The sequence below is a fragment of the Channa argus genome, chromosome 17, assembly GCF_033026475.1.
Source record: "Channa argus isolate prfri chromosome 17, Channa argus male v1.0, whole genome shotgun sequence".
Classification (NCBI taxonomy): Eukaryota; Metazoa; Chordata; class Actinopteri; order Anabantiformes; family Channidae; genus Channa; species Channa argus.
In genome coordinates this window covers 9009127-9081215 of record NC_090213.1, presented here as the reverse complement: position 1 = coordinate 9081215, position 72089 = coordinate 9009127, and the positions used below count along the sequence as shown (strand labels likewise).

Here is a 72089-nt window from a genome sequence, read left to right as displayed (position 1 = left end):
TTCAAATACAGCTGCTCACTCCACTCAGTTTGCCACTAAGAAAACACTGGTCAGCAAATAAAAAGACTTGAAACTGAATTACAGCTGCAGGCCTAAAACAAAAATTTATTTGGGATATTTTTAGACCGTTAAAGCAAACTGGTTGGTCTCTAATTCAATACAGGGACTAAAACAGTTTGTTTGCAATTAACCAACTTCCTCACCATGGATTTCCCCCCCCCATACACAACTGACTCTCTTCTCCTCCCTTTGGCCTAGCTCACTTGGCAGAACTTTTCACATATATATTATAATGAATGGTTGCTAGAAATAGTGCAGTGCGTGGGGGGGGGGGGGGGGGGGCATACTGTAGACATAACAAAAACCAGTGAGGAAAGTCGTCAGCCATACATACAAGGCCTTAGGGAATAAACTGAAGAGGGAGGGAGACACTGAGGCACAAATTCACATTCTACAATGTTCAGCCCAAGTTTCTGGTGGCCTCGTTATTTAGAATATATTTAGTAGAGATACATTATAAGAATTCAAAATGGTTAGAAATCCTGTGGATATGAAAATGTCTTTACCATGAGTCAAGTTGTAAACAACAGATGAGTGACTTACTGTTGGGATTCACAAACTGCAATGTCCTAACTTGTGTTGTAATATTTATGTATGTAAAACAATCTAATAATAATACAATTAATCATAAAAAGAAGCCAGGTGATGGTGCATAAAAATGGAGTTAGTGTAGTATGTCACACATTATATAACGACACTGGCAGTGATTTCGTCAGCTGGGAATCAATGAAATAGAAACTATGATCTCCCCCTGAAATCCCCCTTGTCACTCCTGCATCTTCAGTCATCAGACTTTAATCTTTGTTATTCATACCTGATGACATCTCAGGTTCAAACTGTAATAGACTAACCCTAGAACACAAACACCAGGGGAATTCATAGGCAATATCATAATTTCAAACAAAAGTCCCTGTGCAGATAATTGAAAATATAAAAAGAAAAATGAAAATAAGTGTAGCTTAGTACATCCTTAACACTCAATACTTTGTTGTCCTCACTTTATCACTTGCCCAGATTCCCACTGTTAACGTGGGACTAAGGAGATATTTAAAGTAGAGAAATTTATTTTCCCCAACAAACGTTAAACTCTACATAGTTTTCCAATTTGAAGTTCACTGAGCTGATAAACTTAGCATGGAATCCACCTGACTGGAATAAACATGTCACTGGTCCTCGTGGGACGTTCTCTGTCTGTGGTGAGCTGGTGACCTCTGATGCATTCTAGCATTCTTCTTCTACTTCTTCTCTTCCTTAACTTTCCCCCCCCAGTAGGCAACATCTACTAAATAGTTACAGACCAACTTCACTGATCTACATTTCTATTTGTACCTTATTATTTTTATCTTACTACATTTGTTTGACCGCTTTAGCTTTTTCCTTAATACAGAATCCACTTAGCTAATAAATAATTATGTATTATTCAACCACCTGTCAATACTTGGGTATTACACACACACGTGCCACACTTTGCCTCCTGATAAGTAATGCCTACAATGCTGGAGTTGTACAGAATTTGCTTTCCACTCACCACCACTGTGAGTGCAGACAAGAGGTCTGACAGGACCTGTGACACACTCAGCAGAAAACACAGCATAGTACATTCATCCCTTCATAATATTTACAGTGCAGGCCCTTAGTGGGCAGTGGGGTTGTCTACATCCACTGTGTACTGATTGTGTGTGTGTGTGTGTGTGTGTGTGTGTGTGTGTGTGTGTGTGTGTGTGTGTGTGTGTGTGTGTGTGTGTGTGTGTGTGTGTGTGTGTGTGTGTGTGTGTGTGAGAGAGAGAGAGAGAGAGAGAGAGAAAGAGAAAGAGAGAGAAGAGAGAGAGAGAGTCAAAAGAAAAACTTCCATATATAGCCAATACTTTGAGGATTCATACTATCTAGAATTAGCCTGCTGCATTCAGAGCATGAGTGTATCAGTCTCACCCTGATCCTGACCTCCAACCTTTTGGCCTTTAGATTACACAGCCATAACCTGCAGGAAGCAGGGAGCTGGGAGAGGCAAGTGCAGGGTCAAGCCATTTTCAGTCAACAACCAGGTTTTTGCCATTAAAAGCTTTGCATTTTTCCCTTAACGTTTGAGAAACTATGAAAAACAGTTTTGTTTTCAGATATGCCGCAACACATTTTTCAATTAATGGCATTTTAGGGCTTAACAATTTAAGAACTAAGAGCTGGACAAAGCTCATAGATTAATTCCCTTATTATACAACACTTATCTAAGTGAACGTTGCAACAAACTCATTATGCAGAAAACACTCATAATACGCAGCCTCTCTAAGAGCAATAAATAAAAATCATTGTACACTCTAACACTGTGTATTACATGCATTATAATTTAGTGTGTATTTTAATTTTAACAGAAATCACACAGAGCAGCACTAAAATGTGTCTAATTCTAAGCAGCGCCAAAATCTTTGTAATCTTTCTCTTTCAAACAGCTCTAGCTCAGTCAGGCTGGTATTACAGTTGAACTGAAAGCACACATTAAAATACTTTCTAAGGTAACCATTTTAAGATTTAAATTCATTCCACCAAACTTTCCCTTTCCCCATCACAAAGCTTGTAATTAGGTGAAACATGTTTTTACAACAGATCTCTAAAGCACTTTAAGTAGTGGTTAATATAGAAAAAGCTCTTGTGTCCATGTACTTAAATCAGAATGTAGGTATGTCAGTTGAATAAATACAGACGTGTGTTATCGGAGGCACACAATGGATTGAGACATCCTTACATTTACACAAATTCACCCACACATGCTTCATTTAACATCTGAAGTAGATTTCTAAAGTGTGTATGGGTGGGAGAGCAAGCACGTGTGAAACCAGGTTTCGTGTCTTCTCTGTTGACAGCTTAGGGCAAGTTCTTTGTGCTTTTGTATTCCAAATGTCTTAGCTCATCTGGATCATTTTCGCTGATTCAAACGACACCCATACCTGCACAGACCTTAAAACCTCGGTTGACCCTTTTCATCATTTGAACTGAAATGTGACATCAAACTTAATGCAAACATATTTAAACATACAGGAATTATTTGGCATGTCTTCTGAACAAAAGAAAAGGATCCTGTCTAAGGAACAACCTAAAGAAACTATTGCGTTGAACCTAAGAATCAAAGGAATTCAATTGGCATATGGTACAAGACACAACAAAATGAAAACTTAAAAAAAAGAGACTGTGTGCAAACTGTGTTCCTGATATTTGGAGGTCGAAGTGGTTAGTGGAATTGTACTGAAGTACATCATAAGAAGAGGTGGTTCTAGTGTTTTGGCCACCCTATTTAAAATGAATGATGTAGACAAACCAGTAGAACCAACAGTTCTTATAATGCACTCCAGTACAACTCCACCACCCAATATGACCTCAATAATAAACAGAGAGAAGAATTAGATGCCCACTAAATTGACAATCCAGCAACTAGACTTGGGACTAAGAAAACAAACAAAAAAAATTCACTGGTTTGTTAAAAGAAGTTCCCTTTTGTAGCCTTACTCACAGTAACACTCCAAAAATATCCCTGTGCAGCTGAAGCAGGTCTCTGCATGTTCGTTTACTGGTCTAGTTCGGGCTGGACCTGAAGACACACGATTAGCCACCAATGTGCACACTTGCAAAAACACCTGAGTATAACAGGAAACACATGGTGATATCCATCAACCTTTTGTCCTTTTGACACACATGTGCATAGGCATACATACAAGTGATGACAAACTGTGAAGTCTGGAAATCAGAGCAGGAAGTAGCAGCGGCACAAGCTCATCCGTTAAGGCAAAAGGACGACATTATTACACACAAAAAGATGCAGGGAGATAACCAGAATGTTACAAAATAAACCAGCTTGCATGTGCTAAAAATGCATGTGTTTAAACAGAACCATGTGACTGAGGGTGACAAAAACAGTGTTTTGCTCAAACTGCTCAAAGGCTGTGTGACCTAATTTTTACTCTAACATTTCTAACCACAGTGCCAGGCTGCACCCAATGTGACTGCCGTGCAGTTTTGCATGTGAAAGGGCATGCTTTGCATGTCAGTCCAGATCAGCCTTATTGTTTGCATCCCAACTCATGGCAGACAGTGAGAAAATGATGGGTGGTATATTTTCTGATAGTTGAACTGATACCTGTCATAATAAACGGACATTTCTATCCACACAAGTTCAAGTTGAAATGCTTCTTATAGATGAATGGTGCTAAAATTCTCACACATTAATCACCTAAGGTCTTTCTCAAACAGGAGCATCCACAAGAAGCTAAATTTAATGCTCGTAAGCATAGTTCACTTCCTTTTCCTGCACGACAAGCAGGAAAGGTCATTCAGCTCTCCAGCTGAAGTTATAGTTGTCTGATTGAGACAAAGCAAGGTGATGGCAGATGTGCAATAATGTGGAAGTGTCTAATGGCTGAGAGATTGTCTCAACTCTGCTTAACTCATTAGTTTTGCAGCATTCTTGATATTCAACCAGTTTTCCTTCCTTTTCCTATACATAGGTAGAAGCACACCAGTGCTCTGAGTTGGCTAGAAACTGGTGCCAAAATGGTCACAGCCCAAGTTCCTAATGTGATGAAAGATGGGAATACTTTTCCCATCAGCTTCTTCCATCGCCATCTTCTTCCCCAAATCTCTTCCCATTTGCTCCCCCTCTCTTGTCATCTCCTTCACGCCTCAGCTTCTACATTTGACCTGCCAGCAGCAGTTGAAAGATTATGGCCCCCCCACACACACACAAACACACAAAAGAGTCACTCCCCACCACCTGCAGGCACAGAGAGCTCAGCTCCAGCCTCAAGTAAAGATTAGTAAACAAGGGGATGTCAATCTCTCAAACACCAAATTTTTTTTCCAGTAGGATTTTAAAACGTTAACAGGGGTAGTACTCAACATCATCACACTGCCTTGATTCTGCTTCTGTAATTCAGGCTGCTATGATCTGAAACAAAAGAGAATGTATGACAACCCTCCTTCCCTCCTGTTGCTACTGTAGTTAGAGTGTCAGTACACCCCGCAAAAAAGGTCATGGTCATCAAAGATATTCCAAAAATCATCAGGTATCACATCTCTTATGGAAACACTGTCGAGGATCTTCCCCCCTGCAGTGTGTTTGAACTCCCCACGACGCTATCTGGAACTGCTTTAGGCAGAACAGAGAACAAGGTTCTGGATTACACTGGACCCAAGGATGGCAGGTTTATCAATATCACACACACACACACACACACACACACACACCATGTGGACCTCAATATAAATAAGACAGGTTGTGGAGTGATTTAAGATCTTCAAGGGAGAGAAATATGATACAGCACTGAACTAAAGACATCCCGTGGAGCCATCCGACTGAAAATCCTCCAGTAAAAACATCAAACATGACACAGAGGGAGAGGAAAACTACTTGACAGCTGCAACTCATCATAAACTTGACCTGCCCATCACGTTAAGTACAGTTCTGTGTGACCAAAAGATGCAGAGGAGCAGTTCTACCAATGGATGCAAAAAACAGGCATAGGCACTTATAAAATATGCAAACACTATTACAGTTACAGAAATGGCTTTGTGGTAAAAAATAAATAAATAATCTGTTCACCAGGTTTGTTTACTATGTTTGATTCTTACCAAGTTAAACTACACGGAGCAGCTATTGTTAATGGAAAGGCCATTCATGACAAAACAGCAGCACTAGATGAAAAGTAAAAGGGAAGTCATCACAGTTCAGCCTGACAGGGCTATGAATGTATGTGACAATTTTCATGCTAAACACTCCACGGTTGTCAAGACATTTTATGGAAGACCACAAATTTAAACCTGTTGGTGCTACACAAACAGCCAAGAGATCGTCAAACCCAACGCTCTTCATCCTCAAGAAGCCATAAATGCCAACCAACCTGCCATAACTGAGTGATGCTGCTCACAGCTGTATGAGACGGTAACCCAGCGCCACAATGTCATTAGCAGACAAGCAGGAGAGAGTAAATCCCATGGACCAAGCTACTGACTTGGCATGAGACGAGGGGGATCTGCTCGGTTTGGGGTGTAATATTACAGGGTGGCACATCGGAGGGGACAAAGGTCTTAAGGTTGTCTAATTTAACATTACATTCTCGTAAGACTGAGAAGTGGGGAAAACTACCTGCTGTCCTATTGTAGCTTTGAGGATTAAAATCACTTTCCAACTTTCTCCACAACGATGTGAATTTATAGCACACTGGTCTGTGGAAATGCATACAATTTAGAGGAGGTCAGGGTTTTCTTTTTGCCTCAAGGTAAAAAAGAAGATTTATATCATCAGATTTTGTGCATGTGTAATAAAATCTGCTTACCAGGAACTCTTAAATGCACAGTTTAACAAGTTTAGTTTATCTTTATATACTGCTCAGACATCAGAGTTATGTCTTCTCATCCCAGTAAGACAGCATATAAGCCAAGCATATTTTTCAAAACACTAGGAGTGATTATCATATTATCCTGTTTACTTGTCGGTCACAGAAGCCAAACTTAATATGTGGGTTATGGTGATATTCGGCATTAGTCATCACTTACGACGATCGAAGGGATGCAGCATGAAAGTCACCTGTGAGTGCCAAGAAAACTGTACACTTCTGCCCCCTTCTTCCGTCTGCTGCTGTTTCGTAATAGTCTGAAATCTGTCCAAGTAAACAAATTGGATCCCTGTTTGCTTGGACTGAGAGTGTCAATTTTGACAGTCCTGTCCAGAAAACAACATCAATCTATATTTGAACATTTCCATTGTACGAGGACTAGCGTTATGTAATATCAACAGGGCCGGTGGCAGCCTCCATCCTTACACATCACATCATCACCAGTGGAAATTTCATTGCCCAGTGGTCTTTATTATTTTTCCCCGTCTTCCATCATCAGTCTCTCGATTATCTATCAGCATTCTCATCTGTCATCATTACCTGTGTTATCCAGGGCTGCAGTCTGACCTGCGTTGCATAACAAGCTCACCTGCTTCTATCACCACACTAAACACACTGGGGGACACGTGTTTCTGCTTTGCCTGTGGGCATTTCATTATGTTCTAGAAGGGACCCGATATGTGATGGATTCACTCACTGGGTTTGTCTGGAGGTGTTTTTCCAGAGAGCACATGTGCAAATCTTCGCTTCCCTGCAGCAGCTGGAGAGCAGGCTTTCTTCACTGAAAGCGATGGAAATCTCATCTCAGGTCTCATTTTATTACCAAACTTTTTTCAGATTGAGCGGCTTGGCGGTAACTCGGCTGCTCGAACGATGTGTCCTTGTCTATCAGGTGGTAAAACCTCGACCACCTCACCCGGCTCCATGTGACGTTGCGTCATCACGGTAAAGGCGAGCTCACCTAAATCCCGCCGTTCCTACCTCTGGTCATCTTAAATTGCCCTCACAGATAAAAGTAATCGCTTACATTGCAACATGTGCATATATTAGTTGTCTTTTTAGCTGTAATGCGCTAGAAATCTGCTGACATACTAATAAGAAAAAACAAATATAACGTGTATAACAATTCGAAATAATTTAAAAAAATATAATAAACAATGAGATCTCTGACATTCTGTTTTTACGACTACAACACCCAAACCAAACAATCCTCAGCGACCCCTGCCCTCCTCCTGTTTTCCAGCTGTCCTTATCCTATCAACTGTCAATCACCTGGATTAGACGTGTTCAATGGGTCATAGCTGGAAGATACCATTTGAGATGAGGAGTGGGGGGGTTGTCATAGTTATTGTTATAGTTACAGTTTCCGTTTCACCGAACCCACCCAATCCGGGTCATCAGCAGTGGGTAGGACAAGCAGAGAAGGGGTCCTTGAGAACCAGAATTAAAAACCACTGACCTAAAACATAAAATTACATTGTAAAACTCCTTTGATAAAGACCCCTTTACTTGCCCTGCAAAGGTCCATAACACAAAGGCTCAAATACCCCATATTTTCAAACTGGTGCGAGAAATCACCAAACTCAATTGCTTCTGCAGCATAAATTGAATTTACATGTGTTTTACTCCTGCTACTCATCCAAACTGGGCCATGTTGTTTTATGCTTATGGCTTCACAGTTTAGTGTTGTATCATCAGGAAACCATCATATCTCATTAATTGTCTACCTGTGTGAATTAAAAAGTCCCAGGAAGTCCTTGTAGTTTTTTCTGCTGGGTTCACATTGTTTTAGCTCAGGTCAAGCTGATTAAAACTATTACATACATGGATGTCTTTCAAGCTCCTGTTTGCCAGACTAAACAATGTCCTTAAGACTTCATGAGATACAGATGAAAACTAGCAATGAAAGGAACTGGTTTTAAGTCTTTAATTTAAATCATTAAAACAGGCCAGATACCATACAGCAATGTCACTGTGAAATGTTTTAGTGCTAAAATAATACAACCATTATTCAACGGAGACCTTTGTTTTAAAACATTTTAAAACAAACCTTTTTTTACATTATGGATTACTGTTACTTACTACCCTTAAATGGAATTTTTCAGTTCATGTGATGAATCAATTCATGCAGTTTGCCCTGGTGGTACCAAACAATAACAAATTTACCACTTTGAATTCTTCAATTCTTTCTTTTAAAATAAAAATAATTCTACCCGTGATGAAAGTTAGGTCCCAAACACCGTATTTACAGTGTTCAACAATGTTTCAGGAAGCAGCGTGAGATATCGTCTTTGTGGAGATTGTGGCAAAAAAAAGCCCCAACTTCATATCAAAGGAGGAAGTGACTTTTTAAACTATGTTCCAATGTTTTGTATTATCATTAGGACATACAATTTAGCGTAAGGTTCAGGTTGTGATCACTGAATAAAAATTGGGTAAAAATGAGGAACTCGTGGGAATGAAGCAGAAAACTGTTTCTCTTTTCCTTACCACTTCTTCATATTGACGTTGATTTCTTCTGTAATTGTGCTTTCATAAGAAATGCAGGTATAAAGGGGATATTAGTCACATACTTTATCTAGACAGTATTGTTCCCATCATATTGTGACGTGGGTCTCATGTTTACTTCCGTCTGGTGAGTTGTACCTCTGGCACCGGTGGAGTTGTGGCCTAAATGATGGTCCCACAGGGAACAGGCTCGGCCCCGGAGCTTTTCCATACAATATCATCTTTCTCACACCAAGATGACTTCATTGTCAACTGAAACCGCTGAAACCCCGAAAGTGATGAGAATTTCCCCCCAGGTAGCAGCTGAACAGACAAACAAGGCCAAAGTTGTCTGTTAACATTGCTGTCCTCTCGGCATGTCAGTGTCTAGTCTTCCAGTGAAAGAAATTATAGTTGGATAATAACTGTTTTTCCACATACATGTAAGGACATGCCTGGCTGTTTGCAGTTTAGTGAAAGTCCCATAGTGCAAATAGTTTTGAGTTCAAGTAAGCAGGCTGTGGTCATGAAACTAACTTCCAGGGCAACCTGAAAACTATGCCCACTTTACTGATGGTGACTTCAATAAAATATAGTCTGTTGGTATTTGTTAAAAAGTGTATGATGTAAATCAGTGGCTGTTTTGCTAAAATCATGATGTTAGTAAAGTGTTTTATTTAATGGCGAATTCTACTTTTCTGCTCTGCAGCTAAGCTTTGGGTTTCTGAAAGTATATAAGTTTCATTTGCTGTCACTGTACAGTGTACAAGTGCTGTTCGAAACAGGCATTTGTGTCAAAAGACTGGGGATGTGGGACACAGAATGATTTCCTGATCTCAAGATAAGAATTTCCTGCGTTTAACGATGTTTATGCCCATGGGATAATGTATGTATTGAATTTATTTTTAATTTTTTGCTTTCACATCGTAGTTTTCCATGTGTGGCCACCGTCTTTTAAATGTTATTGATTCATTTCTGCATTCACTTAAATGCTAATGGTAGCATGATTTCTAGGCCACCAGTTCTTTTGTTAAATTGAATACATACAGAGTCTTGAATGTTGACTTGTGGTTTAGTTATTATATTTTTGTGGTCAGTTTAAAGTTAATCAACTAGTGTACCCAGTCTGTGGTGAGGGGAACCTGGCTGCAGATAGTTGACTTTTACCATGATTAGAAATCCACAACTTTTTCTTGAAGTTCCTCTTTTTAGAGTTGATCCCCAGACCCATGGCTTGTCTGTGCTGTACTTCTTATAGAGATTTTCTCTTAATTTGTAGTTTCTCCCTGACATGAAAGAGAATGTAACCAATTTATCAGTTTCCTTATTACTGTAATAATATTTTTTTACAATCTAACTATATTTTATGGCATCAACTGTTTGTCTAAACAAACCTGTCTAAACCATTGCTCAATGGGTTCTTTGCTTGCGGCTTAGCTCCAGGCTTGTGAGAGCAGAGAAAAAGTTTTGTGCACAATATGGATGTTTTGGTTTACTTTACTTTTTACTTCAATTTTACTGAAGATAAAAGTGATTTGTTATATGTGACACTGGTGAAAATGGACGACCAACTCCCACATGACTCCCGCAATTCAAACCCATTACTAATTTCTGTTGTTTTTCTTCAAAAGTGAGAGAAATGGTGAGATGTTTAAGCTTATAAGACTGTGGAGCAGACATGGCAAGGACTGAACTGAGTCACGCAGGGAGACAAATGGTGTCTGGTGTTTACAGTGTCAAAGGGCAGTATGACAGATGAGATGCCAAAAATAGGCTCTGTAATTTTTCAATCCCACAGACAAAGGCTGAAAGGAACATGAGGGCAGCCATGATAAAAATTTGTGTTCATGATGGTTATAATTAGATAAGACACTGGATTGGTTTTGAATTCTCCATTAAACCTTGCACACACAATGCAATACATAGAAAATGCATTGTAATTTCAAACACTGTGCTCATGACCTCATGTCTCTAACCTTTGTATGTCCGTCGGGGTTAGTGCTCTAATTTTGACACAAAATCTGCAAAGCTTGGCACTGGTTTCACATTTTCCCAGATAGCTGTTCCCCATGGCTGAGCTGTATTCTACGAAGGTGCATTGCATTCACCAAAGAAAAAAAAAGGAAAACCTTATCTCGTATTAAGGGATATGTATCTCGTAATTACAAAATAAGGTCTCAGTTTTTTTTCTTTGGTGAATGCAATGTGTCACCATAATATTAACTATAGATCTCTGACAAGAAAGCTTATCTCTACTATCAGCTGAGAAATAGTCTAGAAATAGTTTTTTAGTTCTGAGATACAAGTCTATGAGTGAAAAAGGAGGGAGAAAGTTTTTGTAATATCAGACCCTGAGACAGAAAGAGCTGCCAAGTTTGCCAGGATTAATCGACATTACCACAAGAAGTCATGAAGAAAGCAGGAAATGCCTGAGAGGGTGTGTAATGCCATCTCTGATCACTGCCCATGTGGCATTCACATTATGTATGCTGATGTGATGGGAAAGTAGTGGGAGTCTTTATTTAGCACATTTGGCAAACAAATGGGTCGTTAAATAATGAGGAATCTGACATATTTTGGAAAAAGTGATGGCATTGTTGTTACAAGACAATAAGATGTTTAAGTCTGCCAGTGACAGAAGTGATAATTCATGTGCGCACACAAACAAGAGAAAAGGAACATTACACTCTAACAAAATCAAACGGTTGAGTTTGGGTGTGTTTGGGTGAGTCTCATTGATTTGGAAGACAAATTACATAAACTGATTAGATTGTCCGCATTGGATGATGAGTTGTTTGTGTATTTTTTGTTTAGTAGCACTTGGAAATATGTCTTCTACCTAATGCCTCATTACCAAGAATGGTTACACTTTAATTCCAACTAAATTTAAAAATTATATAATTTTTAAATTCCAATTATTGTAGCCATATATATAGCATTTTTGTATAATGCATTTACAAATGATTAAGTACCAAAAATGTTATGTCCCAGGTGTTAATGCTTTTTGGCATTGGGAGGTTAATTAGATACAGAACATGTTTTACACACTCTGTGCTGTACAGTTCATCCTTTGTTACTATCTATTACATATAAAAATCACAATCAGTGGCCATAACGTGGATGAAAAATAAGAGGTCAGTGTGGAGAAAAATGACTCTCCTCTCTAGGAGGAGAGGAGACATACCTGCAGCCAAACAATTCATTAGAGCTTGACCTTCAGTGGAAACTTCTACAGATCACTGTCAGTTCACAGGGGAATATGACATTCTTGATGTTCTCTTTTTTTCTTCAATTTTTTACAGTTTTTTTAATTACACCACCTCCTCGGGTCGTCTACTGATAATGATGTCACCAGTGTAAGATAATTGGTGCATTGAAAAGATGCTCACTACTGAAGTCTCTATTCATCTGAGATATGTTTTAGCTGTAGCTATAAGAGCAGGGCAGATGTAACCCAAGACCAGGACTAATTTTTTCCCAAACAACAAACTTGTAAGGACAAGAGGAATTCCATTCCTTTCTCAGTTTACTTGTTTTTCTATCCACTCAGCCCTTGAGGTTTTTGACATTGACTTTTCTTGGTCAAAGATTTGAAATTCATCATAATAGTCACATTAATTATAAATAAAGCAACCAACATTTCCCTTTTCCTTTGACTTTATTAAGACCCAAATCATGCCAAAGTAATTATTTATAATCATTAACTTAAAAATGACCATCTTGCATTGTCTTGTTTTATTCTCTATGTTTGCCATCCATGAACAAATATATATATTCCCTTTGTCTGCCAAAAAGTTCAGGACAAATAATGAAATGTAATATATGTTATTTTACACAGTAACTTTGCGTATGCAGGAGTCTACTAACATCCATTTATAAATTCTAGGCAGCGGCATAAATTCAAATAGGCTACGCACATTATTTGGAGGATTACGCTAACCAACCATGGCCTAACTTATAAATAGTTCTTTCTTTTTTTAATACAAGCTCACTTTACAGCAGCAACCCATAGCCTGACCCCGGATCTCACAGCTTCTTTAAAAAGTAAATTACTTGGCACCTGGTATATTGGGTCCCACTGTGGTCCCTCTCTCCCCGTAGCCAACCCTGCATGAACTGCTACCCAGTTTCCAAGAAACCTGATCTACTGCTACCTACAAACCTTTGACCTCAATTCAGTCCCTCATAATCTTTCTCCCTCCTGTCATCTGTTGCATGTTGGCAGCGTTATATTTCCTACTTGGATCCACCAACTCAACTTCGACACAAGCCCTCTCAGCTGCAGGAAAGCAAGTGGCAGGTGGGGGGTCTGCTGGAAATGGGAGCCTGTTTTCTTCATCCACCACAACCTTGAGAGGGTCGATCAGTGGATATCTAGGTCATCAAACCTCGAGAGCGTCTGGCTCACCTCAGACAAACTTCTGCCTCAAAGGGAGCAGTGTTTAGTGTGTTAAACAACGGACATTATTAGGATGGGATGAAGTATGTGAGGCTTTTCAATCTGAGGATTTGGTGGCAGAGTTCGATTTTCTCAGGACAGTGTACAGATGGATTCTTATGAATCTGAATTAAGTTTGGAACTGAAAACAACTAACATGAAAAGTTATGTTAGGAGCAGTTTTTAACATGCGAATTCACAAAAACATTTATTTACTCCAATGTAGGGTGGACCCAGCTGTCCTTTAGATGTTTATTAAGAGATCATGTAATTTAATGTATGTGGTGTAAATTTACTTACTGTATTTAAGTAAAAATTGTACGTAGTTGTACTTTTCTTGAATTTGTCCAATTTGGTCAATTTTTTACATTTACTTTAAAAAAGAGTGGTATCAATCTTATGTTTTACAACTTCCTGCCGGAAAATGAATGTGTGTTTTACAAAATGACAAACTCTGAGCACCCACATTGGAGTTTTGAAGAATCATCTTTTTGTATACACTGGGTTTAGTAACTTTATGCTGAGTCTAATTAAACCAATTGCATGATTGCAGTCAATTGCAAAAGAACTAAGTGAAAGTTTTTGCTAGATTGTTCTACAAGGAGCTGGTGTGTCAACAGTAGGCACTAATCCATCTCCTTCCCTGCTTTATAGATAGCAGGCAGATGGAACTAGGCTTTGCTAAAGTTAGCTATGCAATTAGTTCACTCACTAATTAGCTGTGAGAGAAGCAGCAGCACAACAGATTTCCCTAGTGTCTAAAACCCGTTTCTCAGCTTCAATGGGAGTAAATGAGGTCCTGGCAGCAGCAGAAGGACATTTCCAAAAATTAATGAACCAACATATGAAAGCTCTTACAATACAAAAAGGTTTATGAAACAGTTAGGATATAACAGCTAGCTAAAACTTTGAACATATAGACGTATATCTGAGTTGAGCTGATATTTTTCCTCTTTGCTCAACTCTGTTGCAGCTTCACTTCAGGGCCAGAGGTTCCTGAGAAGGCCACATTCCCATGCACTTTTTTTGCATTTATTAGTGCTGCTAGCCTAAGCGTGACATGTCATTAGATAGAAAAAATTATGTCCAATGTCCTGCTTCAATCTATGGGCCTGTGTGTAAGCACATGTGTGTGTCTTGAAGTGAAACTGCAAGCCCAAGAATGTGGAAGGGATGTAAAACAATTAAAGCTCTGTTAGGAGAGTGCAGCACTGGCAGGAGTTTCATATCAGGTGCATCAGACGTCCAACAATGGAGTACTCTGGGCTGGTGAGCAGATCAATGTCAAATGTATCGCTTATCATGAACAGTGCCAAACGCTTTCCTTGACAGACAATCTGGGCACATTAGAAATTTATAATAGCCATAAGTCATGAGAAGGTCAACTTGATGCATTCCACTTTAAATGACTTACCTGCATGTGTAGTGCTTGAAGACGTCCGTTCAACACTGTTTCCTCAGTGACAGTTTTATAGGCTCGACTTATGGTAAGGCATCCAACTGGTGCCAGCAGTTGTGAACATTTATAAATTATAACTTGAGCAGGGTTAAGTTTAGTTAATATATAACTAACTCACTCAGACAGCAGAATTTCTCAGTATGTCATGAGCTGTGCTAAAACATTGTTTCTCAAGTATCTGACCAATACACAGTGGTGCATTCTCACTCTTTCCTGTGACAGTGGAGAAGGAATTTCTGGCATCAAATGAAAGAGGATTACGTTGGAACATTAGCTATTCATGCACTTGCACTTGTATTGCCCTGGAGAAATAGGATCAGGAATCCCACCCATTTACCAGAAAAAGGCAACAAGTTAAGGAAACTGATCCAGAACTGAGGGACATGGGTGGAGCGCTGCTTAACAGTTTTCCCCATCGTTTTTTTTTTTTTAAATAAATGCTTTTCTAAAATTGCAGTATGTAAAAAAAGCATTAACTCTTTCCTCTGAAGGGATTTAACTCCTCTTCAGCATGACTGACAGTAAAAGACAGAAATACCTCTCAAATCTCCAAAGTAAAAATGGCCCCATTCTGAAGGACAACTTGTTTTTGTTTGTCTCATTTTCATCACGAAAACATTCATAATTTGTTTGAAACTGCATATTTATCATTCTCCAAACAGACGGAGAACACCAGCAATAGTTGGCCCTTGAACCAAAATATGAGACAGTTTGTAAAGGCCTGCAAACATGGTGTCATGTGCCCCTCATTAGGAAAATAGATAGTCATCTTCTGTGCTTTGCTCTCTCATGTCTCTCTTCTTTTGCATAGAAAATTGTGTTCTTTTGCTAAAACGCACCTTGTCTCCAGAGGTGATCATGAAGACTGAGCTAAAAAACGCAAACAACACTGACAAATGGGAGAGAAATTGGGGCCTCTCATCTCAAAGTCCTGTGCTTTGTCAACCACTTATCCACCCCAACCTCCCTCTGAGACTTTGTCGACTCTAATTACGTCATCAAATGCAACCCTGGCTCCTGAAATATTTCATAATTTCCCTCATAATAACTAACTAGTAGGTAGTGGGGGACCAACCAACACACTATTGTAAAACACTTTGACTTGAAACTTATACCACACAAAAGTCTTGGGTTTCACATTTTCAGATTCCATTTAAAGCGAACATCTCAAACGTTCGTGTTCTTTGTGTCCTTTGACCACTTCACATCTTCAAACTCCAGCTTCCAATCACCAGCACACATCCCACCTCTTCAAACACACATCACTTCCCATAATTTCACCCGTGATTGCCCCGGCACAGGCACTCAACGTTTAACTCCATGTCCAAAGTATCCCCAACAATGCCCCCTCGGCACCAGATGGAGAAGCATAAATCACAGGCCCATGCACACCCAGAAGAACCCATAAATAGTGCAACAGTTCTAAGGAGAAAGACACCACCGCAAGCCCCTTGTCCCCCACGGCTCCTGAGGGCCTGGACATCTTGTGAGCCACTTGCCCATAACTCTTCTGTTCATCTAGCGACAGAGAGCTTTTTATGCTCTCGTTTAACTGTGAGTAAACCGTAAAGGGAAAACACTGCCATGAACTTTTCCTTCAGCTATGACCGGGGATGATGGTGGGTTGTCTGAACACATTCTCCCGAGACAAACCAGATGTCTGGGTGGAGAGTGTGTGGGTGTTAGAAAGACAGAGATAAGACAACAGACAGAGACAGCTAGGTTGAGACAAAAGCAATTTACAAGATTGCTTTTACCTCCCTGGAATACCAAACAATTGTTTTTCCACACACTAAGATTGAACTTAAAGTGCTACAAAATGCCATGGTCCCAAAATCTGAACTGATCATTGACCTGATCTTATCTTCTCTGCCCTAATACTCCTGTCCCCTTTACTCAGGGAGTTTTTATTTAGACCCGTCTGAATGCGCTTTCCATACATTTTCTTCTCAATCTTTCGCTTCCACCAATGCACCAGTCAATTACAGGCAGCATAAGCCACATAGAAAGGCCAGACCATATCAATTGATATGTTTAATCCATTTACTGTAAAAGGGGTTCAAGCATTGTTAAGTAGGCTGGGGGGTGGCGTGGGGTGAGGGGGGGCCAGGCAGTTGTTGTGAGTGTGTTTCTATTAAACCTCCATGAGTGAATCTATTTTCTGAGCAACCTCTGACACTCATCTGGACCACAACAATGACCCCTTTCTCCTCTCTGCCTCATGCTTGCCTGGTCTCTCTGAATTAAAGAGAGACTAGGGCAAAATAATCCCCCCCCCCCCCCAGCACTCACACAAATGGAAACACACATACGAATGCTCATGTTGGCACATAAATGGTCACACATGTTGGAGCTGACTTGGTCAGGTTTCTTGTGGAATTTCCGAGCACACACTTGCACTTTCAATCCTACACATGAAAAACTTACTTATAAGCAACAGGAACAACACACATGGAAGAGAGAAGGCAGACAGCACACATGATACAGGTATGAACACAAAGCTCACACATCTTCTTCAACAGGACAAATTGGATTCAGTAGGCCTGGTATAACAAGACTGCCACCGTGTGGAGAAGTTGAAGAAAATCACAAGCTTTGTTTATCCTTATTTTGACTCACTACAACCAAACAAGTGGTTTTAAATGGCTTTTTTATTAGTGATTGTTCACTAATAAAACTATAGACTATATCTGTCTACAGACTATATATGTCATTTTGACCAACACTCAGACCAGGATTTCTTTAAATTTAATGTTGAAACATGAAAAAAAAAAAATTCACATCAATAGATCCACAAATGTGTCAGGGCTTTGCTTGGATAAAGGCGGTAAGTAAGCATACAGTAACAACATTGATTTAATCTGCTATGTATAAAAATTACAAAGTGTTTTGATGTTCAGTTGTTCTAAGGATTTTGTATCTGGAAACATTTGCTTTAGCTGTGTAATGTTGACACATGTGAATTTGTCTCTGTGTATATATGCGTGTTTGCATTTTGTCTGTAAACATTGTACCTGTGCAAACATAGGTCACAAAGAAATACGTAAAATAAAATATAAAATGTTAAATAGAAACTCGCATTGAAACTCTTCGGATGCCTTTGCGATGTACAAATATACAGATGCAACTAATCATACTGATTAAAGTTTCTGTGTGAACTGCTGATAAGCAGCATTGAGTCTAAGCACCATCATGATCCATATGCCAGTTTAGCTACTGAGAGGTGGGCAGATCTGTGTAGAGCAGTTTTCATACACTACACGGTCGAATTTATCTTCAGCCTGTCGAAACATCCTAAATAACTACAGGGGCAAGTAAGTGTTTTTTTTTTTTTTTTTTTTTACTTTTTAGGGTTTTGTTCAATAGTGAGACCACTTGTCTACATTTTACAAAAAATACCAAATTTCTTTTACTTTTAAATGCTCTGCTTTAGTGTGTATTTACAGCTGCTTTTTGATTTAGTGAAGAATTAATGTGATTCCTTTTTGGTTCCCTCTGTCATTTTGAACTAGAGAGAACAGCTATTTATTCTGTATAACAGCCTATTTTCCCCTCTGTAGATCTTAAACAAATATAAACTCCCCTTTTGGTAGCAGTTCTATGTCTCTGCAATATTGTGCAGTGCCACAAACTGCTAAACTTCTTCATAGTGTTGTCTGTTAAGTTAAAGCTGAGGTCTACAATTTGTCTTCAAATTCATTTCTCTAAAATTTTAAGTTATGTTACTATTGTTGACCCATAAATCAAGAATTATCAAGTACCCAAATAAAAAAATTGGTCACTGCTCTAAACCCCTGTATTTACCTCTTTACCCTTTTCAGTGGCCTCCCTAAAGCAAGTTGTCTAATTTTGATAAGAAACTGTGGGTGGTGAAGTCACTATTTACACCCTTTATCTGTGCAGCCATTTAAAGAGTCTGTGCCTTTGCCAGCTCTTTAAATTTTTCAACACAGTAATAGTCCTGATCATTTTTATGTATTTTATAGTCTTTTATAATAAAATATTGGAACAATATGTTAGAAAATGTTGCTGCCAAACATGATAGAAAATCTGTTCATTAATATAGTGTCTTTATTTATAATGTCATAACGTAAATCTAAAAAATAGTGGTAGTTTATGAAACATTTCTTAAATGTCAGTGCAGTTCTCTCAAAATTAATGAGTGTGCGGGGACATCGTTTAGGCACCTTGAAAACATGTTTATGCACATAAAGTACACTTAATTAGAAATAATAAGTACAAAAATACTAATTTTTAAATTCTACATATCACAGACTTCAGCCAAATTTTAGGTCTTCCCTAATGTAAGTTTACAGTTATTCCTATTTATTTCAAAAGCTGAGGTCTTTAACTAAATTAACCAGCAGAAGACATCGCACCACATTTAGGATCTGACATGAAGACCTGCAGAGCTACAGTACATATTTGATTCTGTAAAACAGTTACAGAAATTTACTGTATTTGTGTAAACTCATGTTACAACATAGAAGGAATCAGGAGAATGATATATATGATATGTGATATGAAATGTGAAATATGTTTTACTTTTAAAATGGATCAATAGCTTTACAAATGAGAGGAGCCTGTTTGGTTTATTTCAGCGCACTGTGTACTGTACATCAACACTGTGGTCTCAAAATAGCCACGTCTTAAACTGACTGGAATTGCTGCAATTACTCAACACACTGACGAGAATTTGCCCCAAGCACACAATAAAAATGTATATTATTATAGAAATTCCTGAAGAAAATGGAGACTGAAAGACAGATGAGATCAGAGAGGGAATGGAGCAGAGATTATACTGTGCATGTGAGTGTCAAGACCACGCACAGATGAGTTCACAAGGACAGGGTTAATCTGTCTACACGGCAGTGAATAGGCCTGCGAGGAGGGGAGATACACGTAATCTGATGTCCCGCCTACCAATTACTTGGGCCAGCAATAGTCTGGACTAGGGAGGGTGTCGCTTGGGATAGCTTCCCTAACAGGATTACAGGAGAGCACATGAAAGGTCACCTGAACACACATACACATATAACTACACACCTATACTATGCATGCAGGTTTACAAGCAGTGGAGATTAGTCAGAAATAAAATGTTTAACCCTGCAAGAAGCTTAATACCAGCTGAGAGAGCCCAACAGTGTTGGAACAGCTCTACATCTTTCTCAGCCTTTTTTCAACCTATTTGACCTTTTATAGTCACTAGACATCAGATAAATGTTTCCTTTTTCTTCCAGATACATTTACTGAAGTCTGACTTGAGGATCACGTGGCAGCAGGATGGAGACAAACCCAAAGGAAGAGAAGGAGTCAGAGAAGGAGACTGAGGACCAGGTTCCAGACAACACGCAGCCCGAGAGTCTGGAATCGGTCAGCTTTGAGGAAACTGCCGACCGTCTGGAGCAGCTGATGAAGAGTATGGAGGGGCTGCTGTCGGACGTGGAGCAGCTGCGGAGCCACTGCAGTCACCAGGCCACTGAGCTAATGCATGCAGCAACCGACCTACGACAGCAACAAGACGAGCTGAGGGAGAGCTACTCTGAGTTTTCCAGGGAGATGCAGGAGATCATGGATACAGTGGATGACCTGTTCAACACCAAGAGCGCCTTTGAAGCCAAGGAGCAGGAAACACAGAAGCTGAACCGGCAGCTCTGAATGACATCAAGTGACTGGCAAATTATGTTTCTAATTGTGGAGACAAGACTGTGAGGAGGCGGTGTGGCTTTGGTCTGTGTTCTGTGAGGCAAAGTTTGAATGGGGCGTGTTTGGAGATCGCGAGTTATGCAGACATTTCCTGATTTTGAAATATGTTTTAATTAGATTCTTGAATGGCAATGTACGAATGTTTTGTTGTGTAAATTATGATTTTTAGGTTTTTATCTGACAACCCTGTTCATTAAAAAGGAATTTGTAAATCGTATATTCTTAGTTCGGTGACTAGTTCAATGCAATAAAATAATATCACAAAAAGAAAAGCCACAAAAAACACCCATAAAGCTTCTTAAGCATAATTTCTCCAAAATTGTATTAACAATCCTGGAACATTATAAACTTAGCAAAGGCATACTTTATTGCAATGCTTTCATTCTAGATTGCTATGTGTTTGTTGCTGTCTTTAACACAGGTGATGACAGGACCATGTGCTGCGTGTTAACTAATGATTTACTATCATTTCTGCTGTTATCTTTTTTTTTGCCCTCCCACTAACATACACACACAAACTACACACAGCTATTTTGTTTCCATGAGTCAAGCATTCTGTGTTGATAGGGAAGGTTAAAGTATGTATTTTACTCTCAGCCTGCAGAAATTCTGGCATAGAAATGTTGCTTACTGATTCCCAGTGGTACTTCATCCATATTGTCACCCAAACCAAACCTTGGTCCACTGCAGTTGCTCACTAAAACTAACCTATAAATAGAGCCTGTGAACAATATTTACCTCCAACCAGCACCTCTGCTGTGAATTATTGGTCTGTATTTAGTGGTTATGGGATATGTGAAGAGGACAATCATTGGTTAGCAATGTGAAACTTAGAATCTCTCTTGCCATAGATTATATTTGACTTGTTTCTTGATATAATTGCAACGCTTGAATAAATGAATAATATTGCTTTAATGTTTTTAATTCATGCATAAAACTATTAAACCATATGTGCTGAAATATCATTTTCTTCTTCATCTTCTTTGTTAAAGTGCATTGAACCATGAGGACATTTAAGTTTTTGCACAGAAAAAGGTCTGAAAAATGTTCAGAATTTTTTAAAGAAACTCAGTGGTACAAATAAAAAGAATTAATCTAAAACTTATAAAGCCTGATGGTTTGAATTCAGGAAATATTCTGTTCCTTATAAGAAATAACAGCTCATATGCAGTGAAGAAAAATAATGTAAGACCTTTTTCGGGAAGAAAAAGATTTCTGTGTGGTTGAAACCTGACACTTTATGGGACTGTGGTTTCGATGACCAGAGAGCGTGAGGAGATAGAAATCTGGGTGTTAAGTGCCTACTTCCCACTTCTGAGATGCATGTCCCTCTGGACTGCTAGTTTCAAGCTGGGAATTCACTTCAAGAAGGTAAGACAAACTATGTCTAATCAGGTTTGTTTGTAGCATGTTTCCAGGTAAAAACCCTTTGCACGCGTAATAATACACATTCAAAACTGCATTTACATCATTCTTCAGAAATGCATCCACCGAAAGTTAAGATAAGTTGTTATCCTTATCAGTAATTCTGTTGTGGGGTTAATTTAGCATGAACATCCTGCAAGTCCTGGTTCTTCTACAACTTTTGGCCGGACCTGCCTTCGCTGTGAGTATATCTTTAACCAATAAAAAGAATATTTTGACATTTGCATGTACACGCAATTGTATTTTAATATAGATAGTAATTGCAAAACCCTACATTTAGCATGTCAAAAAATTCAACATAAAAAACGAAGTATTTACTTTTAGACACGTTTAAGCAATGTTTTGGGTTTTGATATACACATAGTTCAGTAGGGGATGTTTGTGACTATTTGTTCAAGCTTCCATTATAGCAACTCTCAGTGTGTTTAGTGGTTCGTGGTGGGTTATGATATGGAGGATGAGCACATACTCCTGCGTTCCAGTGTCTGAGTGAGTTTTACTGTTTTGTTTTCCAGCTTACACGGCCAACTCATGACTACTGGGGAGAGTTTGGACCTTACGGACCCTGTAGCCGAACATGTGGCACAGGAGTGGCAATGAGAACCAGGAAATGTATCACTTCAAGGTGGGACACTGAAGAAATTAAGGGTTTTACTTAAACTTGATTAATAAAAGATCATTTTATATAGTTATGTAACTTATCTGCATAAAAAATAGATAGATGTGAAGCAAAAACAATTTTAACATAAAAGCAAAGGTATTTCTTCTTCTTCTTCTTTTCCTTTCAGCTGTTCCCTTTCAGGGGTCGCAACAGCAATCATGTGCCTCCATCTAACCCTGTCCTCTGCATCCTCTTCTCTCACACCAACTAACTTCCTGTCCTCTCTCAGTACATCCATAAATCTGCTCTTTGGTCTTCCTCTAGACCTCCTGCCTGGCGGCTCCAACCTCAGCATCCTTCTACCGATATATTCACAGTTTCTCCTTGGAACATGTCCAAACCACCTCAATCTGTCCTCTCTGACTTTATCTCCAAAACATCTAACATGAGCTGTCCCTCTGATGTCCTCATTCCTGATCCTGTCCATCCTCGTCACTCCCAAAGACAACCTCAACATCTTAAGCTCTGCTAACTCCAGCTCTGCCTCCTGTCTTTTCTTCAGTGCCACTGTCACTAAGCCGAACAACATCACTGGTCTCACCACTGTCTTGAACACCTTTCCTTTCATTCTCGCTGATACTCATTTATCACACACACCTGACACTTTTCTCCACCTGTTCCAACCTGCTTGCAGTCACCTCTTCACCTCTTTTCCACACTCTCTGTTGCTCTGAACCATTGACGCTAAGTACTTAAAGTCCTGCACCTTCTTTCACCTCTGCTCCCTGTAACCTCACGTTCCACTTGGGTCCCTCTCATTGACACATGTATTCTGTCTTACTGCGGCTAAGCTTCATTCCTCTGTATTATTTTGTTTACATATAAATAGCAATAATAAATAATAAATCTCATGCAGGACAGATGGAGGACATAACTGCAGGGGATCCTCAAAGTCCTTCCGAACCTGTAATACACAAGTAAACAACTTTAACTAATTTGCCTGTTTATTTATTTCATTCCTCTACAATTTGTCCTAATTTATCCTAAAAGTATGCAAGTAATCTAACGCTTTGTGTCATTCAGGAATGCCCAGTTGGATCCCACGATTTCAGGGAGGAGCAGTGCTTCCAGTTTGACCGTACAAACTTTCAAGGCAAACGTCACACATGGGTGCCTTACTATGGAGGTACAAAACCTATTATTATCCAGTACACTCACTTAAATTGAATATGGGTGAGTGGTGTGTTAAACACACTCTTGCTGTTTGATTCAATGACTGCCAGTTTACTAGTTACACAACGGTTACTGAGTGACCACACTGTCAGTTGTTTGCCATATTGCACTACAGTATTGTGACAAACCATGTTGTGTGAAGATAGCACTTGATTACTGTAACCTTAATATAGCATCAAATCCATGTGAGCTGAACTGTGTCCCAAGAGGAGAGAACTTCTTCTATCGGCACAGAGCTGCTGTGGTGGATGGGACACCATGTTACGTGGGCCGCACGGATATCTGTGTGGAAGGCATCTGCAGGGTGAGAGCAAAACATCCATTCTGCAGTGACATGTTCCTCGCTTGACCAAGCATTCTGGTTTTCAGTAAAATCCTGCCTCACATGTAAATAAACATTTACGTGTGTACCTTTTCATCTGCCTAGTACGTTCAGTTTTGTCAGTGCACATTGAGGAGCTGGACTTAAATGCTCCATGGTTACTTTGTTAGGGATTTGACATTGTATATATCAAATAACATATCTTTGCTTTAATATCAACAAGTTTTTATTTTTAAGTTTTGTATCTGATTAACCTGTTAGTGGATTTGAATCAATTGTCTCTCTCAAGGTTCTGACTCACGAGGAGTTCATGGGCTTGGAAGAAGACACTAATTCTGTACACTCTGCTGCTCCAGTCGCTGTTGCTCCTCACCCCAGGGAGACACTTACATATATCTACAAAACTGGTGTCTACAGTCCGTGCTCAGCCTCTTGCAATGGAGGAATGCAGTATCGCAGTGTGGAGTGTTGGGTTCAGGACCCAGTGAACCCCCGTGTGGTGGAGGAGACTTACTGCATTACCCAGCGCCGGCAGAGGCCACAGACTCAGCAGGCCTGCAATTTGCATCCATGTGCTGCTGAGTACAGCGTCTCCAGCTTTAGTGTGGTTTGTATCTGATATGGTTAGGTTTTCCATTTTTACTGCCATATAGATCATTGATTCTTAAGGTGTGTTTGTCCTTTATTAAATAACAGTTTTTCAGTGTTCAAGTGGGGTGGCAAAATATGCAGCAATGGCCTTGTCACTGAAAAGAGTGAGGTTTATGGTCAATATCATAAAATTGTGTAAAAAAAAACTAATAATGACATAAAGCCTATGAATGATATGGCCATGTTTATACATAATCATTTTGATGAGGTATCAAATTCTGAATTTGATAGTAAAACTTTTAACTATTATTAATATATTATCAAGAAGATTTGAAATATTTGTTCCATACCTCTTGCATATGATGGTCAGTGTTCTGTAACCTGTGGGGAAGGCCAGCAAACACGGGAGGTGATCTGCGTGGGACCAGGAGGTGAACATTTGCCCGACGATAACTGCAGCGGACTTGAACGACCTGCCTCTGTCAAGGCCTGCCGCAGGCCTGCCTGTTACACACACATAACCTGGCATGTGACTGAATATGGACTGGTGAGTTAAATGTATATAGTGGCTTTGGTCTACAAAGAACATTTCATATCTCTCATTTATTTCCACCTTATTTCCCTGCGTCTGCTATGTTGTTTCTGTAGTGCACTAAAAGCTGTGATGGTGGTGTGAGGGAGAGGAGGGTTAACTGCTTTGACACAGACTTGAACCCCTACCCAGAGACCCAATGTGGATTAGCTGACAGACCTGTGTCTGTGGAGGCATGCAACACACAGGCCTGCCCTGGAGCACAAAGTGGGGCAAATCTTAGCTAGTTACACACTGTTTTGGTTTATTTGTATTTCTTTGTATTTAATCAATTAACTTAATTTTTCTTAGCGGTCGCAAGTGTACAGAATCCAAGGGCACATGAAAACACCTTAAGAGGATTTGTTCCTCATGTTCCCGTAGACCCTTCAGGTATGTAAAACATTTGGAGGATGAAATGTATTCCTTTTTTTTGTTTTTGCATGCATGAACACATAACTTGTTTCATGTGTTTAGCCAAAGCAGAAAACATTCTGACAATAAAAAAACTCTCACTGTAAATTGTTTTACCTGACTAGACCCCACTTTGACCTCATTCACATTGTCCCGTATTCACAAATTACCTGGCTAATGAAAAATATCTTTAGATTTTAAAATAAATTATCTTTCCTCCCACAGTCCAAAGACATTTGTGGTATTAGGTTAATTAGTGACTCTAAATTTCCTGTAGGTGTGATCGTGAGTGTGAATGGTTGTCTCTCTGTGGTGAGCCTGAGCTAGACTGGTGACCTGTCCCGAGTGGCCCTTGGCTCTCGCCCAATGACAGCTGGGATAGGATCGAGCCCCCTGTGAGGATAAGCGTTTAAAGATGATTGATGGATGGATGGATGGATGGATGGATGGATGGAAATAGTTCCAGCCAACCTAAACAAATTATAATATTATATCCCAACATTCAAAATATATATCTTACATACATTTAATATCTATAATTTATATCCTTCAATACATCTGTGTTTGCTTGAATTAGCTTCCAGGCCACATACAAGCACTGCTTCTGACCCCTCTCCTTCAGTGGTTGATCCTCACTGCTTGCAGTCATTTTATGGCTGCTGTCCTGATGGCCACACTGCAGTCACTGGGCCCAGGCATGAGGGCTGTGACTGTGGTCACACCAGGTACCAGTGTGTCTGGATGACTCCTTTCCATAACAAATATATTACAGAGATGGAGAGAGATTTATGTAATAAAAAATATCTTCCAAATCGCCCTCAGGTATGGTTGTTGTTTGGATGGAGTTACTCCAGCTGAAGGATTTGGAAGGGCTGGATGTCCTGAGTACCAGACAACTGTGGTAGGAATGACACCTATATCTATATGTAGTTATAATAAACATATTAAATCTGCGATACAATGTAGATATATACATTGGCTCCCCATTGATTTTCAAAATACTCTACACTCTTCTAAAATTGTTTACCTTTAAAAAAATGATATTCGGTTTATAGAAGGCATATAATGTATTTTGTGTTTCTAGTTTCTTATTTACAAATTTGAGAAAATGATCTACTATCTCTGTTTCTTTACTTTTTGTTCAGCAGCACACACCACCCCCCAGTGCTGGTAGTGTATGCTCCCTGCCTCGTGATGAGGGCCCTTGTGATACCTGGAAAGTCCGCTTCTTCTATGATTCAGGCTCTGGCAAATGTACAGAATTTTGGTATGGGAGCTGCCAGGGCAATGGCAATAACTTTGAGTCCCTAGAGGCATGCCAAAGAGAATGTGGAGGTGGGGTGAGGGAGCCCCCACCTGCACCTCGCAGACAAACCCCAGGAAGACAATTTATCAGGGGCCCTCTGAGGGCAAGGGCATAATTGTGCTCACCGTGAATACCTCCAATAGAAACATAAACACCTTCTTCATGAAGTAACTTACATAAGCACAAACATACTATATATTCAGATGAATAAGAGAGCACAAACGTGTAAGATTTACCACAACCTACATTTCTTTTTCATATCTGACTGAAGTTGTTTGACCTTGCATTTTAATTAAGAAGATTACATCTTTTTGTTTTTATTTAATTTTGCTCAGTATATAACCATTTGTGCATTTGGTTCGGAACCTAAATGAAATATTGTCAATGTTATCATGTAAGTTATTTCATAAATCTAAAGAATAAAATTGCTATCCAATAACGAAATTCGAAATGTGTGGCTTATTTTTTTCTTTGTCTTTTCATGGAGTGTTTCCAAAATCCACTTCAATTGGATTTAACTCGTGACAAGATACAATATTTGGGGGATGGAAATGTAGTTAAGATTATAAAATGCGATTTACTGTTAAACCTATAAAGTGCACAACAAGCTACAGCAAATATGGAGTAGAATTCTTTAAGATTTTATTGCAGTGCTTTTAGTAGTAATATATCCTCTTTCGTACTATTTGGGAATTGCTTCTTTTGGGTAAGTGAAGCATAAGGATAAGGATACGTTTCTGGGCTCATTGATCCGGTAGTTTTCAAAGGCATTGATCCATATTTCAATTTTACCCTTTTATTGTGAAATCAAAACTTTATTTTGAAGTGATCTTTGCTACAGGAAAAAGACTTACTTCATTTCCCCTAAATATTTTTGGCCAAACATCTTTCCGCACGGTGACTGAAAAAGCAATAAATAACGATTTTCTATCCTAGTTTTACATCGTCGATAAATACAGAAGGTTTACCGTGAGCACAAATATGGTAAGTGTGTTTTGGGTAGCGTTCAAAGGTGGAAACTCGCAGTATCAGCTATATTAGCTCAGGTTAATCCATCACAGCTAAGCTAACGAGCTAACTGCCATACTAACGTTCACTACGAGCATATGCATTCACTTTCCTTCTGTTGCTTTGAACACTTTTCAACTTTAACTCTCAGTTAGCTCACGTTTGTTTGTTAAGGCTAAATATAGAGGAACCACATGGGGCACTTTTAAAAGGGTCCCTCAACGCTACATTTAGCTAAATAACCGGCGTTTACATCCTGTTTAAAAATCTCCACCGTTAATATGTGTGTTTAAGAGAAATACGTCAGCATCAAAAATATTTGTAATTATTTTACAGTCGCACACAATTTTGCTTGTCCAGCCGACCAAGAGACCCGAGGGCCGCACCTATGCTGACTATGAGTCCGTGAATGAATGCATGGAAGGTGAGTCTGAAGCTGTTTTAAAAGTTTACTTGAATAACGTCACGAAGCTGTTTTGTCTTTGTCTTTCGTGTAATAGGTGTGGGCTTAAACAGTGTTGTGTTTGAAGATAGTTTTTATTTAAACAGTGAACCTTATAATAAACTTGGTAGACTTCACATTTTGGAATGTGTGTGCGCTCTAAATCTCATTAATTAAATTAAATTATATTGTATATACAACTATCTTACTATATCTTTATATATAATTACAGTTCTCTACCCCAGGTGCCCAAACATTTTTACAGTCACTGAGGATTAATCTGCATCTTTTTTTGTGTCATTTTCAAAAATGGTTTTGCATCTTTTCAGCATGCCCTGTGCCTCTCTTACAGGTGTTTGCAAAATGTATGAAGAGCATCTGAAGAGGATGAATCCAAACAGTCCCTCTATCACTTATGACATCAGTCAGTTGTTTGACTTTATTGATGACTTGGCAGATCTGAGCTGTCTTGTGTAAGTATTTCTTGGCTGATAAATGCATTTCAAATAAAACTAGAAAAAGCATTTCCAAAAAGAGTGCACTGTGAATGCTTCAGCACTAAAAGGATTTTCCAAGCAGAACTGTGAAAAGCTAAACTGTTTTTGATGAAAGGGGTGAAATGTTTGCCATTGCTGAAAGCTGATTTGAAAATGAGCTGCTTTAAATATAGCTGAAAATGTGCTTTTGCTAAAATAGCTGAAACATTTACTATAAAAATGTAAAGAAATGTGAAAATAAGTAGAATTGGTTAGTAAGAAAAGGTTAATGGTTTTGCCTCATAGCTAAAACATGAAGTAGTAGCATAAAAATCCTGGAACCTGTAGAAACCAATTTACCAATTTAACACCTGACGAAAAGCAGACTTTATAAACTGCTATATTATTATTATAAACATCATGGTAAAGTGGAAATTTCAGTGGCATTAAATATAAGCTAAAAAAACCTGAAAGTTTTGCTTTCGCTGAAATAGCTGATACGAATTGTTGCTGCTTATATACTGGTTAGGCAAACTTGAATCCGTTTAGTCTTAAACTTCAAAGCCAATTATGTGATGTCATTGATGATGTAATCAAAGCAATATAAATAATATAATTATTATTAGAATTAAGATTAGGGAAAGATAAGAATAACTTAATACTGTTATTGCTGAAGCATTGACAGTGGATTAACCTTGCATCAAATGTGACGATCACTACAGTAAAAATATAATTTTACTTTTCATACAGGTACAGAGCTGACACCCAGACATACCAACCTTACAACAAAGACTGGATCAAGGAAAAGATATATGTCCTGCTACGGCGTCAGGCTCAGCAGGCAGCAAAGTAAAGGCATCAATGATATGTTGTCCTGTTACACAAACTAGGATGGCATTTACGCTGCACTACATTTCCACAATGTATCATAGATATGTGTATAAGGACAACATTTTGACAAGGGGAGGGTTTTCTTATTCTACATTGGAAAAGGAACATGTTTAAAAAAACAAAACAAAAGCCAGACATATTATGTATATTATGGCAGCCTACATGTTTGTAATTTGTTACATTATCATGAGAGTGGGATTCATGGCTGCAAGGACAAACTTTATTTACAAACTACGATCCCAGGCTATATACAAATATTTTGTCACATAGCTATTAATGTGCTTTTAGTTTTTCCTACATGTTTTCTAACTATACTGGCCAGTTAGATTTAAACGTACTGTGGATTTTGAATGCAGGAGATTTATTTTTGAATTCCACAAATGTCTACACTGTGACACAAAAATGGACCTGCAGCCAGAAGATTTGATTTTCATAATTAATCTGTCATTACTGTTACTACAGCCTCCAATCATGTTATAAAATGTAGTACTTGTAAACATTTGTTTTGCGTAGCATCTGATTTTAACAACCAATGTTGCTTTTTATTTAATTTAAACAAAATAAACTGTTGTTTTATGACTGGTCTCCACTGTTAAATGTAAAAGGAGGAACATGCTTCCAACTCTCGATAATTGGGCATGGTGGCCAACATTTGTTTCTGGATATGTGTCAGGTGGCTGGACTTCCAGTTGAACAAGATGCAGAGGATGGATGGCAAGTTATTTAAAATCTGCCGTGAAGAACGATGACGGATGGTGAAGTTGGGTTCCTGTGATGTTATGTACTGTCTCTTTAAATGTGGCGGGCTGCCCTGTTGGTACTGTGTTGGAAACCCCGTACTGACTCTGAAGGGACCCAAGATGGCTGAATACTCACGGGGCAGCTAGCAATTATCTGAGCAAGACATCAGGAATGAATGGCAAATAGCATTCTAATGTAAAGCGTAGCATTCATGTAATTGTACGACTACAGTCTGCAGGTTTGAATAATCTTGGGATGTATGAATACCAGTAAGGAGAGAGTGGTCTCTCCGCGGCCCCGAGCCAGAACATGGCGGAACACTTGGGGAAGAAATAGCAGCTAACGCTAGCTAGCTGGCGTAATATTTAGACACAAATAGAAACATTGTTCCAGGCTAAACACTGTGTCTGTGGTCCCTAAGTGTGAAATAATGTCATCGGTTCGCAGCTCTGGCTCATTTTGCTTTAAAAGGTTGGTTAACATTGAATTTTGAAAATGTGGAGTGTAGGCAGTTAGCGTACTAGCCAGCTAGTTAACTCGGTCGTTTACTAGCTAACGTAACTGGGTAACGTTGTCCACAACCGTACAAATTGTACTTTAAAACAGACAGTGTTGTGGCAGCTAGTGATCGTAACTGTGGGGCGTATTCGAAACGCTGCAAACTAAACAGTTAAACTCGGAGTTTATAATGTCTGCCAGACCTTGTTTTTTTTTCAATTAATAACTGAGCTAACGCAAGTGCCATCCGCACTGTAATTAGCTTGTCGTTAGCTTGCTACAATGGTCCGTAAGCTCATTTTGCGTGGCGCGTTGACTCGAATCCTGACAATACAAGTCTTGAGGCAGCTCGTTTGAAAATAAAAAGATATGGTAAATGTTCAATTGCAGATATTACAACTGTTGTATTGATCAGGGAATCCACCTGGATATTCGTTCAGGTGTTCCGCTTTAAAGAACTTTTGGCCTGGTTGACCTCTGACACAAGTCACTACAGCAAGGTAGAAGTGAACAGGTGTAAAAAGTGAATTGAAGTTGTGACGTTACTAGGTGAAGCGGGCAGCCCGTAAAAGCCAGGGAGGTTCGGGAGGGGAGGACCGGTTACAACCACATACCAGGATGACTGACACTCGGCGAAGAGTCAAAGTTTATACCCTCAACGAGGAAAGGCAGTGGGATGACCGTGGGACCGGGCATGTCTCCTCGGGCTATGTGGAGCGATTGAAAGGCACATCTCTGCTGGTGCGAGCAGAGAGTGATGGTAGGTCAAGAAGCAATAGCCAGAGGGCTACATATAGCGATTCACTGTAAAAATAATTTTACCCAGTGACCACTGTTGTTATTGCTGTGTGATTACTATCATTTAACCATATCTTCCGCACTAGTTGAATCAGCTGGAATCCTGCATGTAACCCCCATTAATACGTAGCAATTACCATAAACCTGTCTTATGTAAGTAACATTGACAAAACTTTTTGACTACCTTTATTTATAACCTGTCAGGTTCCCTACTGCTGGAGTCCAAAATCAACCCGAATACAGCCTACCAGAAACAACAGGTCAGTACATGACTTGATGCAGTATGTTTATGTTGAGCGTCAATTTTCTGACTCTGTGTACTATATATAAATGTACTTAATTTTTTTGTCCAATAGGATACATTGATAGTATGGTCAGAGGCTGAAAATTATGATCTGGCACTTAGCTTCCAAGAGAAGGCTGGATGTGATGAAATCTGGGAGAAAATATGCCAGGTAACTACAGTCCTTTTTCTGTGGGAGTGTATTTGTCTGCTGCATCTGTGTATGTATTTGAAATCGCGTGTTTGTGTATTTCTGCTGACAGTTTCTGTAACTAGTCACATCAGTCATATTCCTTTACTTGTTAAGGTTCAGGGAAAGGACCCATCGGTGGACATCACGCAGGATGTGGTGGATGAGTCTGAGGAGGAGCGCTTTGATGACATGTCATCACCAGGTCTGGAGTTACCACCATGTGAACTGAACCGTTTGGAGGACCTGGCTGAGCTGGTTGCGTCTTCACTCCCATCGCCACTGCGGCGTGAAAAGCTGGCGCTGGCTGTCGAGAACGAGGGCTATATTCGCAAGCTCCTGGAACTGTTCCGTATATGTGAGGATTTGGATAACAGAGAAGGGCTGCATCACCTGTATGAAATAATTAAGGGCATCTTCTTGCTCAATCGTACTGCACTGTTTGAGGTGATGTTCTCTGAAGAGTGTATTATGGACGTCATTGGTTGTCTGGAATTTGACCCAACAGTTCCACAGCCAAGGCGGCATCGGGAGTTTCTAACTAAAACAGCCCGCTTTAAAGAGGTGATCCCTATTTCTGATCCTGAACTGCGTCAGAAAATACACCAGACGTATCGGGTGCAGTATATTCAGGATATGGTGCTGCCCACACCCTCTGTTTTTGAGGAAAACATGCTGTCCACCCTGCACTCCTTCATCTTCTTCAATAAGGTGGAGATTGTGGGCATGTTACAGGTAAGATAGGAACATGTTCATCCTGTGTTTTCAGTGAGTGACTAATATGAAAGACTATGAATAAAGCCTTATAAATATAAAATCCTATCATATTAGATAAAAAAAAAAAATACAAGTAATACACTACTCACTAAAAGTTAGGGATATTCCACTTTTGGGTGAAATTTATGAAAAATGTAAAAAGTTCATGTTACAGTGATATTCAGGGCATGAAAGTAGAAGCATGCATAGATAATTTCTTCATCTAAAATATTTATAGAAAATGTATTGAAAGTTATCAACAGTTGTGGGTTTAACACAACAAAACATGTCAATGCTTCAATAACATTTTAAATACAATACATAACTGTTTAAATACAAATTGTCACTGAACCAGAACAGTTAGTGGTCGATTCATCAAATTTCATCCGAAAGTGGAATATTCCAAACTTTATTTGAGTAGTGTATGTTTAAAGATAGTGTTTTTGTCTGAATACTGGAAATTAGTTAATGTAGAAAAGGAGTTTATGTTTGGCAGATTGTGCTTTGCAGTTTGCCTGACAGTCATTTATGGTCATGTGACCTTTGTGTTTTTGTACTGTGTCAACTCAGCAGTGTTTATGTATGGGTGTCTCCACAGAGATGGAGAAGTGTTGTGTAAATCAGTTATGCTGTGCTATTGGAAAACTGAATCTAGGATTCTGTTGACTGTGGCAAACTGCTACGTGAAGTTGTGAAGTCAAATGTTACTCATGCAGAACTTCTCCTCATTCATTTAAAGTAGCACTTAATATTCTGGATTGTAGATTATTGAAACTGTCTGCAGTATCAAAGGTGTTTTGTACTCTGTACAATATATATTTTTATAATGGCACTACTTCTAAATAATAATAAAAAAAATGTTTTTTTTTATGTTGATAGTTCTGAGTGGAATCTAAGGAAGGGCATCTAAGTGACAATTTTCTCAAATTATAACTGACCAAAATCCATAACTAGTAAATAAGCTGAATGGTATATTTGTTTCCTGCTACTAGTATTTGATCAGTAACATCTAAAACAATTTTTTTGGGAAGAGCAAGTGCAAGTAATCCTACAAATATGCGGGTCAGTTGTGGGTTATCCAATATCCTGATTTGACCCTTTTATGTGGAACTCAATGCCTATTATTTCCCCTTTCTCTTTTGATGTCAGGATGATGAGAAGTTCCTGACAGACCTCTTTGCACAGCTAACCGACGAGGCTACTGATGATGACAAAAGGCATGAACTGGTATGCCAGACTTTTATTACTTTTTAAAATAATACTTTGCAGATTTTTGTTTTTTCTTTAATTTGTACCATATTTCATGGAGCCATTTCTGCTTCTACCTCATAGGTGAACTTCCTGAAGGAATTCTGTGCTTTCTCACAAACGTTACAACCTCAAAACAGAGACGCCTTCTTCAAGACATTGTCAAACATGGGCATTCTACCTGCTTTAGAGGTCATTTTGGTGAGTTCAGAATATAATCGGAATCAAGGTCACTGGGCAAGTTATCTCAAACCTACAAGGAATTGATTAGTAGGTTTGGTAGTTGAAGTACTGTGTATTGTACCTTGTAGTCGTGGCTTACGCCTTGTTAAATTGAAATACATGGGATTTATATTTCTCCTAGAAGAGAAATACAAAGCAAATGAAAAGAAAGTATCATCACTGAATGGTGATAGTGTTGGAACTATATTGATAAAACTGCAGTGCTATTTGTGAATTGTACACAGCACCTGAACACCTTGTTGAGACTGCAGAATCAGGCTCCTTGTGAGATTACTGAAAATGCGTTGTCAGGCAGGAGGCATTTTTATCATGTTTTTGATTTATTTATAAAATTTATTTGCATTACATATTTAGTCTCATTTAATCATGTTTACCTCTATTTCAGCATGATGACAATGATACAGAATTTTCCTTCTATCAAATGAACTTGTACCCTAATAAAACAAACCAAATATAGTTACAGTTTTCAAAAAATCCTAGTGCAGTGTGTATTGGCTGGCAATGCCTACACAGTTTACAAATACATAATAAAATCACAGTTGTGCTACAGTATTATTTGGTTTTAAGCAGAAAGTGTTATTAGGATTCCTTGATCATTTCAGGTCTTACAATACACCTCCCAGGTCTTGCAGGGTCATTATTGAAATGGTGCTTCCAGTCATACCTTGCTGTAATGTCTGTCAGAAGTTTTTTTGAGTAGGGCTTTGCCACCTCTGAATGTACATTTCTTATTTCGGATACGTACATAACTTAATCACTTATGTTTGAACATAAATTGGAACAAAATGTTTATATTGCAAACATCCTCAGCTCCACCGATGTAAAAAAGGACTAATAAAATAAAATGAATATTATGCTGTACTTCTCAGCTTGTGAACAGTTCAGGGTGCATAGGTGTGCCATTTATTCAGGGATAATTTATTTTACTGGTATCAAAATCTAAACTGATGCTCTTTTGTTTTGTACTAAGCAGTAAATCTACAGCACAACCCGTGACGCAAACCAGAGAAAACATATAAACAAATATAGAATACAACCTCTGATAGATCACTAGCACATTCTTCTAAGGTGTTCTTGTTTCATGTTACACCTGTGCACCTTCAGTCATTTATGAGCACAATACCTGGTTCTCCCTCTTCCCTGTGGACTTTTATTTTCTAAATATTGAAGACAAGGAAAGAAATTTTTAAAAAATTAGATGAAATGTCTTATTCTTAATTCCATCCTTGCTCAACCACGTTTCTGTTTTTGGATTTTTAACACTTTATACCTCGGGGAACTTTAGAAGTCCCTGACAAGTATGTGTACTTATGAAACAGGGAATGGATGACGTTCAGGTGCGTGGGGCAGCTACTGATATCTTCTCTTATCTGGTGGAGTACAACCCCTCAATGGTACGAGAGTTTGTTATGCAGGAGTCCCAGCAGAATGATGATGTGAGTATATGCCACAAACACCAGATAATGGTTTACATTTCACACATGAGTGATGTGTTAATAATGATAATAATTGCCCTTTTCAGGACATCTTGCTGATCAACCTGATCATAGAACATATGATCTGTGATACAGACCCAGAACTTGGGGGGGCAGTGCAGCTGATGGGCTTGCTACGGACTTTAGTGGACCCAGAGAACATGCTGGCTACAGCTAATGTGTGTATACTACTTTGTGTTTGTGTTTGTATGCTACAGCTCACATATGTTGACATATGTTTGACAGTAAGCCTGAGCAGAGAACCTGATACTGTCTTGTATATGCTGCTTTTCTGGAAGTGCTTTAGAATGTTGGATACTTTTTTGGTTAGGACTGGAGGCATTACTTAAGGAATCCCTTTCAGGGAAAGGTTTTGATTCTAGTAAGCTCACAGTAGCAAGATTTCTGCGATGTTCACACTGAAAAAAAAAAAACAAAGTAGATGGATCTTACTGTAATCTCTTAAAACTGTAGTGATAGAGTTATTTTGTTGAGCACATGTATATACATGCAGTGCTATGACTGGAGGTTTTTCTAATGTATCCCCCACTTCCAGACATGTTGTGTTAAACAGTAATTAATTGGAAAACGGAGAACGTGGCAACTTCGTTACAGTAAATTTGCATAAGTTGAGTTGCTGCCTGTCAGGTTGCTGCTGTCCTTTCGTCTCTGTCTTGCAAAGCTTTGTTTAATGAGAGACAACACTGTTGTCGATAGAAACAGTGTGAACGCCCCATAAAACAGCAGTGGAAGTGCTAATACTTTTTTTTTTTTTCAAGAAACAAGAAGAGGTGCTGGGTCTAAATGTAGAACTCCCACAGTAGCTGGATTTTTCTGTAAATAAAGTTACTCTCCACTAACGGAAAAAGTTAGTAGGACCAGTCGCACCCATGTTACAGGTTAGGCTGGAGACCTGCTCCTTTACCATTGGTTAAAGATCAGTACGTGTCAAAAATTCTTTTTTTCTTTCCAGAAAACAGAAAAGACAGAGTTCCTGAGCTTTTTCTATAAGCACTGTATGCATGTCCTCTCAGCTCCATTACTGGCCAACACCACAGAGGAAAAACCTAGCAAGGGTAATGATATCTTCACTATGTTTTGTGTTGTGTTTTAATATAAATAATATTTATAAATATTAATACTCTTGGTGTTCTGTCTTGCCATAGATGACTTTCAAACTTCCCAGTTGCTGGCTTTGATTTTGGAGTTGCTGACATTTTGTGTTGAGCACCACACCTATCACATCAAGAACTATATTATCAACAAGGACATTCTCAGGAGGGTACTGGTGCTCACTGCCTCTCAGCACGCCTTCCTAGCACTATGTGAGTCAAATACAACCACAGCAAAAATTTCAAAAGCCTGCTTTATTTGAAATATATCTCTTTACAAAAATCAACATTGCTATGTTTCTGTGTTCCCAGGTGCCCTGCGATTCATGCGGCGAATCATTGGTTTGAAGGATGAATTCTACAATCGCTACATCATGAGAAATTTTCTTTTTGAGCCAGTCATTAAGGCCTTTCTAAACAACGGCTCACGCTACAATCTAATGAACTCAGCCATCATTGAGATGTTTGAGTATGTCCGTGTGGTGAGTATTGTCTGAACTTAGTTACCACTAGTAATATGAACAGATAAACAAGGCTCACTTCTATATTTTTCTGACTTGTTCCTTTTCTCTGTTATTCATTTACTCCTCCTGGGTCTCCACATTCACTCTCTGTTTGCTCCCAGGAGGATGTGAAGTCTCTCACAGCTCATATAGTAGAGAATTACTGGAAGGCCCTTGAGGATGTGGACTATGTCCAGACATTCAAAGGCTTAAAGCTGCGTTATGAACAGCAGAGAGAGAGGCAAGACAATCCAAAACTGGATAGGTGAGATAATCCAGGTTGCCATACTACTACTACTACTACTACTACTACTACTATTATTCCATTGCCACAAATGATTAATGAGTGACACAGTCTGGGTGTGTGTTTGTGTGTATTCAAGGTAGTACTCTCATGCTGGTTCCCATAAGGGAATCATTGAGTTTCACTTTGATGACTTGGTTTAGGATTAGGGTATGTTTTGGATAAGGTTAGGTTAAGTCTCCAGGAAATTAATGTTAATCACTGTAATGTCCCCTGAAGTTATGGAAAGCAAACTCTGTCTTTCTCGGTCTCTGTCTGACTGACTGAGCCTATAGCGATGTTTATTGAGCTCGTACAAATAAAACAAAAATGCTCAATGGAAATAAGTTATTAAAACAGCATTGTTCAGTAAGGATACAATAATCAGACAATGCCTAATTATACACACAGTAGTAAAATACATTCATATAAATTATAGGATATTATAGATGTTATTTTTTTCTGCATTCTGTTTTTGGACATCTGTCACAGTGTCAGATAAGTGTATACATAAGTGGTGCCTATTGTGCTGTGTTGTATCATGTTTTGAATTTCAACCTTACACCAGTATTTAACTGACTGTACTGTACAGAAGCAAGTGCTAAAGGTTTCTCTTGGACAAAGAGTGTGAACTGTGAACACATGCTGGCTGAGATTGTGCAATGTACCACCAATTTATCAGTGTCTGACTGAAGTACATACAGTCAAATCAGAAAGTGAAACTGCAAAACACACCACCTTTATTTTGTTGGTCCAGCTTGAGCTTTCCTTACACTCCAATGCTGCCAAGTGTTGTAATAGTGTGTTGCCAAAGTAAAATTGGCTTAGAATCAGATCAAATTAAATACATTGTCATTCCATGTGTCTCAATAACTCTATGTGGATGAGGTTTTCTTGTTTAGCCCAGTAGAATTAAACGCTGGGTCTTTTTCCAACTTGGTGTGATTTATTTCCACATGTCTGAACACAGGTAGTGAACTTGGTACCAAGGCTCTTGACTGAATGGGATCTTGTACTTTGTTAAATTAAAAAAAAAAAATGTTTTTTGAGGTACATTAAGCATCTGCTGGAAAGGTTTACTTGATTTATTTCAGATAATCAACCCGATTGTGAACAAATACTAATTTGTAGTTCTTCCATGTTTCATAGAAATTTGTCACTCATTTAGAGTTGCAACTAATATAATGGGACACAGTTTTTTTGTTTTGTTTTTTTTATGGTGAGAATATTGTCGATTTCATCCACAATCCTCTGTTACCCTCTCCAGCATGCGCTCTATCCTGAGGAACCACCGCTACCGTCGAGATGCACGAACTTTGGAGGATGAAGAGGAGATGTGGTTCAATGCAGATGAGGATGACCTTGAGGATGGTGAGGCCGTAGTTCCTCCATCTGACAAGATGAAGAGTGAGGAAGACCTCATGGAACCTATAAGCAAGTTCATGGAGAGAAAGAAATGTATGTATGGAAAAGCATTTCGCAGTCTTCAGAAATATTTTTGCATGAAGCTGTGTGGTTGGACCAGAATAATGAAGTTACTCTGCATGTATTTACTTGGTGTGGCATAGCTATGACAAAACAAGTAATTCTGTCAGATTTAATTTGATTTTAGATGCTTGAAAGAAAATGTGTTTTGTAAAAGCTCAGGGTTACAGAAGTAAATAAGTTTTGAACACTCCTGAAATTAAAAAGACAGTAAATAAGGAGAATAACCCTTTTTTGTCCATGCATCTCTCTCTTTCTCTCTTTCTCTTCCTCTCTCTCTCTCTCTCTCTCTCTCTTTCTCTCTCTCTCTATGTATCTTTATCTATCTCTATCTACAGTAAAAGACACAGAGGATAAAGACGTTCTGGGGAAGTCAAGCTTATCAGGCAGACAGAACCCCAGCTTCAAACTTTCATTTTCTGGCTCTACTAAAACTAGTCTGTCCAGCCCTCCTTCATCTGCCTCGCTGAACCCAGGTTCTCCAGGATCACCGGGGTCTCCTGGTTCAGGGGCTAGGAGCTCGCCCTCCAGCACAACTGTAACCACAAAGGTACATTGCAGCATTTGTAAATGCGTACTTATGTTAAGAAAGTTGATTCATATACATTGTTACAGTGCTGTTCATTAACAGACAAAAATGAACACTGCTCAAGTGAAGAACAAAATTGGTAAAAAAGAACTTTAACTTCACATTCGGAAAGTACATTTTTACACAACTCCCCCAATTCTTGAGTATTAGAGAGATCAGTCATTACTTCCAATGCTTCCTTGGACTGTATTGGTTTTGTATGTTTCATTTAGATGGACTGAAAGAGAGACTACACCGGAACATGAATAAAAGCATAGAGTTTATATTTACCAAAATCAATGTCACTGTCCACAAAATGTAGATACATTAAAAATAACCTTTTAAAGAATATTCGGGCTATTAAACTACCACATAGCTTATACAAGGGGCACCTTGGGTTTAGGAAGTAGAGCAGTGGTGCACCAATCACAGGGTCATGATACTTTGTAGATGGAGCTAAGTTGCTACTGGTTGGTCAGCTATGTGTGTGTGTGTGTGTGTGTGTGTGTGTGCGCCTGTATAAAAATATGTTATTGAGAAACAGTGTGAATAATTATTTCAAGTGCTGGACTAATTGACCAGACTGATTAGATTCCCTATTTGCATCTTTTTCAGGGAGGTTTAGTGGGACTGGTGGACTATCCTGATGATGATGAGGAGGAGGATGAGGAGGATGAGGATGGAGAGAATAAAGAAGAACCTCTTCCACCTTCTAAGAAGTCCAAGCTAAGCTCCTAAAGAGCCATCACTGTCTCAGCTTGTGCTCCACCCAGACAGTTTCACTGCATAGACTTTACACAGGAATGATCAAACTTGTAAACAAATTGAATGATTAAAACCCACCCCTCACTATCAGCGGGTGGTCTAAAGAGGAGCAGACTGTAAAGAGATTCAGAGCCTCATCAGACTAGCCCACTTCATACAAGTGCCAATCAGGTGACCAGGAGTGAAAGATCGTCTGAAAGGTGGAACAGACGAGTGAATGCTGGGGGGACGAGAGCGTCAGTAGACACAGACAGTTAAGAGACAAGGCGGTAATTTAGCAACTGGAGGAAAAGACCACATACAAAAACACATGTACATGTAGACTGAAATCCCAGAGAGCTTGCAGGCTCGGACCATAACCCACTGCCCCCCGCCCCCCACTCAGGGAAGGACATCACAGCGGCCCAACTGGGTCGGCCAATTCAGACCCAGAAACACCACTCGCTCCCCCACCTCCTCGGAATCCACTTCTTCCCTGTTGCTTTCTACTTCTTTTCTTCTCTGCTTCTTCTCTTTCTCTGTTGCTTTTTGTTCTTTTCTCTTTTATTTTTCTCCCCCTTTTTAAGTTAGTATATAGGACCAGACGGGAGGCGGCATGTGGCAAAGAGCTGTCCTTGTTGTTTGATGATGTCATCAGTGTTGTCGTTCCTCAGCAGACGTTCTTTCTCTGAAGAGAAAAAAGCCAGCAGTTTCTTGATTATTTTCATTTTTGTTCTCTATTGATCTCAATCTTTCTCCTGTTTTTGTAAATGATGACAAAAAAGACCTGCCTTTAAATGTTCAGGATGTTTTCACTCACACTTGAACAGGTTTTTAAAGACCTCAGTAGGTGAGCTAGTTTTACCCTTTTTGCCCTTTGAAACTGCAGATTTTTTGGAGAATTTGTAATCCCGTCTTGATTAAAGATTGAGTGGAATTCTAGATGTGATGAATTGTCATATCTTATTTTCTTTTCCTTTTACATGAGTGTACGCTTAGTTGTTCAGAATATTTGGGACCATTAAAATGATCTTTGCTGTAAGATGTCCTTTCACCCTTTGTCCAAACAAGTGTTTCCTTGCTGTATTGTGCTGGTCAGAGATTCTTTGCCATCAGAAGAACCTGGTGTTGTTCTGTGTATTAGAACGCAATAGATTTGAGTAGCGTGGAGGGTGGCAGTGGCTCAGTTGGTAGAATGGCCGCCTACAGACCATATGGTCCACTCTTCCCAACCACATGTCGAAGTGTCCCTGGGCAAGACACTGAATCCCCAACAGCCCCATCCCTAGTGCAGTGGTCTGCACGGTGCAAGCAGAAATTATACAAAATTCTTAGTTGTTAATGTATTTGTAATCCACCAGGTGGCACCCTCGATTCATGCAAGAAGTAGCAGGAGGTGAACATCAATTACTGTTATGGGTCATGTAATCTCAGGTGACTTATGATAATAGGTAAGGTGGAGCCATTTAGTGCTGCCTATCCTAACACTTTGTGAAAAAGCTGACGATTTGAAGCACCTGTTGTTTGATGATTCTTGCAGTACAATCGCCTGGCTGTATTTTATTTTATATCACGTTAGCAAAAGGTATCTGTTGTCATGTCATTTGTAAGCCCTGTTAGTCTGACTCTTTGTGATACTTTTCACCATTCTATAGTTCAGTATTGTAACCATGAGCGACAGCACTCTGGTAGACTAACAAAATGATTTTTACCATGAGTGAAAATAGTTTATGAAAAATGTCAACACCTCCCATCTCATGTGGTCACCTCAGTGGGAGATTCAGTACAACCCAAAAACAAACGGCATCAAGCCCACCAAGGAGTCACTATGTTGTCCCTCCAAGTGCATTGTGGCCTTCAAACATTGTTTATTAATTAAAACCCAACAGAAGAGGATCATTTGGTGCTCAGCGTGCAACAAGGGCCATCACACAACGCCTATTAAGGCCCCCATTCACATGAAAGCCATCTTCAGACAACAGCAGCTTTTCAAGAGCAGCTTTCCCTGCCAGCCTCTGTTTGCTCCTCAGCAGGACTGTGGATGTGTGTGTGTGTGTGATCTCCCTCTCTGCCACTTGAAAGGCCAGCCTGCCTGCTCCTGGTGCCAGCCACTACTCCACCAGAATGCCGGCTCCACTTCCATTGCCAAGGCGCATACCCGGATCTGCCCGCCTGTATGTCTGCCAGGCGGAGGAGTACCCATCGGAGACACTGCTGTCCAGCTTCCTGCAGGGTCGATGAAAAGCCTTTCTTGACAGCTCTCTTGATTGGCTCGGCTCCTCAAACATCCTGTCTGCCAGTTATCAACTTTCTCTGTATTGATCAACTTGGCAGATATTTTTACAAAAATCTGCACTGATATGCCAGCATACAATGTACATACAGCAAATATATTTGTATTGTGTTGGGGTGAGGTTGTATCCATATTTTCTTTAGAAATAACCATTTACAATTGCATTTTGCAAGTAAGGATGAAACTTAAAAAGTATGCTGCTGCTGTCTTCCCCAACACACCTGAAGTGGTTTGGCCTAGTGAGAACCTGGTGGCATTTGTTTTTTATTTTCCAGTGGAAGGAAGCTATAGCAGGATTGTTAGTGTTATGATCACCACGAAAATGTTGCTGTTGAGTGAGTGGAAACTAAATGGCTATATAGCTCTGTATGGGCTCAGAAAATTCACAAGGTGGTTCAAGAAGTTGCATGACAGTGCATACAGGTTATTACTGGCTATAAAACAGACTTGCATTGATGAAAATTCTATATATAGTGTTGCCCATAAAGTTGGAAAACTTTTGTATCAGAAACCTTCCTCTTTTTTTGCAAAGGTAGTCGTGGTTAAATTTTAACTGATATCTTTAGAAGATATTGTTAAATAAAGCTTTGAGAAGATATATATTTTATCAATCAAAAATTAATCACATTGTAATAATTTAATGAGATGAGTAAAACATATTTTATTCCAACTTTTTGGGCTACAGTGTATAATATTTGACTATACAATAAAAATGTCTGGAAGAGGCATATTCGCTCCGGTTCTCCAGAGCAAAGGAGGCCTCTAACAGGCAATGTGGCGTGCTTCTCCATTTTACTTAAATTCTTGGTTATGTTTCTGTGTTACGTTGTGTCGACCTTCCTACAGAGGATAAACAATAGTTGGGACTCTCAAAGGGGCTGCTGCAAAGCATCCCTAGCCAGTTGCTCCAACACTAAGGACCAGGGGTCCTTTATCAGTAATACAATAATTGATGCATTGAAAATGAATAATGTTTTCAAATTATACTAAAATCACACTGTGCTATCTTGCACCTACTTCTCATGAAATGGAAAACTTTCTTCTCTTGTCCTTGACCTGGATTTTTTTTGCTTACCCCACTTCTAAGGCAACGGTTGTTCTTTGGGTCTTCATTTGTTTACTCTGTAGGGGGCGGTAGAGACCATTTATGAGCATAGATCTGCAAAAGGTCAATGAACAAGTAAATTGCTCATTATCAGCCATGTTTTCAGCCCCCTGGGATGACTTGATTGAAATTATTCGCAAATTGATCATCGCCTTTGCTGCACGTTAGTGTTTGTGAACCCGACGGCACCAAGCAGGAGTAAGAAAAAAAATCTGACAGTGATTTATTATTTTAATACCGTGTAATGCTGGTAACCAAACCAGGATATGAAATGGGAAATGTGGTGCACATTTGGTTTTCGGAAACCCAGTCGAGGTTATGAAAACACGCGCACAAAGTCCACCTTCATGTCCCCCCCGGCGGGCCGAGCTTCGGGGCAGACAATGACCTGTGTTTCCCGCGCACAAAGTGCTCTCTGTGTCCGCCGGAGTCTCCCCCCCCCCCCGCTCCGCCTTAATGGAGCTGATTGGCCGTGTTCAGCACAACGCGTCCGCCGCCGTGTGTGTGATTAATCACTGCGTTGAACGCTGGAGCCCGTTCCGGAAGTGGAGACAGGGCCGCGGGGCGACGGGGACCCCGGGCAGCCACGACGCCCCGGGTCAGTATCCGTGTGTTGGAAATGAAAGAGTGCAGAGAAAAGTCCTCGCCCCTCACATCTGTTTCACATTAAGCCAGAGGTGAGAGTCACGGTGCTTCTCCTGAGGTCTTCTTTTAGCTCAGGTCCTGAATTAAAGGGCGACAGAATAGGACCAGGGGATTAATCAGCCCTGCTAATATTTGATAAATGTTAAATATCAGCGATTCCTATAGGTAGACCCTCACCCACCAGTAGGCCAGGCAGGGCCCTGTTTGAAAGGTTATTTACCTCTCAAATTATAGTTACACAGTCCAGTGCTTCTTAACCTTTGTGACCTTTGACCATTAAGTGCAAATAAAGGTGAGTCTAGATCTGAACCCATGAGTTGATAAACAAAAACCTCATTTAACCCACTTTTCTATTTGTTGTCAAGCAAAAAAATGCTAAAATGGTGATTAGCCTCATATATTAAGAGTCTTTGCATCTGTCTTATGATAAAATGAATGATTTTTGTTCTGTGAATTTGTCAGATTCCTTGGCCTTATGCTAAAAATAAGTCATGACACCCCTCATTGTAGCTTAAATTAGTGTTAAAGTTTACTGTTTAGTTAAATGTGCACCATAAACCAGCAGTAAGCCTGTGTTTCCCTTGTTTCTGTGGTAGCAGGCTGCAGTCCCTTCGTAACACTTGTCGCTCTAAATCAAAGGTATATAATGAGCCTTCCTATGGAAGCGTTGGCAAATTTGGCCCTGATCAGCCGTCGCTAAATGTTAAGTGGTTGATATTGTGTCTCAGCATGGGGCACAGGAATAGGGATGTGAATAAAAGAGCTCTTGGGCTGCGTGGTAAATGTAAATCTCACAGTGATAATGGCCGCACCTTCCGCGGTCCAGCAGTGTGTGTGTTTGTGCATGCTTGCATATGTGAGATGGGTCGGACATGTACTCCGGAGACACGCTGTAAATCCACACCAGGAGCTGGTTTCGTATCGACTTACCCACACACAGGGATCTATTCCTCGAAGCAGCCTGCTTTCCAGGAGTTTAATGGCATCCAGTAATGTGGAGTCGCACGTTGGAAACTAGCAGATAAAATCCCCAGTCACATATATTTCTACAGTTATTAAAAGCACATAAAACTCACGCCGAATAAAACAAAACCAACTTCACCAGCCCTTGGGGCACATATAGTGGCCTGAGCCAGCGGTGGTGTAGAGAAATGAGGCTGTGGAGCTGAGTGTTGGGAAACAAAATGGCTTGTGCGAGGGGAAAATGCTGAGTGAGGCATACATCCATCATGTAAAAAATCAGTCAGGTCGAAAAGGTGAATGACCAATACCTCAATGTCTGAACAGTCGAATTTACCTCATGCAATGTAGCATGAACGAAGTCCTTAAATGTATCTGTTACCAGTCAATACACAGGAGAATTGGATGCATGGTTCAACCTGAGTTGAACATGTGGTACCAGTCAGACACTCACACACATGTACTGTCCCGGTCAGTCAGTATACTACTACTGTGTACATTTGACTCACTATTCAACTTAACAAATGAAAACTAGCTATATGGAATAGTAATGTCTTGCCAGGCCTTTGGTGCAGGGCAGTACCACAAATTTAACCAAAACACCACTTTTCCCAAAGACAATAGCAGTTAGACTGGTGTTTGACATTCACAATTTGTGTCCACTTTCTGGGGAGTGAATGCCTGTGGATAATCAAGTCTGTTTGAATTTTTTTTTCTTCTTCTTCTCTGTAGCCAGGCCTGATGGCTCCTGCTGCTGCAGTATCTGAGGCTTTGATGGCGACTCTATATCGTGTGGCGATGCAGTCGTCGCTGTGCCAGGCGGCGTGTGTGGTCAACAGGCGACTCGGAAGCTGCAGGGGAGCGAGAGGGTGGCGGGTCGAGGCAGAAGCTACTTGGATTCAAGTCACTGACTCACCATGTATCTTTTGAGTGTCTGCTCATCACCTTCAATAACTCTTACCTACAGTGCGCCTGTGCCTCTTTTATGATATTTTTTTATTTTTAAGCTAGATCCTGCAAAGACGTTATATTTTATTGACCTCCAGCCTTCCCCCTCACACACCTCATCTTTCTCGCCTCCACCCCCTCTGTGGCCTAGGGGCATGTGGTTTGACTGGGCAAGAGATAAGAGGGATGTGTCAGCCTGTGGTACTAAACAAATACATCTTTTATTTCTTCCTTTCTTCTCTGCTCCTTTGACTCCTCTTCCTTGCCTTACTCCTTTCTGCTCTCCTTTTTTCTCCCCTCCTCTCCCAGTCTCCTTACCTCTTTCGTCTCCGTGACGGCTGGCTACAATTAGGAGCGAAAAGCCTTTTCTCTTGTCGTGGAGAGAGACGTTATATTTGCGGGCGATGGAGAGGGAGAGAATGTGCTTCAGATGCTCTGTAGGAGCAAAGACGAGGGGGGGAAATGAGGGGCTAGCGGAGAAGAGACAGATCTCATCCTGAATGAAAGGCCCTCTTTCCTCCCTGGTAGGGCACGTCAGAGGCATGCGCTCCTTCGCTTTATGGGGGGAAAAGTGGTTTCCACCGAACTCTGCTTCCATTTATATCTGGCTTGCTCACCCTACTCCCTGTACCATCGCACATCCGCACACGCTCACATTTGTATGGCACGTGCACGCACGTGCACATACAATCCGCATGCTGGACTTGCTTTGATTCCTGATTGCTATGGTTTCTGCGGTGGCTGGATCAGGTTACTGTTCAAACTTTGTGCCAAGCCAGTATGTGCGTGTCTGTCGGAGCCTCCGTGTGTGTGTGTGTAACTGTGGTGATAGTTAAGCCAGTGGTGGGAATAGCACAGTTTCAGCTGCTATTATTAGCCCTCTGTTCCACAGGCCTGATTCTTTCCCCTGTCTCCAGTTTGACACCGACATTTCATTATTATCTGGCTCCAGTGCAGGCACGTCTGTGCTATCACAGCTAGCTACAGGGAGGAGAGCCCTGCTTTCATTCCATCACAGCTTTTTATAGGCTTTACTACTACTGCTTACTTTGTATTACTTAATCAGTGTGTCAAGGACTCGGCGTGTTGGAGTTCTTGAAGAGAGGCGACACACTAACTTTCTTTCACTGTGTGTATTCACACTCTCAGGGGCAACACATTTGGCAGATAAACGCTTGACCAGTGGGCATTTCAAGGGCGCAATCCTGGCGGTGATCCCTGCATATCACCCTTCAGTCATTTGAGCACAGTCACCACTCCCACATATAAGGATAAGTACATACACATACTTGGGTATATCACCCTGTCCATGGCCCCCCACCAAACTATCAGACACACAAAGTGTCTTCCTATTACAGATAAGTGCAGCACTGATATTGACAGGGTCACAATGGACCATAACAGCCTTGACCTTTGAGGCTAGTATCCATTTGACCAGCCAGATGGTCAGAGAGATACAAGCTCATTTCCATGGAAAAAAAGGGCGAATGTATCTTCTTTAAAACCTTTTAGAAATGTTAGGATATAGGAAAGAAATTTATACACGAGTCATTGTATTTAAGGATGTTTGCTGCTGAGGCAGAAAAGATGTAAACAAACATCCATTGAAGGATTATCTAAGATGCTTTTGCGAAACATAGTGAATAAGAGTGACAGGACTCACTAATGTGTGTTTATGTTTGAAAGTGTCCATGTTCAGCTATGTATAAGGATGTTTTGATTGCATGCGAGTCGTGTGGCTTTGAACAAAAATAAACTGTGAAAAGTGAAGCGTCTGCCACTGAGTGGAGTCACACTGTAGCCTCTCTTTTCCCTTGTGTTTAATTTCTGGCCCGAGACCAGTGAGATGTTAGTTTAACGAGGCTGTAGATCTGTCCCTTGAGTTCTGAAGCCAACATACGACAAGAGGACTGTGAGTTTAGGGATCCGGTGTGAAGGGTCCTTTGTTGTTTTAATTCTGACCTTGGATCAGTGTGGTTTCAGAAGTACAGAGAGAAGTTATCTGTACAAAACTTTCTGTTGCTGTCTAATATGTGCTAAAGTTTTTGGATTTTTTTAAAGACCTCTTTGAGGATTAACTGACTTCATCTTTGACTTTAAATTCATTATAAATTAATCAGTGAGTCACATCCAAAAATATAAAGGACGACCTCAAAATTAGTTTCTTCCTGTTGGGACGCCTGGGACTTTCCTCACACACACACACACCCTCTCATATAGAGGATGTGAGCAATAGTTTCCCTTTATTATTTCACCAGCCTTTATTTTTGGTGAGAATTTATGTGAAATAGTAGCAGCAATAATATCAGGAAAGAATCTGTGAGGAACAAGATTTCCTCTTGTTGTACAGTACTGAGTTTATACTGTTCCCTCAGAGGAGGTGGCGATGATGGTGCTGTGTTGGGGTTCAGTTAAATCCTGCACCCGCTGGTCATGTTCCTCACGAGTTTTTGCAGCATGAGGATCTGATGCCGGCTAATGGGCTGAAACGGCTCACTGTAAATGTCACTGGCCCGCTGGGTGGTCATGTTTGTCATGTGGGGTATAAACCCAACTGGTGCTGAAAAGGTTTTGGGATGGCTCCAGAAAACAGTCTTTAGCCAACAGTTCTCAAGCTCCGTCTGGAAAGATATGAAAAGACTAAGAAGTTTCTGTTACTTTATGGTGGATTAACTGGAGAAAAATATTTGGGGTAACTTTCTTGAAACCTCTTTTATGCAACTAGCCTGTTTTGGAATGGGTAGAATTATGTTTTTAACTGCTTTAAACAAAGGCATTTCTCCACTGGTATTGTCAGTTTACTGTTTAACATTATATTAAGTTTTTTTTTTCTTCAATTCATGTTAAATGTGAAAGACACGCCATCTCTCGGTCTTAAATCCTCAAAAAGCACAGATTTCAGTTTTCTCTTAAAAACCAAAAGTAAAGTTGTAATAAACATTTATAAACTTCTTTTTTTTGTAGGCAGTAAGATCAGTTAGGAAACATTTTGCATGTGTTTTTGGCTAAAACCCCATGTGCTCCTTTTAAAGACATTTGATCTTCTGTGAAATTCACATGTGGACTTTAACTATTTTTAAATTGCTTAACCCATCAATTAATTGATTCATTAACACTCTTTGAGATCCAGATTGCATTTACGACCGTTGAGTTGGAAATAGCAGAGAATGTAAAATTATTTTAAATTATGTAATTAAGTCAAATGTCCACCCTGGAAAATGACCCTGGAGCTGCAGGACCAAACTAAGGCTGAAGAGTGACTGAATCTTAATTTCAATGTAAAAGAACTTAAGTAGGATGCCTCTGTTGCAGTTGATAAGTTTGATAAGAATTGCAGTGGTGATGGCACAGATTTGCCCTGATGTGGTCAAATTATGTTATGGACAGCGTTGACTAGAGTATTATGCCCATAATTGTGTCCTCCCATAAACTCAAGTTACTATACATGGAAGTTGTCAGTGTGAGATGAAGTTGGAGTTGTGAGAAAATTGTTCGAAGAAGATAATGGTTAAGTTTTGCTCTTTATTAATACCATTGTATACTTTGTCTTTTATCTTGTCTGTGTGGTCCGCTTTCATACATGTGTCACTGCTCGTGTCAATCTTATCCGTTGTCTATCGACGAGTCTCAATCTTATCACACCCTACCTAAATACCACAACCTACAAGCCTGCACTGGAGGGTCAAAGTTCACCTGTTTCAGCTCTGACCCCTATGTGACCTTTTTGGCTGTGATTGACCTCTCACACAAAAGACCCCCAGTGGCCAGTGGTCAGTGAGGTTCTGGGCCATCCGTTAGCCACAGCAGGGGCATATAGGGGAAAGGTTTCTGGGTCAGGGGTCAGTGAGATGCCACATGCTCGGTCGTCTGTCACAGGGCTTGGCTATCTCGGATGACACCGGTTGGCTTTGAGAGCGGACCCCAGTTCCCCTTACGGCCCACCACTTGCAAATGGATGTAATTCATTCAGTTCCCTCTGATGAGGGTGGTATGTGACTTAGGGATGATGCAAAGTGTTCAGATGCCATGTGTTTCTATAGCAGTGTAACGTAAAGCAACCATTCTTGATGTTCTTTGACTGGGGTACACGTCATTGTAAAGTAGTTGAGGACAGTCTCGTGGTCTATCATGGTAGAAATGTAATTTAATCTACTAGTTTTGTTTTCCTTGTCCTTTTTGTGTTAACGTGTATCAAGGTCATAAAAAATTCAAAGGAATCGATGCACAATGGAACCAAGTGAAATGATTTCAGCACCGCTGATGGATAGTCTCTGAATTTTTGATTTAAAATATTCACGACTAAATATCACAGACATCTATTTCTCATATCTGGTTTCCTGTGTGTCCACACACACACAAACGCATACACAAACTGAGTGGAGGTGACCCTGTCCAGACGGGATGCAAAGCGCCAGTGTTACTGCTGAGGAGGTGAAATGAGAGCCAGATCACTGTCCTGGATCGATGGACTCCCCTCTGCTGCTGTCCCACGAGTCCGCTCACTCTCTATCACTGTCACCACTCCCTGTCTCTCTCTCTTCTTCACTCTCTACTCTCTATGTCCTATCTGTCTATTCTGGTCTCATTTCTATTCATTTCTTCTTATTCGTTGTCTGCCTTTCTGCGTCTTTTATTCAGAATAACAGTAAGTCAATAGCTATATGCACTATAGTTTTCAGAGATGATGTACAATATTTAATATCACTTTTCATATAAACAGCATCTGCATACCTCTGTATACTTGTATAGTTTTATTAATCGTCTCCTAACTTCACATTCTTCTCTTCTTGTCTTCCCTCTTTCTTTCTACCTCTGCTTTCTTTTTAATTCCCTGTGTGTATTTCACACTCATTGATCTGCAGCGGAAGCAACTGGTCTTTTGACCCGCAAGAAATGTTGCAGAGAAGCATTTTTATTCACATCGATTCAGTTAGTGTGCATGAGTGTGTACTATGTGACTTGTACACAAGATGTATACTGAGTAGGCATGCTGCAGTATATTGTAAATAGTTTATTTGTTGGCAGGTCTGTCTCTATACATGGGCATACATTATTATACATTACTATACGTTTCTGTGTGTAGTGTATTCCCTCACGTGTGTTAGTTCGGCTTGATTGCTGATACCTTGAATCGCAGTGACTAAGGGGGGACGTCTGACAATGGCGAGCACCTGGGTGAACATCTAGGCTTTGAACAAACTCAGGTTAATGTGTCCGTATGAGAAAACAAAGTCAAACAATAAAAATATCATATGAGCACACAATGTTTTAAACTCACGACCACAAATTCTGATTTTTACTCATGTTGCAGAACTTTTAAAATTAAGTTTCTAGCTTAATTCAATTCATTTTTTTTTTTTTATTGTCACTTGGGGAAGACTTTGCCCCAGCACAGCTATGACTATGAGCTTGTGTTTTGAGTCCAACATAAAATGAAGGAGAATTCCAGCCAGGAGGATTTTCCTGTAAACGTCCTCCTCTGGGTGAGAGCCATCAATCCGTCTTTGGCCACATTCCGCCCGGAAACAAGGATCACATCCAGTCAAAACAGGCCAGTGTTTGGTTTCCACCACAGAACATGGTTGGATGCCAGTGGCAAGACCCTTACTGTTAGTGTGTGTGAGTGAGTGTGTGAGAGAGAGAAAGAGAGAGAGCCAGAGCGAGGTAAGAGGCGAAAACCTCTGGCCTTCTGAACAAGAAAGTGAGACACAGGTGAGTAGCAAACCTCTTGTATGTAATTTGTTAATTTGCCTGAAAGCAAAGAACACCTCGACAGCCCCACTTTCTAAACGGAGTGAAGCTTTCATCTCTCAACACGGTAATTGCCTACTCTGCTTCACGAACACAGGGAGGATGCCTGGTCTTCTCAACACATGTTACTGTGCCTTTGTAATGAGTTGAAAACTCCCATCTGTAGTTTGCTCTCTGTTCTCCTTTCTTCTGCGGGTCAGAGAATACAAGCCATTTATCATCACCTGTGTGTGACAGCCAGCCTTTGATTGGGCGTTTGATCCTGGTCTCTTTGACAGCTTTCTTTCGCTGGCTGGTGTTGCTAGAGGGGTAAAGGCAAGGAAGCTGGGTGTGTGTATGGGGTTGAGCACACATCACAGGAAGCATAATTGGCCGCGAGTGAGCGCTTATTGGATCAGCAGCAAACTCCCTGACTGAGTGGTGTGTCAGCTGCCGTGGACCCCCTCCGAGCAGCCAGGGATACTTTTAATTTACCTCCGACATCAGGCCTCAGGAATGTCCCCCCTCCCACCTATAGATACCATACTCCACCCCCTCATTCCCTTCCCTTTCATTCACTCTTGCTCTGCTTCCCATTATCTTTATTTGAAATGCAGATCTATATTTACTCATCAGAAACACATGTTGGCTACACATGTACATATGTGTGGATAGGACATGAGAAGGCGTATGCGTGCACATGTACATGCATGTGATCTCATGCACACAAATTCACTTGCTTTCAGTTTGAAAGCCGATATGTGGGTTCATTGTAAAATAGGCCCAAGGTGCACTCCGGAAATACTGGGAAGTAGAGCAAGGATACATGTTGTTTTATCCTGTGCTGCCGGGTCACCAAAGTTCGCTCTTTGTTCGTAGGCTTACCGTGCTGACTGCTCTGGATCGGAACCAAGCGTTAGCTCTGCCTCTGGTTAGCTTAGGTCAAACTGGTAACTAATGCACAACCAGGTTAGGCCTGGTTGGATGCCTGCAGAAGTTGCCCTGTTGATCAAGCACAGCCCCCCCTGGCTTCTTCCCCAGTTTTTAGTGTGACGACAGCAACTGGATGTTATAATGGCTCTTTTGGTTTTGATTCTGCCCCTTGACAGCTTTTTGGACTCTCAACAAAGCGTTGGTATCATGATGTAAACAGCCCTGTCTCGGTCTCTACCAAGACCCCAGTACCGCTACTTTTGAAATACTTGCTATTCTAACAGGAAGTAAACCCCCCCACCACCATTATGCCCCTGGGAACGCTTATAGGAACAAACTAGTTACGCTCATAGTTAAAACTAAATACAGAAATGTCCTTTTACATGCTGAGAGTCGCAGGAAAGGCAGATTTCAGACTTAATAGAATACATGTTTGCTCTTTGACAATTGTGATGATATGAAGGTTAATCTGACACTGTGTCGACAGGGCTACTCTGTTCAATGGAGACTGGGAACATTTGGAGGATGAAAAGGTGAGGAAAGGCTTACGTTTTCCTAGAATCCCACATCCAAAGTTACTAGGAGGTGAGCTTTGGTAGGGTTCACTGCCAAGGGCTGAACACGTGTGTGTGTGTGTGTGTGTGTGTGTGTGTGTGTGTGTGTGTGTGTGTGTGTGTGTGTGTGTGTGTGTGTTTGTGTGTCGGCTGTCTTTATGAATGTCCACCTGAGGAGAGGCTGTTTCCTCTGTCACGGTAAATGCCTATACAGCTCTCACAGTGTCAGCACCAGTATCGTGCTGTCTTTGGGGTGGTCGCACTCAAGAGGCCCCCTGTTTCATAGCTCCTCAGGTTGCCCCCTGCCATGCCTGCCTAAAAGAAAGAGCCTCTCTGTCTTTGTGCTCTGGAAACATCAGTAAAATACTTGAGCCAAGTTTGGTTGTGTTTCAACTGCTAAAGCAAATATTGGTTGTTGGTTATATTTAGTATTGGAGTGCCAAACACTTACTGTACTGCAAGAAGGGCAATTCAAGAAAAATAATTAATGGATGCTTCTTATTATAGAAGAATATTCTTGTGAAGCACCATAATTAAACTCTTTAACTGAAGTGAGTTAAATGAGAATCTACCCTCAGAGCCCTCATTTTTGAATTACTTGAGTTTTGTTGAATGTTGTTTTCAAAACGTTATTTGTAGTAGTATTACTTTTATTATTGGGGGCATTTTTTTTTAAGATGGTACAATCAAGGTGTCCTTGTACAAGCCACTTAACCACCAGCTGCTCAGAGTTGCTTCGTGGCCAATAATTTAAGACTAGTTATTTTGGGCAGCTTCCAGTTGCCAGAGTATACAACTGTGGGAATGTGCACAGCAGTGCTCCATTGGCGTTCAGTGCTTGAATACAGGCTAAGCTTCACTGTCACATCATTTCAGCCCAAGGTTCCACAAAATTTCCCTCAATCTGTGCTCTGTGCTTTAGAAGCATTGTGTATCCGCTTAGACAGCGATAGTGATCTCCAGCCAATTAGGTTTGAAGAACCAGATAATTGGTGGTCTCCTTTTGTCAGTGCGTTCATTACCCTAATCATGGCGAGCGGAGGAGCTACCAACGTGCATATGTGCGCAATAATTGTTTTATTGTTTTTGTGAGCTGGACTGTGGAGGGAAATTGAATGTGTGATGTGGAAGAGGGGGAATTGGCGAAGGAGGGGATGCAGGCTGTTATCTAATATGTGTTCAAGCTTTCACCTGCAGATGCAACAAAGCCAGGCAAACCAGATGAGGGAGGGGCTTACGTAAATTAATTTCCCATTAATGTTTTCTTTGTCTTCCTATATGCTGCACTTCCTCTTACACTCAAACTCACTCACACCCCTGCATCCCTTTATTCTCTTAGATCTCACTCAGCCCTGTCTTTCTCTGTCTCTCCATCCCTCCCACCCTTTCTTGCTTTATCTCTAACCCTCTTTGTCCTGTACATCGATGCATGCAGTAATGCTATAGATACATGACGTCACTCTGCTGTTTGCACTCATTACTCTTGTGGCCTAGTGCACTGTGCTCGTGGGGGGGGGGCAGATGGATTTTTCTGCTGTAGTGTGCATAGGTAGTGGATCATCCGCCTTTGTCTGTCTCTTCTGTCTGTTTCACCCTCAACTCCCTCTGTCTTGTGTATCTTTCTTTGTTGCCACTCTTTCTGCCTTTGTCTGTTTCTTTTGTTTTCAGTTTCACACTTATTTTGCTCTCCCCCCATTTTTTTCCACTCATTTCCTTCTTTTGCTTCTGTTAATCCCTCTACACCTTGCCACACATATCTCTTCTCTTCCTGTTACTCTCAGCACTTAGTCAAATTTGAGTGATGGAGCCTCCTCTTTGCCATATAGTGCACTAATAACCGACCCTGTGGTCTAATGTGCAGGATGTCTTCAGCCACTAAGACCCCTCTGGGAGGTGTCAGTGCCTCTCAGTGATGGGGTGTACATATATGCCCATATGGTCCCTTGTGGATGTGCATTACACTGGTACTGCAGTGTAAATATCATTCACTGCAGAGGAGAAAATGGAACATTAAAGCCGATGAGATATGGCCAAATGGACCACTGTATCTAAATAATTCTGTTGTGCATTAACAAAAAGGGCAAAAGAAAATCCCTTCCTGATTCCTTAAATATGACGTTAATAGACACAGTTGATGAGAACATTAGTACGGCTGCTGTATGTGAGTGGCCATGTGCTTGTGGTATTTTCAGGGCTACAACACAGATTCTCATGCTAATGTGAAGTTTTCCTGTGATATACGAGATGGGAGGAAGGCAACCTAAAAGAAAAATGTGAGTCGAACCCCTCAACCCTCAACGGGGCAATGAGAGATGATGGGTGGTGACAATACACCCTTCAAACAAAAATGCGCTTCCTCTGCAATGGCCCTCCATCTCTTATCCCAGGGCCTTCTCACAGCTGTCTGTACCACGGGGCTCCCGTATGAGAACCTTCGGAGGCTCCAGGACCCCACTAAGCAGCCCTCCCCAAATGGAGGGCTGTCACCATGGGCTGCCTCAACCATTGAGCCCCTCTGCTGGGCCTCTGACCAGGATCCACAGGAAAGCATAGGGAAACTGTAGAAGTCTTTTCGTATGATGTGGCCAGTCTTGACATGAACCAAATTTGACAACAGCAAATTACCGCCAATGAAGGGCACAGTGGCCTGAGGCAAGCTATCACACAGTGGACAGCACAATGACTAGTACAAAGCTGCTGTCCTCCTGCATTAGCTGTGTCTAATTTTTATTTTACTTGCTCTCTGCATCTTTTGCTCCCTCGCTGCTGTCATTACTCCTGTCATGCTGAATGAAACGCTTAACTGGGCACATGCAGACAACGTGTCAATTATTGATCTTGTGTTAATTAATTTTTGAATTTTACGTGAGCATCTCTTCCTAATTGAATGTTTAAGTTTTTGCTTTGCTCACGCCAAGCTGAGACAATTGTTTGTCTGCTATTGATTTCAACCAGGCATAATCAATCCCTCTAGTCTTGGTGCCGCGGGAAAGACAAATGAGTAATTTGAGAGTTGCAGGACGACTGGCAGGGAAGAAGTTCGACCCTGTCTGCCATTCCATCCCTTATTGATCCTATGCTGTTTCTTACAGCTTACTTTATATAATGCCAGTTACTTGTAATCTCACCACTCTGGCAGAGGTGCAAGATGGCCCTGGGTGGTCGCTGATGACAGTGTACCATGCATTATGTAACCCACGCTGATGGAGTTGTGATTAGAAGCTGATAAGGGCATGTGATCCTCGCAGAGGAATTAACACATGGCTCACTTCACCCCTGATCCTTCTTCCACTTCACATAAACCAAATTAATACTAACAATGTGCAAGCAGGTAGGCAGTAGCGGCAGCCCAGGCTTCTAGTGCAACAGGGGACAATGCCATTGTTCTCTTACTCCCTCCCTCCCTTACTCCCCCAACAAATTATAAGTACCCCACTGAGCTTAAGGAAGCTTGTCGCCCTCGATTCCATGAAATTATACACATCTAAACTGTCTTCTCAGATGGCCGAGAAAAGAAAAATGTTTCCTTTTTTGTCTTTACCCTTTTGTCCTTGCAGTCCATGATTGTCTTCTAATTGATGGTGCTTTGAGGTTAATATTCATCACTGATTTTTCCCATGCTGCTGATGGTCTGTGGGCTGATTGGCTGGACAGGGTCTCTGGGAAGGTGCTGACACAAATAAGCACAGAGCCAACTTGACACCTGTAAAAAGTAATGAGATCTGAAACCTGAAAATACAGTATAATTCTCAGTCTAAGTCTGAGATCTGTACATTGTGAAAAAATAGGAGCATTTTTTTGTTGTTAGTTGCTTTAAAAGCTGTGGATCTGCAGTAAAAACGTAAAGAAAGAAATTGACATAAAAAGATGCATGCATACCATTTTGTGTTTGGGAAGGTCACCTCAACATTTAGCATAGTCTGGGAGCAGGTGCGTGTGCTGCAGAGGGGGGTGTCATGGAGTAAAGTGGAATGATATAGAAATGATGAGCAAGCACAAACAAGACAATTGAGTATGTGAGCTCAAAGGTCGGGGCAACTTAATTTTCCATGCATCGTAATCAGAATTGAAATAACTATTCACTTATTGAATCCATATCTTTATTCCCCACAAATCAAAGCAGATGCCCACTTTTTGAATTTTGAAGAACATCATTAACCTAATGTCTGCAGATTTATTTTGTCGTTATGCATCAGCCCTTCAGCATAACCCTCAGCTTCCATCAGTATCTTCTTCAAAGTTGTGTGACAGCACCCAACCTCTGTTGTATGCCCTTGACTGTCACTTTCCATAATCTCCATCCATCCTTAAAAAATGGCTATTGAGTGGAAAGGTGCAACAGAGAAACACATTAACCTTCATAATCCTCATCACCGTCACCGTGTATTTATGTGAGCTACCCCACCTTCGTCATTTTTTGATTTCTCAAGAGATCTTTTGATTTCTCCCTTTGCATGCGATGCATTGTCCTCCTTTGAACTTGCATTCAGTGTGGAGAAACAATGCACACTTGAATGAATTTGCCTTGCAGTTGACTATTTGCATATCTGTTCAGCTAAGGATGTTTTCATCATTTTTCATTGATCAACATATCTAGAAGTGCTCACCAGGATTAATTAAAGCCATTTATCTGCTAAAGGTCCCTGCTGTGCCTAAGGACATCACCATTTGTCTTTGTGATGATTACTGCTTGGGGTAGAAAGGAAAATCTAGTCTTCACTGAAATGCCATTCATATAAAGGAGTCCTCACATTTGGTGACAAAGGAGCAGTGAAAAACCAATTCTGCAAGAATGTAAGGTGCTGGCACCGATGATGTTGTGTGCATCAACTCGCCGAGCGTATTGTCCTCACCGAACCTCCTCTCGTTCACATCACTCTCCTCTCGCCCACCCCGTTCCGTCTTGCTCTTGCATAATAGCTGCTGTGGCCATGAGCAAGTAGCAGCAGCAATGAGCTCACAGCAGCTCACCCCGCCCACCCAGCCCTGGCTGGGCTCAGCGTTACTGAAAAGCTGCCAGTATTTCATCATCCTCCCTGTCTCCCCTCGATGACCCCTGCTATAGCTATGCCCTCAGTCGCCTCAGGGTGGCAGTGCAACCATGCATTTTTCTCCCCCCCCCCTCCCCTGTTCAGCCCAGACACATTGTCCTCATTGACTCGGTGTGTGTGTGTGTGTGTGAGTGTGTGTGTGTGTCTAACGGCTGGCAGGAACACCAACCGCCTGGAGTCGGCAACGCTCTCTCTACAACAGTCTGGCACTGGCTAACACTAGTAGACACAAGGGAGGGAGAGAGAGGAGAGAATGAGGGAGGGGAAGAAGAGAGGCTGCGGAAAAAAAGGACAAAGAAAAAAGGAGGTAAAATTCAGTGCAGAAGTAGGTAATGTATAGACTGATGAAATGAAAAAGTGAGAGACTTTATGGGATGCTGTGGAGCTTAAGCTATTTAGGCAAGGGGTAGGGAACAAAAGTGATTCGGTACAAAGATAAAAAAAAAAAAGACAAGACAATGAAAAAATTCTATATAAAAACACGGACAAAAGGCTGCTGTAAAGAAAAATGAGGTGTGAATACAATAGGTAGGAAACCAATGAAGAAGAAGACAGAAAGAGGCTGAGAAAGAACACGATAAGACAGTGAGGGAGCATCTACACAGTGATGGATTTATGTGTTTAGGCAGAAATAATTAGCAATGCAGATTGCATCAGTCTACGAATCTGACAACAGCTGGCCATAGATGAAAGTAGCTGTCTGTATGTTTAAGTTGGGTTACAAAAAACAGAGCTCTAGGTATGTGGATTAAGTGTAAATGTTGAGAAGAAGTGTCAGGCTGGCCGGGCAAGGGTAGAAGGGTGGCAATGTGTATTTTAATGGACGTAAAGGGGCATAAGTGGAGGAAGGAGAGGGGCTCTTCAGTTAGCACCTGTCGCGTGCTGGCCCAGGGGAGGTTTGTGTGTGTGTGTGTGTGTGTGTGTGTGTGTGTGTGTGTGTGTAGTGGGGTGACTTAGGGGAGGAGGGGAAAAGTGGGAAGGAAAAAGTGTTGGAATTCAGCCCAATCCCTTGAGGTTACCCCCCTCCAATGTCGCCCACCACCCCCCAAATGATTCCTCGTCTCTCTTATATAACCTTGCGATCCATTCACTTATTAAAGAAGCAGGCACAAGAGGAAGACACCAACAGACAAGCACAATGTGCATGTGCACGCGGCATAGTGTGGCAAGGTGTTGGAGGTATGGTGGGCAGAGTCGAAGATGTTGGCCGATGTCCAGAGGAGGATTATATCACTTCCTTGTTGCTCTCTACTCTCTACCTCCCTGTTGCTTTCTTTTGCTTACAATACAGGGAAATCTAGTGCAGTCCCAACTGAGCCAGCGCTTCCCCTTCCTCTCCCTGGCATCTCTGCACTGGCAGCTGCATGTCTGCTAGGGATTCGGCTTGGTTAGTAATTTACACGATCGTAATCCAACGGCACATCCTATTAATAAAAACGGAATATCTTTACGTACTGGGAAGTAATTTGTGGATATGCCTCTTTTCATCACGACCAGTTTTAAGGCCCTCCTTCTCAAGAGCTTCACCTGTAAGGTCGCTGAGCAGTAGCACTGGGAATTTTGAAGGTTGGGTGCTTTGTTCAAGTCCACCTCTAGGCACTGGTATTAAGTGGAGACTTTTATTTCATCAATTCTAGCTTTTTTTCTCGTAGTTTTAACTCGGTGCTGTTAAATCCTTATTGACTCTTCATATATCATTTTTATGTCCTGGAAGTGCTTAGCAATTTCCTGGAGCTGTAAAGGTAATAAAAGCATTTGATCCCAAAATGATTCGTATCATTTTCAGACATTCACCCATAAAGGCTCAAGGATCCCCAATAAAAAGTGTTAAAGTGAGTTGTCTGGACACTTTCACTGTGCCGTGACCCCCCGCTGTGACCTTTTGACCTGCAGAGTGTACACACAATGGGGTGCAATGAAACACCAGGGATGTGGTAAAATACTAGAACTTCCCTATGTCAATGACTTTATGGGCCAGAGAGAGAAGGAAGGGGAGGTTGAAAAAAAAAGGGATGAGAGGACAATGAAGTGAGCAGTGGTGGTGTTGGTTAAAAACAAAAAAATAAAATACTGGGACATGAACACACACCACACACATCATACACATCATACAAATACACAGTAGCCTGGTTTCCTGTTGTTTTGGTCAAAGTGACAGAGTTGGGATCTCCCAAGTAATTAAGAAATTTAATTACAATTCAATTGGGAGTGGTAAGGAAATAAGTTCCCATGTTTCCATGCTGACAGGCAGAGAGCAGCACTCCAAAGCACCGAAGTGAAAAAAAATCTAGGGCTGAGACACTGCTGGGAACCTCCAACTTGGTCATGACAGCTGACAACGGAGGTGACATTGAACGTGGCATGAAAGCATCCTGTCAGATGTGATAGTGCTGACGTGGTGTTTTAAAGCTTTTTTACCCTAGAAGAATCATGATGCGATTTTTCAGAGTTTTCTTCTCAACTTCAAACACGGCTTCATGTCTGTGAACGTAGAATAGATAAGAAACTGTGCTGAACACTAAAAATGTCCCAAGAACTGGCATCGGGGCTGATCTGAGCATGTTTCAGTTGGCTAAAATAAAGCAGATCACATAATAAATAAATCAAAATCTTAATCAGGACATCCCATCTAAACACTAAAACAAATGCAGTGTACGTTACAGTCTGTCTGATTGACATAGATTCTTATGACGTGAAATCCACTTGGGTTGGAAATAGAAAACACCCAGACTCAACTGCGGTCAACAAGCCATTAATCCTGCCTGGCAAACACACAGATGTGCAGCAAACAACACAATCCAATCACGTCTCCAAGCCATGGAATGCACTCAGATGCCATAACAATATACGACATCAAAGCCGGAACGGTTGTAAGCTCCAAGGGGTTGAATAACCCTGAGATTAGTGCTGTAAGTCATGGCAGCCACCCCTGCTCAGGGACCCAGACGTCATAAATGTCCCCAGACACTTAGAGCTGGTGTTGAGCTTGGCTTCGCTGACCCCAGGGGCTTAGAATTTTTAGTTATTTGACTCCAGAACTTAGTTTGTGCTTGTGTCACGTTGAGTATTCAAAGAGCAGCGGGGCTTTGTTTCAGACACTGATTTCTGACTTCCAGGTCAGGGAGGGACTGTGTGAATAGCAGCAGCTGTGTAGTGCCTCCTGGTGTGTGGTTGCACTTATGTCTAGACCCTGAGACCGTCTACCGGTCTCCATAACCTTCAAGAGTTGAGATATCCTTGAGTAGCTCTAATCTGCAACAATGGAAAATAGTCGTTTAGCGTCTGGCATTTTTGTCCTGCATGATTATTGATATATGTAAATGTTGACCCAGTTGAGGCATAAGCCAATTTAATTACTGGATTCTTGGGTTGTCTCTTAGTATTGTTCTGGTCTGTCCACTGTGAATTGTTAATCATGAAATGAAAATCCACTGAAGAGGCATTTCAAACCTCTGCCAAAATTTGACATCTGAGTAGAAAACTCACATTTGAAATTATTACTTGACCTCGCTAGCGTACACTTGGAATCAAGTCATCTCCCTTATGATATTGATATTTTGTGTTTATCCATTTTGTTTGTTTTGAATTATGGGTAAACATCACCATTTGTGTAATGGCAATAATCCCACATCTGGATCACTCTTAGATTGTCATTCTAGTCAATGACCATTCAAAACCATTTTTTGGCTTTGAATGGTCAAGGGGGAAAAGAAATCTTTGGCAGTGTGTCTGAGCTACATTTTGTTTTTGTATTTCTTAGTTTACATTGATGAATCTAGTTTGTGCTACTAAAAAAAAAGGCTGTTTCTGTCCTGGCAGCTTTTGCCAGGACAAGAGGTCTGTGCTCCACCACTGTGACTAACAGGTGTATATATTACATCAGGACCACCCTATGGGCAAAATACACCCAAAGTACACGCACACACCAAAAGGCACACACAAAAGATTGCTCAGAATTAAGTGCAGCCCAACGACTGTAGTTGCTGAATGAAACAGGTTTAGATGAAAGAGGTCCATTTTGACATCTGCCGACTGCTGAGCCTCAGCTGGAAGCTCCAGACATGGGGTCTGTGCCAGCAGGGCAGATGCTGAAGCCAGGCCACCTGATAGGGAAGAAAACATGTGAAAAGCAAGAGGATGTGACAAGATAATAGAGAATAGCACTGATGGGTTTGAACAAGAAAAACAACACGGTAAGCTTTCCTTTTAGCTCTGGTGCATTTTCTTTTCTCTTCCTAAACTCTGCCTCTCTCACAGACACACACAATCACATTAGCATAATCCTACCCATGAGCGTGGGAGTCATGGTTATGCTCCCAGGCAGTCGGTGACTTATGTTGTGTGTCTCTAATCATATTACAGTTAGCTGTAGGCTGATGATCTTGGCATGGTCTCTTCTGATATGCATGTTAGAATCAACACTCAGCACTGGAAGGATGCTTAGCGCTGAACATTTCAGACTCTTTGTTGGACAGCTGTTGACTGATATTTTTGGTTCCGTTTTTGTAATTGTAGCACTCCCAAGAACTGCTTGTTCATAAAATATTAATCAACAACGACTCATTCAAACTCTGCGGTCTGTGGACACCACATTTGTAAGCATGTGGGTCTTCTGCCTACATCCTAGTCTGTTTTTTCCTATTTTAAAGCAGATATTTCATCTTTTTGTAGCGGGAGAAGAACATGCTTACTGAGTAAGTTATGGTCAAAAGCAAAGATTCAGCAGGTAAAAACATTGATTTTCTGCTGTGTGTGTGTGTGTTGTCAGATTGGTAGAGTGATGCAATCTGCATTGCTTATTCTTTCTGCCTAAACACATGAATCATTCACTGTGTAGATGCTCCCTCGCTGTCTTATCCTGTACTTTCTCATCCTCTTTGTTTCCACTTGTTGGAGACTGTGGTGCAGGAGGTAGAATGGTAGCCCACCAATCTCACGGTTCTTAGTTCGATCGCCGGCTTCACTGTTCACATGTGAAAGTGTCCTTCAAGACACTGAACCCCAACTTAGTTCCTCCTGGTGAGTGTTGACCAACTGGATAGCAATAGCCCCCTTTGTGTGTGTGTGTGTGATTGATTGTGAGTGCGAATGAGTGAATGAGAAGCAGTGTAAAGCACTTTGAGTTCCAATAGGTAGAAAAGGGCTCTATCAAAGCAGACCATTTACCATCTTCCACTCTTTGTCCTTTTCAACACCCTCCTCACTTCACTCGTACTAATCTTTCACCTCTTCTAATCTTTGTTCTCTTACATTTTCCTCAAGTTCTCCTGCCATCTTTCCATCACACTCCTTGCACCTGTCAATACATTGGCATCCTTATCTTTAATCACACTAACCTGCTGCACATCTTTCCCATATCTATCTCTCTGCCTCACCAACCTGTACAAATCCACCTCTCCCTACTTATTGCACAAACTGTAACTTTATACTGACATGTCAGTTCAGGGATTATTTACCATTATGTCCTTTTGCACACTCCATGGAAAGTAAACATGTTAACGCCTCATTAGTTGTCTTCCACTGGCAAGCCATGGCATTAACCACCTTTGTGACTGACTAATTTAGCACAACCCAAATTCCTCAAACTATGTGCTAGTGAGACTGGTAATAAAACAGCCCATGCACCTAATTTTTGGTTTTCTGCCCCCAAAAATGTAATTTATCACTTAAAAAAATATAAAGCACGGAAAAAACTAATAACATTTGTGTTTTGAAAACTTCAAACTGCTCTAAATATATCTGCATGTCTCCTTTCCACGTTTCTAACCGTGATTTAAGCATGTCAGTCAGACAACAATAAAAACGGCAACACAAAAGCACAAAAAGACATTTAACTTCCCCATTGAAGTGCTGAGATTAGATCCTGGTACTGTTTGTTTTTATGGGCCTTAGTCTGGAGTCCATGGAAAAGGTTTTTCAGATGTAGGTTGTGAACACCAGAAGGCTGGTAACTTAAATGCTTGGGCCAGCTGAAAAATGTTAATCAGTAAAATTAGGTTCCTACATTCTATACATGTCTATGGCTTTGAGTGGCTTTTTAGCAACACAGGTGGTGCAGTAGTGTTTCTCCCAGGTTCATCAGTAGGTTTGCAAAATAAGCTGTTCCCTGGATAAACATTTGCAAAAGAAAAATGAGTAACACGTGTTCATCCTATATGAGGATGGTGACAGGTTTGTTAGAGTAGTAATACAGAGATCAAGAGCAGATAGATAAACTACAAACAAATCTTTAATCACATTTAAAGAGTTGAGGAGGAAGGTCTGTGTTGACTTAGCAGCACAAAGAGATCCGCTTGTTTGCTGCTCCTTAAGTGAAGTGGAACACACCAGTTAAACTCTATCAGATGGCTGGGGTGTTTTATAATGTTCAGCATAAGGCCCTCATCTGTTTTGTAACCCACACAGTTGCATAGGCGTAATGCGTGCGCACACACAATAGTATTGATATTACTATATCGACCTACACATCCTCTTTGATGGTCCACACACACACACATACAAGGCTTTCTGGAAGTCACAAAATCGTGGTCATGGTGATGGTTCCCAGGAGCCAGGCGGATTCACTGCTCCATCATCACACAGAAGGCATCCATCATCATCACCACCACCACCTGACAAAGAGAGGAATCCACACACAGGAAGTCAGCAGTGTTGCTAACGGATTCAGCGTACGTTCCAACCACACGTGCACTTGGTGTGTGTTCCCAGCTCCCTGCACTGGTAGCCGAGCACACACAGGACGAACTCCTCGGTCCCACTTCTCACCCTCCATGACATCACAGCACCATATGAACTTGAGTGACAGGCGGTCTGTTTGTTTTCCTCTTCAAGACAGAGTCCATTTCCTGTGCTCCCTTTGTTTTAGAGTGTAGATTTAAAAAAGTTCTCCCTTTTAAATGCTGTGTTTACATTGTGTGAGCGCTTTGAGGGAAAGCACAAAGCCGCCACACAGTGGGTGGATTATAAACTTGGACTGAGTTTCAAACAGACTGAATTTATAAACACAGAATTCCCCCACACTCAACTTTCGGGTCCCAGCCTGCTAGCATATTACTATAGATCAAACACAGATGAGGTCTATCCTTATACTTTGATGCATTTGTGAGTGCGTCTGTGCTTTCATTGTGTTTACACCTAATTGTGCTTTATGCTTCTAAAGTAGCATAAGTCTCTACTTTTACCTAGCATAATTCATCGCAACACGTGTGTGTGTGTGTGTGTATGTGTCTGTTTGTGTGTGTGCGTGTTGGCAGTGCATCCTCAGCACCACCTTGGTGGGGTGATCTCTGGTTGCCGTGTTGTACTGAGGCACGCGAGGGGAGACGACCCAGCGTCTCCACGTCCTATCAAAAGACTACAAGTGCCTGAATACCCATTATGTGCCAGCTGTTGAGAATGAGAGGTAATTGCACTATTGGCAGAAGTCCACATGTGCCCCAGCGCTGTGGCTTTCCCTCCATCCCGGGAACTCTGCCAAGCCCTCCCGCATACTGCCGCCCTGACCTGTCCTACCATTACCAAACGTCGACCCACCCCTATATGCCTCAGCACCCGACCCATATCATCCCCCAAAAGTCTTCCACCCATTACCACTAGCCCTCTGTTCCACATTCCTAGGGAGGCACTGGTTAAATCTAATCCCATAATAAGACACTCAGCTGTCCGGGAAAAGAAAGAGAACTTTCTTCTGGTAAATTCTAAACTTCCTTTTTTCTTTTTCCGCTCCCTTCTTTTCACCCCAAGTTGAGGCAAGAGGACTCTTTGGGACCCCTTGGCCAGTTGTCTTTGTCTTTCTTCACTTGATTTATCCTGTGTGCCTTTCCTTGCTCCCAGAAAATGGGTATTTTTTATTTGTATTTTTTATGTTTTTGTTTTAGTCAGTGGTATATGATTGCCTCTGTGTTGGGTCCAGGGCCCCTGAACAGACATTTGGGAGGGCCACGTTACTAAAGCGCCACATAGCTCCGTTGTGTGTGACCATATACACACAAAAAGAATCATTTTTATGCTCCCAACACACAGATGCAAGCAATTTATACATTACACTGCCAAGTCCTGCAACATACTTGTGTCTTGCCTACAATTCACTTGGCAAAGGACATAGTTGGGACATCATTATCTTGTGTTAAAAGGTGAAACATAATTTCATAGGAATTTGTACCTTTTACCCAAATTAGCAGCCTGTTTTACATCCATGCTAGGTGGGGGCAAAAAACTGAATATTGTGAAAATATTGTGTTTCTTCACAGAATTTTAGACTGTATTCCCTGCAGTCATGTGTCCAAGTGAAGAAATCGCCTAGAAAAGCAAATGTAGCATTCATGATTTTTGTATCATATCCATTTGTCTACAGCTTGTGTGACTTTTGCAATATCACAATTAGCTAATCAGTGGGGGATTGACATAGTACAGAAACAGAAACGACCCTTACACTGCAACTGAATGCAGAGTAAGGGTCTAATCAAAAACCAATCACAGTGAGGAAATAGTTTATGGATGTTGCGTATTAAAAGTGAACGTCAAATGTCTTGTCACATTGGTGTTCTTGTTTACACCATGTCTTTGCAGAGCCCCAGTATTTATTGTGTTTCTTAATGTCCTCAAATAACACACTAATTGAATCAGGTTTTCGACATCACTTGCACAGTTGTTGGCACCTTTCTGGCATATATTTTTAAAAAAAGAATCTAAATATTTTAATGACTGTTAACATTGATTATTAGTTAATGTGATTAAACAGATTAGACTATGGTGTAGACAGAAAATGAAATTCAGTGTGAGAATTATCTTAATCTGATTGCAATTAAATGCTAATTGTCGTGGAGGTGGCCTGTAAAGGATCTGATGCTTACATTTTCTAGTTTCCACTGAAGTTAAGACTATTAGTTAAGACTATGCCGCTTTTGTCAGGGGAAGTGTCCCTGTGTTTGTAGTTAATCCTACAACTTTTAGAGTTCTGTAATGCTTCTAAATCAAAAGTTTGTCGCTACGCCTCATTTACTCTTTCATCACACTGAATCCTGTGTGTATTTCTCTCCCGTTGCTATAATAAGCTCACATGCCTCATACTGCCTGTTCATTCTAGTAACTTGACAAATGATTTGAGGCAGGGGGAGGGTAACGGTGCTTCTGGTCAGTAGGACAGGGTGGGGGGTTGGGGGAAACCACAACAAAACAACAGATGGGTTGTGTAGTGTCTTTAACCCAGATTCTACCTCTCTAATCTTGTCCTCACTGCAAGAATGTCCACATTGCATGCAGGACTGTTCGGATTTGGACCTTGCTGAGCCGGGGATAAAAATGTAGCTAAGTAAGTGTCTCACACTGGAAGACATTAGGGCATATTGGATGGAAAACAGTCAAGGTCACAGATATAACTAATCGTAAAGGAGAGAGGGTATAATTCTTCTTACTGTATTCTTCCAACTTTTTTAAACATCATCATCATATCATGCTCTATCTTCTTTAATAGAATATATTGAATGTAATAAAGAAATTTTAGACATGACACACATCCACAGACGTAAACATACTCACTGTAATAGTGATAGTAGCAGGAAATTGCATGACTCATTTGAGGTGAGCAGTTGGGGTGGGGGTTGAGGGAGCTAGACAGTCAGCTGTCAGGGGCTTAAAAGGGGTGATGGGGCAGCTTCCATCAGCTGATTTAGCGGGGGAAGAATGGGCAGGGGGTTGGTTGGTGCTGTGTTAGCTGAATCAGTCAGAAGACATAACATCATTAGTTGACCTTTAAAAAAACAAGGTCGGTTGGGGGATTATTAAATCAAGCCTCCTGACCCACTCCCCACTTTCCCTAGCAGGCTACCTACACTTCTACACAATCACCACTCTTTTATTCTCACTTTGTTAGCCTCTTATGCTAACTATCAGCCTGGTCTTGGCCATTGTTATCTTCAGTCTTATGTTCTGAACCCCCTAGCTTCTTCTCTGACATTCTGCTCCCCAAAATGCCTAATTTTATCCTTTGGCCTTTAATCCTTTCATCCCCATCTTTATATCCCATCTTTGCCCCTCTGACCTTCTACAATACCGCCACTACAGTTAGGCTCCCTCGCTTGCCCAAGGTCAGGGAGACTAAGTCGAGGCTTTCTAGGTCAGGTCAGTGATCTTGCTGTGTTCAAGGGATTGTGCAGTAAATTAGTTAATTATAAATCCCTAATTACAAGCCTCTAATCTGACTCAAGATGCCCGTCTCTAGCTTAGTTGTTGTGCCAGCTGCCCTGGTTGTGGGAGAAAATGAGCAGGAGCAGAAGTGTGAGAGATGTGAGGTGATCTAAAGGTTGAGGTATTAAAAACTGGCTTTGAAGAGAATAGTCGTGTACATCTTGAAGTTGGATCCTGAAAGAATTGTGTGCAGTCAAAAAATAACAATTTACCATATTTAACATTTACCATATTTAACACTTGCCAGATTAGTGATTTATGGCCGTGTGATTTACTTTTGGAAGATCCTCATAATGCCTTAATTATAAGTCTTTGCTTACTATCAGAACTTTTGGTATTGACTTTTCCTCTCCTTCATGGCATCATGGCAGCCCAGTATTTATCCCTCTAGACAGTCAATGATGACTGGTCAGCATTTCTGTTGATTCTACCATCAATCAGCACAGTCCCAGGACTGACACTGCAAAACAGAAGGCAGACAAGGATCAATGAATCTGTAAAGGGAGAAGAACCAGACACCTCTTGTGCGTGGGTGTGTTCTGATCGAATCGGCTCATGTTAGAGACGATTCATAGTGATTATGAATCAGAGTTGTCAGGTTCAAAGAGAATCAAAGATATAATTTATGTGTGTTTGATTTAAGTTGGATTTCTGGAAAGATTCACCCTCCCAATACAGAAGCACACACTCAGTCCCTGACATGCTTACAGTCTTTTTTTTAAATAATAATGCATGATGCATGATGCATGATTACCTTAATAGTCCCAGTCAGTTTGCAGTGAGTGGTATTAATGCCCAATTGGGTAATCAATGAGAAAAATAAGAGATTCAGTGTCACGCTCTTTGATCAGAGAAGGGGAAGGGGCAGGTCTGTTGCTGTGAAATTGAGCCGTGACAGAGGTCATGGGCAAATTGTCTAGCAGCCAGGGAAGATGAGGGCAGCTGAATCAGCAAAGGTTACGACCAGGAGGATGTGAGGTCAAGGGTCAAGGCCTTGTCCATTGGCCCTCTCCTCTCGAGACAGTTCTAAACTGTGTTCCTCATTAGCAAAACCTTTAACAATTACGATGAAAAGAAAAACTGTTGGAAAGTTTAATTTATGCTTCTTTAGAATGAGAAATGGCTGCTTGTAGCTATATGTCATAATGGATGTTTTGGATTTTTGATCATGCAATCTTGGATAATTTGGGCTAATCTGATCTGTAGTAGGTTACATTCAAATTACATGCGGAAGTGGCTTTAACATGTTCTGTAGATTTGGTCAGATAATGTGGGTTTTTGTTTAATGTCTTCGCTTTGCGTTGCCTTTTTTCACCGGTCTGTGTCACCTGCACTACAGTCTAGTAAAAGTAAACAGAGAAACAATACAACAGAAACGGGGATCAGGGGAAAGATAAAGAAGTTTCAGATTTGAAACATTGATGAAGAAGCATTTTTCCCCCCAAGATAACTGGGAGAAACAGACAAATCAGTTTTGAAGGAAATCAGCAATTTGGCTTTTGCAAAGGTTACATTGTCTTGCTTTTAAGCATGTGACTCACATTTCAGTTAAAGTCTGAGCGTGTGGTGCAACATGTTACGTGTCACCTGAAATAATGACTGTGAACCATAAACACACAAGATCTGATCTGATTTGAAAAATTTAAAATTATACAGGCCTGTTATGCAAAAAATAATGCACTGACACTAATTAATTTTAACACCACTAATTATAATTTTTATTTTTATTTTTTGCGCCATTTTTTGCTGGTTCTGTGTATGATAGTGTGCTATTCTAACCATTTATTTAGGTTTTTCACATAACTTGATAATTAAGCAACGTCTGGTGGAGACTATAGGCGCCCCCACACTAAGCCAGCCTCCCTTCTTCTACCAGGTGTAAGAGTGAAAGTCATTGTTTTCCATTATCATTTTAATCCTACCCAATGATTAATATTAAGATTCTTTGTTTTATGTATATAAAACTATAGGGGGGATTTCAAGAATTATAAAGTACCTTCACACTAAATTCAATAAATAAAATTTACGATTAATTTGCAATTATTCACAGTTAATTTTTTTAATAGATTAACAGCCCTAATTCAATTAGAGTATGTAATATAATTGTGCATAGCAGCTTTAGCTCATAGTATTATGTATGTGTAGGAGTATTTTTAGTCCTTAAATTAAAACGGTCATGCTTTGTTTGATTTTCTTTTTATGAGTATTTGTTGCTCAGGAAAACACTGCAATGGTTCAAATGTTTTTTAAATGACTTCATCTGATTTAAAAAAAAAATGTTCATAATGAAACATAGGAAAGGCAGTTTTCACTTAGAAATCCTGTACGTCAGCAAACTAACAGGGGACTTTTAAGCAGTTTGGAGACAAGACTGACTGTGAAGGAAACATATCATCTTCACCGATGACAATAATTAAATCAAACACCTGAATATCTGCTTAGCACTGAGACTGTCAGTACACATTATTATTATTACTATTATATTATTATAATTACTATTATTACTTTATTTAGCTTCCTTTCTTTTTATCTCTGTTTGAACATGTCTCATCTCAAACACATTTAATGAAATGTGACAAATAATCAACACGGTGGATCAAAACCAAAAGAGATTTTGTTGCCTTGCTGCCCACTTTTTTTTGATTGAGGCAAAAATTCACCTTTAATAGGCCCGAATGAGAGCGGCAATAAGATGGGTGAAAGACGAGAGGCAACACCAAGACTTGAGTGATGAAATGTGAAGAGAGGGTGAACAAGAAAACAAGCAGCCGAGGAAGTGACAGGAAAGTGGGGGGAGGCCAAAGCGGGAGAAACAAAAGGCTGCGCACACCGTAGTGAACGCATTTTTTTTTTATTGGTGTCATGAGAGGAGAAATCAACAAAAGAGGCAAAAAAAGCCTTCCTGGTTTTTAGAGCACCATCACAGCGGCAATTAAAGGGGCCTTCAAAGA

General features: G+C 40.6%; 3 protein-coding genes across 4 annotated transcripts; all 3 read left to right on the top strand.

The window, feature by feature from the left end:
• The first annotated feature begins 21858 nt into the window (after positions 1 to 21858).
• Positions 21859 to 27410, top strand: paplnb (papilin b, proteoglycan-like sulfated glycoprotein). 2 transcript variants are annotated; one of them, XM_067482084.1, is made up of 13 exons: positions 21859 to 21898; positions 22076 to 22133; positions 22468 to 22577; positions 23470 to 23530; positions 23637 to 23739; positions 23960 to 24090; positions 24398 to 24715; positions 25070 to 25246; positions 25348 to 25498; positions 25583 to 25663; positions 26262 to 26409; positions 26507 to 26585; positions 26833 to 27410. In XM_067482084.1, the coding sequence occupies exons 2-13, from the start codon at positions 22077 to 22079 to the stop codon at positions 27103 to 27105; spliced, it is 1689 nt and encodes a 562-aa protein (XP_067338185.1). In that variant the 5' UTR covers positions 21859 to 21898; position 22076; the 3' UTR covers positions 27106 to 27410. The 2 variants fall into 2 exon arrangements, with proteins under 2 accessions (XP_067338185.1, XP_067338184.1); XM_067482083.1 differs by having other exon boundaries at positions 26830 to 27410.
• A 411-nt stretch (positions 27411 to 27821) lies between these two features.
• erh (ERH mRNA splicing and mitosis factor) lies at positions 27822 to 29936 on the top strand. The gene is made up of 4 exons (XM_067481800.1): positions 27822 to 27974; positions 28335 to 28422; positions 28793 to 28913; positions 29667 to 29936. Exons 1-4 carry the CDS (start codon positions 27972 to 27974, stop codon positions 29767 to 29769), a joined length of 315 nt encoding a protein of 104 aa, XP_067337901.1. The 5' UTR covers positions 27822 to 27971; the 3' UTR covers positions 29770 to 29936.
• Positions 29937 to 30633: 697 nt separating this feature from the next.
• smek1 (SMEK homolog 1, suppressor of mek1 (Dictyostelium)) lies at positions 30634 to 41788 on the top strand. The gene is made up of 15 exons (XM_067481799.1): positions 30634 to 31806; positions 32049 to 32104; positions 32201 to 32299; positions 32435 to 33052; positions 34223 to 34300; positions 34406 to 34522; positions 35884 to 36000; positions 36087 to 36218; positions 37013 to 37115; positions 37206 to 37364; positions 37464 to 37633; positions 37777 to 37919; positions 39205 to 39395; positions 39761 to 39972; positions 40606 to 41788. Exons 1-15 carry the CDS (start codon positions 31665 to 31667, stop codon positions 40726 to 40728), a joined length of 2460 nt encoding a protein of 819 aa, XP_067337900.1. The 5' UTR covers positions 30634 to 31664; the 3' UTR covers positions 40729 to 41788.
• Positions 41789 to 72089: the final 30301 nt, after the last annotated feature.

Coding starts and splice junctions, on each gene's coding strand:
- erh (XM_067481800.1), top strand. Junction 28,423..28,792: donor CGTGAATGAATGCATGGAAG/GTGAGTCTGAAG, acceptor CCTCTCTTACAG/GTGTTTGCAAAATGTATGAA. Junction 28,914..29,666: donor GCAGATCTGAGCTGTCTTGT/GTAAGTATTTCT, acceptor CTTTTCATACAG/GTACAGAGCTGACACCCAGA.
- smek1 (XM_067481799.1), top strand. CDS start 31,665: ATGACTGACACTCGGCGAAGAGTCAAAGTTTATACCCTCAACGAGGAA. Junction 34,523..35,883: donor CTGCTTTAGAGGTCATTTTG/GTGAGTTCAGAA, acceptor CTTATGAAACAG/GGAATGGATGACGTTCAGGT. Junction 36,001..36,086: donor AGTCCCAGCAGAATGATGAT/GTGAGTATATGC, acceptor TGCCCTTTTCAG/GACATCTTGCTGATCAACCT.
- paplnb (XM_067482083.1), top strand. CDS start 22,077: ATGAACATCCTGCAAGTCCTGGTTCTTCTACAACTTTTGGCCGGACCT. Junction 22,578..23,469: donor AGGAAATGTATCACTTCAAG/GTGGGACACTGA, acceptor AATCTCATGCAG/GACAGATGGAGGACATAACT. Junction 25,247..25,347: donor ATGTGACTGAATATGGACTG/GTGAGTTAAATG, acceptor TTGTTTCTGTAG/TGCACTAAAAGCTGTGATGG.